Source organism: Arachis stenosperma, chromosome 3 (genome assembly GCF_014773155.1).
Source record: "Arachis stenosperma cultivar V10309 chromosome 3, arast.V10309.gnm1.PFL2, whole genome shotgun sequence".
Taxonomy (NCBI): Eukaryota; Viridiplantae; Streptophyta; class Magnoliopsida; order Fabales; family Fabaceae; genus Arachis; species Arachis stenosperma.
Window position 1 is genome coordinate 167,305,645 of NC_080379.1, and position 72,089 is coordinate 167,377,733.

Here is a 72,089-nt window from a genome sequence, read left to right on the forward strand (position 1 = left end):
TTTATGCTATTCAAACCAAAAAATAAAATATAGATAGATAAATCAACACAGGGCACGACCTAATTTGTTAGTTGGGTCTAGCACAAATAAACATGAAGTTTGGGCCCAGACAAAAAAAGGAATGGCTAAAATGGGCCCAGCCTCAACCACAGTGCCTCATTGCAGCCGGCAACGCCGCGGGAAGAGGAGCGAGCATCAGAGGCGGCGGAAACTAAACGGCAGCATCAGTAGCCATCAACGCCGGCGACCTTGGTTAGTAGCTCATCCATCAGCGAGGTCGTTCTTCATCTCTGGAAAAGGGGGGTAATTACAGGTTGAATTGTTTTAGGTGGGAGACATTGTCGATTCAAATGTGTTGGGTTCTGTCGGCTCCTGTTGGATCCTTCTGAATCGGGTCGGTTTATCCGGCCCAATCCAAGACCCAAAAAAAAACTTTGGCTTACGTTTTTATTTTTAGAAATAAAAATAAAATTACAAACCAAATATATTCTTAGAGTGCATTTGATCCTTAAACTAGAATAAGATAAAATAATAAAAATAAAATATAAATGACAGAAATATAAAAATTAGTATTTTTATATTTAGTTTAATAATAAATTATAAAATTTTAATTTATTTTATTTTTTATTTAAAAATTTTTAAAAAAATATAATAATAATAAATATAATTTAAAAATTGATAAAAAAAATAAAAAATTATATTATATTTTTATTAATATTTTTATACATTTTTTATTAAAATAAACATAAAATACATTAATTTTAGATATAATATTTTTATGGGATAAGTATAATTTTAGTCTTAACGGTTGAAAATTTTTTTCGTTTTCGACTTTTTTCCGCTCCAAAATGGCCTCGAAGGTTTCAGTTTATTTAAAAATCGTCCTTCGGACGAAAACATCATTCTCCCTTCACCCCAAAATCAACCACCACCACCACCAGAACAGAACCACCACCACCACATTATCATCATGGTCATCATCATCATCAGAACAGAACCACCACCACCACAACATTATCATCATGGTCATCATCATCATCATCAGAAATTCACAATAATATTCCACAACAAATTTCAGCAACAACAATATTCTACAACAAATTTCATAAAAAAATCCATAAATTTCACAAACAAATCCAGTTTACAAAAGAAGAAGGTGGTGGTGCGGTGCGGTTGTGTGGCGGAAGAAGAATAATAAGAAGAAGAAGAAGGAGGAGGAGGTGGTGGTGGTGTGGTGCGGTGGTGCGGTGGGGCAGTGGTGCGGTGGTCCCCCTCCTCTCCACCCTCCTCCCCCCTGTTCTCGCGTCCCCCCTTTCTTTCTCTCCCCACCCCCTTCTCGTATCCCTTTCTTTCTTCTTTTTATTTTTTAATTTATTTTATATTTATCTTATTGAGTTAATAGTCATTTTCGTCCCTGAAAGATACCTCAATCTCCATTTTCGTCCCCGAAAGTCAAAATTAATCAAAAGCGTCATCGAAAGATACCTGACTTGATCACGTTCGTCCTTCTGTTATCTCCGCAGTTGAGATGGCAAACGTCCGCTTACGTGGCCCGTTAAATGCCAAGGTGGCAAAGAACCAAAACGACGTCGTTTTGGTAGAATGTCTACTGGCGTTGAAACGTCGCCGTTTTATCTTCAAAAGAGGGTAAGTTTCCGAATTTCGATCACAAACACCTGTTCATCAATGGATTCCTTCTCCCAAAAACCTAAACCCAGAAACTCTCACTACCCAGAAGTAATCGATTCCAACCTCGAAGCCAATTCGTCCTTCCAAAAACCTAATCATCAACAGCAGAGTTCTCTCTACCCTTCCCTTGACGTTGATGACCTCAGCGACCTTGTCCAAACCCTATTTCCCCGAAATGACACCAGAAGCAGCGATGGCAGTGTTCATTCGCCGTCTGCTCCACCGGCCGCTACCGAGGAAGTCCTCATCAGGATCCCCGGCGCCATCCTCAACCTCGTCAACACCCACTACAGCGTCGAGCTCGCTTCCGGCGACTTCTCCATCATCCGCCTCCGGCAGGGTGACAGCGTCGTCGCCGTTTACGCCTGCATTGCCGACAAGATCCAATGGCCCCTCGCCAAGGACGAAACTGCCGTCAAGGTCGACGACTCTCACTACTTTTTCTCCTTCCGACCTCCCAAGGGCTCCGAATCCAATTCCGATTCCGACGAAGAAGATCAGCGTAGCCGCGGGTAAGATAAGAACGGTTCCGATCTGCTGAGCTATGGGTTGACGATTGCGTCAAAGGGGCAATAGGGTTCCACTTCCCCATTCTTCTGCTACTCTCTCTTTACATGTTTTTGCATATCAATAAACTTGGTACCCCAATTTGTTGGAAAAAAATGGAAGAATTTTTAGTGCCAACAACCCAACAAACGCTTTCTAAATGCCCTTTTCTTCTGCTTTGTTTTGCTGAATATTTAACACTGTAACATTAAGTGATGAGAGATTTTGTGGTTTTAATAGGGTGAGTTTACAGCTGGGAAAGTTGCCTAGTTTCTGTTTGGTGCAAAATGGTGTCACACAAAGGGCGTATTATGTCTTCACTCTCAGCAGCTGAAACTTCTCAGAAGAGTGAAAGTTCAAAAGCTTATGGTTCTGATCAAATTCAGGTATTTTTTTAGTTAGTTCATATTTGGATTAATAATGCAATTTAATGAAACTAGTTAACTGCATATTGGAAGTGATATGTGCTATTGTGTTGAAAATAAAATTGAGTGCCTGTATTTCTTGTCACTTATTGTGGGTTGCTTCACCAAATATGCTTTAGAAGTGGCACAGGCTTAATATAGTTGTAACTTTCATAGGTACTTGAAGGCTTGGATCCTGTTAAGAAAAGACCTGGAATGTATATTGGAAGCATTGGCCCGCGTGGGTTGCATCATAGTTTTGTGGTGTATTTTATCTGACTGAACCAGAGTGCATCTTAGGTTTATAAAATTTTGGATAATACTGATTTTGCTGTACATAGTATACTGATTTTGCTTTCTATATTAATCAAGAACTATGCTATGATATTGTGCATATGGAATTACTAAAATTTGCAGTACATCTTTTTCAATGTTTTTAGCTCTTGAAGCTTCTACTGTAATAAGTAATTCCATTTTGAAAAGTTAAATCTGACTTTTGAGCTATTTGAGCTACTTTTACTATCTGTTGGGTGATTTTGAGCTTTTAACTATACATATTAATTTCACTCGTGGAATGCAGATTCCTACCGACTTACATTTAGTTACAAAAAAATCGGCTTTGGGGAAAAAATTAAAAAAAATTATATAAGGACTAATTTGATTATTTTTTAAAATTTTAGGGATGAAAATGATTTACGTATGAACTTTTAAGGACTATTTTGATTAAAAATAATTTTTTCACATGTCAAGTGACACGTGGCATGCCACGTGTCACTGACCTGACACATGGCGTGTCACGTGTCACTGATCTGACACGTTAACCAATCATCTCGTGACACGTGGCATCACCCACCACGTCATCATGTGCCACGTGGCACTTAACGTGACACGTCATCATCCAACTGACGGAAGGACTAACGTGACCAAGTCGTGTATCTTTCGGGGACGATTTCGATTAACTTTATCTTTCGAGAACCAAAATGGAGATCGGAGTATCTTTCAGGGACGATTTTAAATATTAACTCTTATCTTATTTTATATTTTTTAATGAAGGATAATTTGATAATAAAAAAATAAAATTGGTAAAAATGACGATTTTAAAATAAACTGAAATCTTTGGAACAATTTTATAGCGAAAAAAAAGCCAGAGACGAAATAAATTTTTAACCTCTACGTTGAGGACCAAAATCATACTTATCCCTATTTTTATTTATGTCTCATCTGTTAAATACAATTTTATTTCCGATAAATAAATACAGCGTGAAATAACTAATAGTTTTACTTTGTATCTAGGGGTGGCAACAGAACGGATAGGGGCGGTTTTGTTCGCCCCGTCCTACAAAAATCCCATCAAACTCTGCCTGCCCCTACCAGCGAATAGTAAAATATTAAACCCTAATCTATCAATGTGGGTATCCGACCCGCCCGCTCCGTTCTGCCCAAGAATCCGTTTTATTAGTAGGGACAGGATAAATACTTGTGAGTTCAGGTAGTGTTGCTATCCTATTTGCATGAAAAAATATTTAAATCAATATTAGCAAACTTTTTTACTAAAAATATATTAATATAATGCTACAACTCAAATATTTTAAGAAAGTGTAATACATATACGCAGAAACCAACAACGAATACATGTGAATGAAATTTTCCGAATAGAAAAAAAATCAGCTAAAAATGTTGATAAAAGGCACTTTCAGGACATCACAGATTAATAAGAATACGTAAAATATGCAGAGAAAAAAGAACCATCAGCATGTTTTCAACTGTGGGTTGACAATTGTGATTCTTTTGTTGGACCTAAGTGATTTAGATTCTTAACATTAATTGACCGATTATAAGATATTATTCAAAACAAATCACTAAGATATTATTCAAAACAAATCACTAATTCACTAGTACTAATTTTCTCTTGTTAGGGGGCCGAGTGTGCTCAACTATAGAGTGAAATTTTTCTGACTATTCTTTTTATCTAAAAGAATTTGAATACTAAATGTTGATGCTGACTTTAAAAAAAATGTGATAAAGCCAATTTTATAGTGTTATAAGTTGGTGTTTAAATTTTATTTAATTTATTTTTATAATAAGTTTTGATTTTTTTAAAAATAATTTATTTTTATATTTTTTAATTAAATATTAATTTTTAATTTTTTTTAATAAATAAACACTATTTTTTAGGTATTAGTACTCTTTTAATTCTCTTCAAATAAAATCTATTTTAAACATATATATCATAGTTTTATTAAAAAAAATAAGACATATATTTAAATATTTTTTTGTAACTTAAGACTTAACAAAATTAGCGTCTTATTTTTTTATTTGACATACATCCCCTTCAATTATCAACTATTTGTGTATAGCATTTATTTTGTGATAATATGTGTAAGTAATAATTAGGTATTACTAAAAAATTCTATTAATAGTGTACTAAAATAATTTCGTTACACTTTTACAAGCCAAAAAAAAAAAGATAAGCTTTATTGCTTTTTAAAAGTAATAGAAAATATAAACACAATTACACTGAATAAGGTAGTAAAGTGAATGGTTGATGTCCAAAAGCAAAGGATTAGTAAATAAATAATAATCATAATTAAAAAAAAAAAAGAGAGATCGATTGGATGGAGAAGTATGAAAATCATGGATCATGGCTACCTGGTGGCTGTGCCCTACCAACCTGATGCCGGGTGGCGGTATCTCCTTTCTCCTTATCTTTCCACTTCCTAATACATCCAACAGGTAAATTACAAAACGAGAGAACCGCATTACCCTAATTATTATTTTTTTTATAGGTAAAGTATTAAATTAGTCTAACATTTGGATGCTTTATTTTAATCTTTAAATTTTAAAATGTTATATTTAAATTTTTTAAAAATATTTATTTAACTTTAGTATAATCTAGTATGAGGTCGAAATTAAATAATTAACTGAATGCCTTATATAACAGTATTATAAGAATAAGATCAATAATCTAGAAAATAAGTATAAGTTTTAGAGACATAAAATTAACCATAAATGTATCAATATATTTATTTATCATTTTTTAGTTATATAAAAAATATTTCATTTACATTGTAAGAAGAATGATAAATAAATAGAATAAATGTCCAAAATAGTTCTTGAATTTCAAATTGCTATTCAATTTAGTCCTCTACTTTTAAAAATAACCAATTAAATCTCTGAAATTTGAAAAAGTGCATCTCCGTTAGTCTCTCATAAAAGTGTCGTCTAAACGTTGATGATGTGGCATTCCAGCTGTATACTGATATGTACCAAACTTGAATTTGATTCAAATTGGTACCTGAAATTGCTTAATAATATCCAAATTAGTCCATTTTCAATTATAAAACCCTAATTTCTAAATTATTATCTTCTCTTCTTTGATCTCTCTGTTATCTTCTTTTATTCTTCGACCTTTCAACTATCTTCCAGTTCATATTCATCCTGAACTACAAGTACATTTACCTAAAAACTATTTTAATTGCAAGTTAATATGGTTGGATTGTTAATTTTAACTTTAACATAGATTTAAATTATATGTATCCTTACGGGTTTGTCCATTAATCTAAAATATATTTTTTACTTTTAAGAAGGTAATCATTGTCATCATCTTCAAAGTCTTAATATCACTTTTCAAGTTTGTCATTCTCCAATTGAACTCAAGCAAAATTTCTTGTAAAATGGGTATTGCACAAACTGGTTCTTCACCTTCATTAGTCCAACAGATAAAATTACAATGGACTCCATATTGCAAAGTGAAAAACATGCAGGTGAATTCAAACTCAAAGTGAAACCATCTTAACATTTTTTTTAGAGTCACAACCTTACTTCATAGTTTAGACAACTATAAAATAGTCTACCAAGATTCTCTTTCGTTGTTGAGTACTTCATCACCGTCCGAAGTCTGCAATTACAAAAAAAGCGTTCTTACCCCCCCTATTGCACATTCCTTTGCTGCCATAAAGTTTCCCTCCAGAGTTGTTCCTACTTGAGCTACTTTGCCTTCTCCCCCACCACCTATCATCACTCATTCAGACGAGAAAATAAGATGAATTGAAAGATAGCTGGGAGGTCGAAGAAGAGAAGAAGACAGCAGAGAGGTCGAAAAAGAGAAGATAATAATTTGGAGATTAGTGTTTTATAATTGAAAATGGATTAATTTGGATATTATTAAGCAATTTTAAGTACCAATTTGAAACAAATTCAAGTTTGGTACACATCAGCATACAGCTGAAACACCACGTCATCAACGTTTAGACGACACTTCTGTGAGAGACTGACGGAGATACACTTTTTCGAATTTTAGGGATTTAATTGGTCATTTTTAAAAGTTGAGGACTAAATAGAATAGCAATTTGAAATTTAAGGACCATTTTAGGCATTTACTCTAAATAAATATATTAATACATCCACGATTAATTTTGCGCCTATAAAACTTGTACTTATTCTCTATAATATTGACCTTATTTTTGTACCGCACTGTTATGTAGAATATTTCATTATTTATTTAATTTTAACATTATGGTAATATTACATTAAAGTTAAATAAATATTTTTTTGAATTTAAATAAAACACTTTAAATCTTATGTATCAAAACAGGATTATACCTAAACGTAAAAAACTAATTTAATATTTTATTTTTTTAATGATATTTTTTATAATTAATTTATCATTTAAATTTAAATTTTATTTAAAAAAATTATTATTAATTATTATATTAATAAAGCCAAATTTAAAATCATGATATTTGTTTCAACGAATAAATTAATTACTTGATAAATTAAATAACTTTCCAAAATTAATAATGAAAAAGTGTTGGCTACAATAAAATGATCTCATTCTAATGGTAAAGACTTGCACTTATTTAGGGAATCTTTTTTAATAAATATACTGACGAAACCAACCAATCAATGCGATGAATAAAGATTACAGAAGACAACTAAGATAAGAAATAATAAAACCATAAAAACCTCAATAAATTTATCAAAATATTTTTGGAATATAAAGTATTACACGAAGATTATACTAATATAAAAAAAATTACTCTATTTTATATTTTAAAAATAAGAATGCAATTGTATAAATAATTAATTAAATCATTAATTTTTAAATTTATTAATTAAAAAATATTTAAATATATAAATATTATATAATAGTTAATAAAATAGATAAAATTTATACTTAAACAATACAAATGAAATATAGTTAAAACCAAAAAAAAATCTCACTGGCTAAGAAATTAGTAGGAAATTAAATGAAGTAATTAATGAAAGAATAATATTAGAATGAAAACAAAGAGAAACAGCCAAGCACATTCCTCTGCACTTTCGCAGAAGCCAACTGTGCAGAGGGAAACACACTAGAGAGAGAGAGAGAGAGAGAGAGAGAGAGAGAGAAAGAAGGGAGCTTCAGAGAAGCACAGAAAGCCTCGAATTATTGGCAGCAATCGCCATCATCAATGGAGTCCATCTGGAAGATCAGAACCAAGACCAGCAGCAACAGGAAGCCCAGGCTAGAGCGCCTCAACGCCAGAAAGAACATCAATTACAATCCACCCGCAACTCCTCATTCGCCACCTTCTTCCTCCTCCTCTTCCTCTTCTCTCCACCACCAAACTAGCTTTAGGGTCACCGACGGCGATTTCGACCTAATCTTCCAAAGCCTGGGCCTTTCTGGTCCCGAAGATTTTTCCATTCCAACTGCAGATTGGGAAGCCCGGAAGGTTCGCTTTGCTTCTCATACTTCTAATGCTGCCGCTGAGCCCAAGGAGGATCGAAATTCAGCTGAAGTGAAATCTGGGGTTTTGCTTGATTCGGATTCCCAGCTTAAAAATGACAACTTTTCGAGACCCGTTGAAGTGGGAGGCTCCAAGTTTGGTGTTTCTTCAGATGTGAAGGTTTTGGGTGGTAAAAATGGAGATGGGGCTGGCGGGGGAGGGATCAAGGGTGCCAGGCCTCCGCTCTTGAGGCCAATTGTTGTTGATGCGGTTGGTTCGAATTGGGATTTAAAGAGGTCCTTTGGTCTCCAAGATAATTTTGTTGGTGATTCGCCTTCGTCTTCTGGTGAAATCGGCGTTGTTGGTAGGGTGAGAAATGGGGAAAGAAGCATGCTTTTTACGGATTCAGGTTCCTTTACTACGTCCCATGATGATGATAGTGATATTGGCGGGGAAAGAGCCTGTTCTGGTTCTGGCGCGGTTGATGGTTCCTTAATTGAGTGGTTTAACCGAACTTTCTCGTCGTGGCAAAAAGGTGACGTTTTGGGAAAGGGGTCGTTTGGAACCGTCTATGAAGGTTTTACAGAGTGAGTGTTTCCTTTTTCCTCATTTAATTACTTTTATTTATTCATTTGGTTAGTTGGTTGGTTAGTTACTTTAATGAGTAGAGTTGCAAACATGCGTATTCATTACACGTGCTCTATAACCTGACCTATTAAGAGATTGTGTTTGTTGTTCGAGCTAACTTGTAGTTTGGGAAAGCCCTGGTTATCTGTTTGTCGTTACACTTGAGGACATTATTTAAGTTGGTGGTGTTTCCATGTTTATGTGAGATTTACTTTGATAAATAAAGGAGAAATTAGCATTAAGGACAGTTAAGAGGTATTAATGATGACAAGAGGGAAAATTTGCTAACGTTAAACTCTCTAAAGTGTTAGTGAGCTTTGATTTGCAAAATGGTTTCCTTGCTTCTGAAGTCACATGCACATTTTCTTTCCTTGCAGTGATGGATTCTTTTTTGCGGTGAAGGAGGCATCTTTGCTGGATGAAGGTAGTAACCAGGGTAAACAGAGCGTATTCCAACTTCGGCAGGTAGGAACTCATTAGCCTTCTTGTTAGAGCTTATTACTTATTGTTCAATGTTCATTTGTCAATTCCATCTTATATGATAATGACACCATTAATTATTTGTGCTCTTTGTCTCAGGAAATATCTCTTTTGAGTCGGTTTCAACACGAGAATATAGTTCGATATTTTGGCACTCAAGAGGTATGCAGCATCTAGGTGGCAATAGACAAGTTTCTTATATGCTCCCAGAATATGATATTATAGGAAGACCAAAATAAGTGCATTGCAAATTTGAATTCTTTCTTTTTGGTAGAATCACAAGTATGCTCCTAATGGAAGCCTTAATTTATTCCCATCATTTCTATTTTAATGCTAATTGACTGCAGTAATTAATTGCCTTATATTTTGTCTTCTCCAGGACCAAAGTTCACTTTATATCTTCCTTGAACTTGTGCCTAAAGGGTCATTGTTAAGTCTCTATCAGAAGTACAGCTTAAATGATTCTCACGTTTCTGCATACACAAGGCAGATTTTGCAAGGCTTGAAATATCTTCACAATCAAAATGTGGTTCACAGGTATCATGAGTGATTGTCCTTTTGTGATTCGGTTTATTGACTATGCCTATGATAACAGCAGTCATAGTTGGGTGATGGAATTTTCTGGCATAGTTATGTTACAAGACTTCATGGTTTAGTGACGTTAGAATGTACGGGTTATGAGTGATTGTACATTTGTGTATTGAACTAGATTTTTCTACATGGTAGAAGCTGGATGATAATGGATATGAGGATATCTTTCTAGCTGTATGACTAAGGCATTTTAAGTCGTATAACTATACTTCCTCTTTTTAGCTTAAGTGTGTTCTCTATCATGATCAACTTTCCAGAGTATAAATGTATGTGAAGTATTTTGTGTTGTACTATTTGATGCGACAACTACGATAGAAGCCTCTTTTTCATCAGTCTGCAACTAATTGCATCTCTTTTCTTTTAATATTAAATTTTATAGGGATATCAAGTGTGCCAATATCCTGGTTGATGTAAGCGGGTCAGTCAAGCTTGCGGATTTTGGGTTGGCAAAGGTAACCTTCTTCAACAATATAATACTGAGTTTCCCTGTTTGCTGTCGCCCTGATGCGAATTCCAAATGCTGCTGCTTAAATTATAATGATTTGGTCTTTTTCTTTGCAGGCAACTAAATTTAATGATGTTAAATCAAGCAAAGGATCCCCATACTGGATGGCCCCAGAGGTTTGTCTTTGTTCTTGTGTCATTTGGTTGGAATAATTTCCTTCAAAGGGATAAACTAGAATGAGATATGGCTGTCTAGTTTATATTGTATAGTATATATCCTGTGTGTTCAGCATTTCTCTACAAACATTAAGTTGATGTTTCGATAAGCCATTCTCCTGGTGACTGGACAAACCATCTTCTTGGATGGATTTTCTTGTTTCAAATTAAAAATCTTAGAAAAGTAGTTTGCTGCTCATTTGTAATTTATTGGAGAATGAAGATGTTTGGATAAACTGATGAATGAGAGTTATATTGTACTATATGAGCTTTTTGTGAGTTAGTGAGTTTGACCTTGAGTTGTTCCATTATAGGTTGTTAACTTGAAGAATGATGGGTATGGACTAGCAGCTGATATATGGAGCTTAGGTTGTACAGTCTTGGAGATGTTGATAGGGAAACCTCCTTACTCTGATTTGGAAGGAGTATGTGTAACATTTCTCAGTATTTTCTTTTGTTTTTAAGTTTATATTTTTTCCTATATCAATATTTTATTTTCTTTATTTGTTTATTAATGATAGATGCAAGCATTATTTCGGATTGGGAGAGGAGAACCTCCGCCTATTCCTGAAACATTGTCCAAGGATGCCAGGGATTTTATCCTCGAGTGCTTACAAGTTAACCCAAGTAAACGGCCAACTGCAGCTCAGTTATTGGAACATCCATTTCTAAGGAGACCATTTCTTTCTTCCTTTTCCGCTGCGTCGCCACATATTAAAACCTTTAAGAGCTTATAGTTGACAGTCAGGAGGTCAAATTCATCCTTCTTTTTCTGTACAGTTGATCCCTGCCGTGATACGTACGTCGGGTCTTGACTGGTTAATAGCATTGGAGATGGCTGTTGGAGTTGGACCTCACAGTCCTCAGTTGGTTTGGTTATAAACTTATAATTCCACGGTCAAGGACTGAAGGGAGGTAATTTCACCATCAGGGAGCTTGCATTTATTATCCAGAGTTTCAGATATAAATGTTCGACCTTATGCTGAATTCAAAGAAGCTAAGAGGCAATGGAAATAGCCATCATTCTGCTTACAAATACATCCAGACTCCATGCGCCGAAGCGCCTTTTATGCGGAATGAGGGTATAAGAAAGTAGTGATGTTGCAATGGAAATGGAGTTGGTTCTTTGTTGCATCTTTGTTGGCAACTTGTGTTGTGGTGAGTGGTCGGGGTTGCTTGTTGCTTAAGGTGTTGCCTCTGCCCTTTGCTCGCTAATTGCATGGAAATTGTTGGGTAATGATTAATGAAATATGACTTCCTAACATGTAAATAGTAAGGTAGTTGCCAACAAAGGTTGTAACATACTAACATTGACTTGCGAGTTCTGCAGTACTTTGTTTTAGGAAACTGCAATGGTCATTTGCTAACAATTTTGGTGAAGCTGCAGAGTAAGCTTATAATACATGTAAGCTGTATGTATATGTTCATGAGTAGTTCATTAATATTGAAATTTTATGTGATCTTCTCGATTTTCAGATACTACAGCTTCTTATACGTCTACTATTTTTTCCTTAAGGTTTCAGCTTGAAATAAACGGATACAAATGCACTCCAAAGTTTTCATTTAATCATGCAATATTAGCTTCAATACACCCTAAAAAAAATACTCTTATATTATATTATATTATATTTAAAAAAAATCGTGAGGTAGGAGGAAAGGGTAGCGGGACGCCGCACTTAATTACGAAATATGTTTTATGTATATCAGGATATATATGTGTTGGTTTATATTTTTTAAATATATATCTTAAGGTAATTTACATCAATAAATTAATTGAAAATTAAATTTATGTAGATGTCCTAAATAAAAATTAGTTACACGTGACGTCCTAAACAATCATATATAAATTAAATGTGGCTAACTTGTTTCAAGTATTTACATATAAATTTAATTTAGCAAGTATTTAAGTAAATCGAATTAGATTAATTTGATTTGTTATAACAGGAGAGAAATTACATCATTTTTTAATCCTTTAATAAATTTGTTCAGCTTAATTTGATTTACTTGTACAAAAAATTTACAGTAAATGGATTTATTGTAGTTTGTTATATCCTATAAATACAACTAAAACATTTGCTCCTCTTAAAGTTGTATTCATAATGGATACTGATGATAATTTTTAGTTATTGTGCACTGTAGAGGAACGATTAAGAAAAAACTACGAGAGAAAATAAAATTTATTAATACGATTTCAATAAGTGGCTTTATTAGACAATCGATGAGTTTTGTTGAGCTGCAAAGTACTATAATATAGAAACTAAGAGTCCGTGGTATCAAATATGTGAAAAATTTATTTTATAGGATTCTAATTTCTGTTGTGAGTATTTTTGTGAAGTACGACTAATAAAGAGTAATGAAGATTTGCAAGTTTTGTTTCATGTCGTCATCAGTTTTTCAAAATGAGAACCCATAAATTATTTGCTAAGTTTGGAGATATGGTCACCAGTTCAGGAGGATTTAATTGGAATCCTCAATCTGTAACACTGTCAATAGCTCCTGTTATTGCCTCTACATCTATGGCTATAGTTGCACCCAAAACAATGTCAGTAGCATTTCCGTCCTGTATAATTGATCTAAACTATGTTCATAATGGAAAAATTGGTGATAATCGTTTTTTTGGTGAGATTGTGATTGTGATGGCTACTTCTCTTGGGATCATATGATCTTCAGCGGAGTTAGAAAATCAGATCCCATAAAAGATGTACTACGAAATGATGATAACGTGGAGTCTACTATGATAACTAAAGATAGTAATGATAATTTAGAAACAATTATTTGAGTTAGTCATGGTGGCTCTTTGAGTTTTGGAATTCAACAATATCCATTGTACTTTTCAAACATTAAATTTGGAGGTCATGGCACAATAGGACTTTCGAGGCGTAGAATCCGAATTTGGCGGTAGACATTCACAAGATACATTAACTCCAATTGAGTTTTAAGTTGGTCAACAGTTTTAGAATAAAAAAAAAATCGTGCTAAGTGTCCAAACTTATAGCATCCGTGATGGGTTTGAAATAATCTTATCATATATGCTAAAAGGTAATCACATTCTTATCCTACAAAGTTAAAGTCCAATTATATCATATACGCAAAATTCAATCTTGGTGTCCTGTCATATATAGAACTAAAATTCTTACAATTTTACATTCAACTATAATTACTACCTATCTAAATTTAGTTGTGATCAACAATTCTAAATCACTATTATCACTAACATTTCTAATTTAAAAATTCTAGTCAACAATTCTAAACTGCTATTCTAACTAACATTTATAATATAATAATATGATAATTCTAATTTACTAATAATCGCTAACATTTCTAATCTAACATGAAAATAAATTTTGTGTACTCACCTTCCCATTGATGTTGCTAGCAGTATAAGTAATTTTATCTTGTCAGTAGATACGATCCGGGTTGTCTTCCATGACCGCAGTTTTAAATTTTGTCACTTTGTATCCTCTGGATCCTTATATAGAAAAAATAAATAAATAGAATAGTAAGGAGCGAATTATGTTGAGAAATCTTTTAAGTAAATTAAATTTGGGTGATTCGATTTACCATTCAATTTTCTCTTTTTATAAATCGAAATTACGTAGTTTGATTTACTATAGAACAAACTTTTTCTCTCTACTGCTCTAGTAAATTAAATTGGTCTAATTCAATTTATTTGGATGCTTGCAAAATCGAGTTAGCCTAATTCGATTTATATAGAACTGTTTATAATAAAGATGCAACTAATTTCTATTGAGGACATTTGTGTAAATTTGATCTCTAATCTATTTAGAACAGGATCCGTAAAAAAATTCTGGTCCTAATATGATATCAATGGATGTGGAGCAAAAATTCTAAAGGGTCGCCATTAGGGGTATTTATGGACCGGATCGGACCAGGTTTAAATAGACCCAAATCTAATCTTAAAAAGGTAACGAGCCTATTTTGACCTGATCTAAAGTGACCTAAAAAAAATTTGGATTAAACTAAGTCAATCCGATGAAATATTAGTATATGCAAATTAGTAAATTTTATATATTAAAATAATAAAATGTTACTTTTAAAAATAAATTTAACAAATGTTATATCAACAAAAATAATACCGTATAATATAAAAAATATTAATTAAATTATAAAAATATAATATAACATGACTAATTAATTAAAATGTATATTATTTATTGTAAAAAAAAAACTTCGAGCTGGACGATCCGAAACAAAACTTGAATCCAATCCAAAATAATATCGGTTAAAAATAAAAATCCGAATCCAATAAAATATATCTCGGATTTAGACCAAATTTCAGACTAGAACGAATCTTGAACACCCCTAATGACCGTAAACCGGGTAGGAGCCGTCCCATGGTCATGTCACGTGAAAAAAAATATATTTTTTATTTAAATAATTTAATTAAGTAATTAAATTTTTTTTTGACAAGTTTTAACCCAAAATCAATACTTGACAGTTTTGTCATAAATAATAAGGAAACAGATTAAATCATTTGTGGTGAGTAAACCAAACCGTAGGGACGGAATATGCTCGAGTGTGCTGCGAATTATACTGGGTGGGTACGTGGGTTGAGGGAAACAGAGCACGTGAACCCGCACTTCCTGCTCAGCGCCTCAGCCACTTACATCGGCCAGCGCGTGTTGCATATTCTCCATGAAAGAGCGTGTGCTGCCACACTGTGATTAACATACTCAAGAGTAGCGTAGAAATAACTCCATTTTCAGTTTCTTTCTCAGTGGATTAACCGATTAGGATTTAGGAGAGAGAGAAAATTAAAAAACTTCCCCCACTTCTCTCTCCGTTCCCCAATTCCCCTCTTTCTATCGGTTTCTTCGCCTTTGCTTTCGATCCTTGCTTTCTTGGAGAACCCTATTCCCTTCTCTCTCGTTATTTCTCTCTCTTAAACTCCCTTCAAATTCGCTTCCTTTTCATCCATTTCTACTTACCCCAATTTCTTCTTAGCCGCCTGGTACGAACCTCCCTCCCTTCCTGCTCCCTCTCTTCTTTTCACTTTTGCATCTCAATCTTCTCTCTGGCTTTTAAGCTTTTTTTTTACAATTTTTCATTCGTATATCTAACATTCTTAATTTTTGCGAATCTATTTCCTTCGTTGGTAACCGACGAAGCAAATTACCCAGTTGGCCTTTATTTCGTTGCCCCAACTTAAATTTTCGATTTTTCTCCCGTTTCCTTTGGTTTCCTCCTCCTCCATACAAATGGGCATTCCCTTTTTTTATTTTGGCTTTGTCGACATTTTTTTTTAGGTTAAATTGTTTCTTTTTTTTGTAATTTAAAAACTATTGTTATCAGCGTTTAAGATTGGATCTGAGACGGATGGATGAATTGATAACCATGTGCTTGTTATTTAACCGCCATGTTCTGTTTAATATTATATTAATTAATCTTTCTTAGTTGTCTTTGCTTGCTCTCCTTGCCTTTGCATCTTGCCACCTTGTTTCCTTTACTCAATTATACGAACATCTCACTTTGTTTGTTCTCGTTGTTGCTGTTCCATTTGTATATAAACAGATGCACTCTGGTCTCTCAAACTAATCGGTGGGATTCATTTACCTCAATTGCGAGCTGGTAAGTTTACTCTCCTCCTCTTTATGGTCTGAGTTGGCAAAATGTGGCTATTTCCAGCAGTTGTCTTTGGTTTGCTTCTTCAAGTGTTGGAATTGAATGCTTACTTCACTGTTGCTACAATCTATTCTTTATTTTTAGTATTTATCTTGCATTTAGCTTGATTTTGGAAATTAAGATAGTAATCTTGTTTCCTTAAGTGCTCTTACAAATGCTATAAATGTGATCTTTTCGTGAAAGTTTTTTTTACCTTGTTGCGTTGGTTTGTTTCTCTTTCAGTTTATGTATCATGGTCTATTCCATTACATGAGCTTGTCAAATGTTCTTTATTTTTGTAGTAAGGGAAGTTTTGTCAACATGGATTTTGTGATTTGATAATGTCACTTGATTATTATTCAAGAGCGTACTATCCAATTGTGTTAACTATGTGCTACCAAGTCATGTTTTAGACAGCCATCACAATGATAAAGATAGTGCTTTTAGTTATCGTGGCAGTCATAAAATGTGGCACCATGCACCCACATGGCACATGGATGAATCTCTCTCAGCTGACCTGTGCTACCTAAAGTTAGGCTAAGAATACTGCCAAAGTAGGGAACTAATGTAGGGTCTATGTTAGTGGGATTAGAAAAATGCATTCTTCCATGCTTCTTCTTAGAGGATACCTCATCTGCTATATCTATATTCTCTTCCCTGTCGAGTGGGTCCTTTTATCCAAAGTAATTGATAGATTGTTCTACTTCTATAGAGACAAATATTGTTAATTTATAGGTTCATGTTGTATTTTGCCATGGCTAAAAAAACTCTTTTGATGTAGTTTCACATTTGAGTTAAGCCCTTTCTTCTTTATTTTTTAGTAAATTGAACTGTACTCATTGGAGGTTCATGTATTGTCTCCCTTTTAGGCACAATTGAGGGAAGGTGCTTGGTGTGGTTTTATCCTTAGAATTTGTTAGAGCATAAAACCACTTATAGATCAGACAACTGTGTTCAATCCGTATCTTCCTTGCATATATCTACCACCATTTGTTGAGGGCTGATATGCTACTTAATGGTTCTGATGTTGGCAGGCAACGATGCTTATGTTTTGTGATCCCAGGACAGAATGTCCCCCCCCCCCCCCCCCCTCTTGTGTTTGTAATGATGTGTTAACTAAAAAATGTTGCTCCGGTGTACTATTTTCTTTTGCAGTATTCTTGGTATAAATCTTTTAGATCATGGATCAGTGAAGTCCAGCTCAATTTTTATATTAAGGAATTGGATCTGCAATGAAATTAATACTTTTTATATTATGGAATTGGATCTACAATTGAAGCTGACAGTTATCTTCTGCAATGAACATATCTTGTACTCTCGTGCCACATTTGAATATAATTTATTCCTCTGTCCAAACCCTCCCCATATTTGTAGGATGTGTCGATAAGTGATAAGTACATATTTGTAGAATGTGTCGATAAGTGATGTGTTTGGTTCATTCTTGTTTTGCTTTTATGGTGGAATCTTGATTTCTGTCTCTTAATCTGGGTTTTGTTGAGGATATATTTTACATAAGCTGTTGTAAAAACCTGTATTATCTTGCCACATTCAACAATTGTGGAACTTTTAATATTTGGTCGACATGTTGGAATGCTTGTGTAATCTAGATAATTTTCATTCTTTAATAATCCATAACACTCTAGTAACTGATTCCTTTCACAGTTTGGGTGAATAACATATGATAGTATGTATGATAGCGAACTTTTTTTATATATTGGATTATGAGTGGTGAATTCTTCAAAGATGACCTAAACTATGTGTTATACGTTGTTGTGTGCTTTTACAAAACGTCAGTGACGTTTTGTTTTTTCATAATTAAAATAATATTTTTTTTCAAAAGTCTTCTGATAATTAAAAAAAATATATATATTTTATTTTGTATCCCTAAAATAATTGATATCCTTTTAACTTTTTCAGTTCGAATTTCAGGTTCTGTTGTTATTTTGGATATGGCAAAAGGAAGCAAGGGACGCCAAAGGATTGCTTCTCGTCAGTACAGACTTGCTCCATACCCATTGGCCTCTTGCAAAAGGGATATTTGTGAGGAGATGTGCCAGAAGAAATGCTCAAAAGTCTTGGATAAGAAAGAGCTTGAAGATGTGACTTGTTCTGTGTGCATGGAGTATCCACATAATGCTGTTCTTCTCCTTTGTTCCTCTCATGACAAGGGTTGCCGTGCCTACATGTGTGGAACTAGCTTTCGTCATTCCAACTGCCTTGATCAATACAAGAAAGCTTACACAAAAGTTCTCTCATCAGAGAATGGACAGCAGCTGGGGCAAGGCTCCATTAATACTCCCGTTGTGATACAGGATTCTAACTCTCCTCTCGAAACAAGTGAAGTCACAGAACTTGCTTGCCCACTATGCAGGGGTCAGGTTAAAGGTTGGACTGTTGTGGAACCTGTGCGTGACTACTTTAATGGAAAGAAAAGAAACTGCATGCAGGATGACTGCTCGTTTCTTGGGACCTATAAAGAGTTGCGGAAGCATGTGCGGGCAGAACATCCCTTGGCACGACCACGTGCAGTGGATCCTGCTCATGAACGGAAATGGAGATGGCTTGAGTGGGAGCGTGAACGGGAAGATGTTATCAGCACAGTGACATCAACCATGCCTGGGGCAGTGGTTTTTGGAGATTATGTTATAGAAGGACGGCAGAATGGACTTGATTCAGATGAGGAGGAGGGTGGTTTTAATCCGGAAAGAAATGGAAGATTCCAAATGGGTATAGAGGCAATGAATTTCTTCCTCCTGTTGCATGCTGTTCGGCAAGGGAATGACCTTAACAACCTTAGTAGACGATTGAGGTCTGAGCTTTCCCCCAATCATGTAGCAGGTCAGGATAGGGCCATTGAGCTAGATTTATCAGATGAAGAGAATGATAATGGTGCATACAATGAAGACAACGATGATGGTGTATCTCTGGTTAGCCGGCTCCAACGCCATGGTGGTGGAAGAGTTCTATTGAGTCGCTCAGGTAGAAGGCGAAGACGGAGAGTTGCACAAGCAAGGATTGGGGATAGTTGAAAGATTGTCCTAGTAGCAGGGAGGTTGGAAAAGGAGAGTTTGGTAGGTATATATTTAGAGCAGAAATTTAGCAATTAGCACCATGGAAGTGGTGAGTTAATAACATTTGAAGGGTTTCTTTCCCTGAAACAAGAAAATCAGAAGAAGGGCATTATTATTTTGCTTTTTCGTTGTAATTCCTCACATGTACATTCCTACCTTCCTCCTCTCGCTTTTGCACATTCTCAATTTCACTTGTGTAATCATTCGATTTTATAAAATCTTTTGACGAGTTGATTGTCATGTGAAGGATCCTATACATGTTTGAACAGGTGCTAACTCATCACTTGAACTACTATCTATAGAACATAGGAATTCTGAATCGCTCCCAGCAAGGAAATCAATTATTATGTCTGGTTTTATCAAAAACATGTCAGAAGAATACTAACTCTGCATGCAATGGCCGTGTCTTAGAAATAGACATGGTTGACAAATCTCCGGAGTTAGCGTTGGCTGCGTGCTATCGCCTCCTTTTTGCTTGGAAATCTATACAGACTTATTTCAGCCATTTTAAAAACACATTTCTTTTTATAAAGCACAAGAGGTCGTAAATGTATTATAATTGTTGAACAATTTTTAAGTGTATGATATACTCGTATTTAATCTTAATTATAAAAAATATAATATATATGTAGTTAATAATATATATAATTATAATTAACAGTTAAAATTTACTGAAACAATGATGTATTGATATACTTGAAAGCTTTCCATGGTTAGTATTAGTGTTATAAAAATTTAACTTCTATGGTTAAAATTTAATCAGAATCTTGAAAAACGGAATTTTTATTATTTTCTATGTATATTTTTTTGTTTACAATTATTTTATCAGAATTTATTATTTTTTGTTATCATTTTTAGCCACTAACTCAATTTTTTTCCAGTAATTTAATAAATTCTGCTGGCTCTTTAACATTTCTCATAAAAATATATAAAAAAGATGTAAAAAAATATATTTATAATATTTTTCTAAAATCTTCATACATGTTTCTTTTAAGTTTTAACTATATTTTTGGTAAAGTTCATTTTTTTATTAGTTAATACTTAATACTCAATTTGATCTCTGAAATTTGAAATCGAATTTAATTTGATTCTTAAAATTTTAATGGACTCAAATTAAATCCTAAAATTTATTATTGTAACTCACATTAGCCCTTGAGTTAATCTATGTTAATGACGTGCTTATTTTATACATTAACTTATGATTTAGATTTCTCGCCCAATTTCCATGTATCAAGCCAAGAACCCAAAATTTTCAAATTGAACTTGTCACTGTCGTCTTCATGAGGATATTGAAGAGCCAATTAAGTTTTAGGAGGTCTAATACATCTCAGTCGTATAAATCTAGGTGAGAAGTCTAAGTCTTAGCAAGTTAACGTGGAAAATCAACATGTCGATCACAGAAATCAGCTCAGGAACTAACATGAATTACTATGTAAATTTTGGGAATCAAATTGAGTCCATTGTAATTTTAGGGATCAATTTAAGTCCGACCTCCAATTTGTTAATTTTTGTTGATAACATTTTTTTAATTTTAAAATATTTCTAATATTTTAATTTGAACCTTTTTTTAAACATTTAAAATAATTAAATTTCAATTACATCCTTACCTAATTTTAAGTTAGGAAATATTTTTTTCAGTTTTATCGCTATTTTCATCAAATGATCAGAGTCATAACATTCTTTCATCTCTCCACTAACACCATCATTTACTGTCACCGCCACCCTTTACCACCGTCACAGGTGTCTGCCTCTTTCCAGCCTCCAATCCACTCTCTCTCGGTGAGTTGGGTTTGGAGGATCCGTGATGAACTGATGATCGAGTTAGGAGGTGTCGTGACGGAGGAAACTTAGACGCAATAGAGGAACCTTGAGTAAATTCCTATAATGATTCATGAAATTCACGCAATTACCTAAAATAATCTTTAAGATCCAAATTTTTCTGTAGTGGTCATAGAACACCAGACACCATAATAGTTCCTGTGTCATTTTCGGTGTTGAGTCAGCTTTCAAAGTGCTGATGTAGCCATCTATTACCACGTTGAACGGTTTTAATGGCTAAGTGACGTAGATTCATTCCAATTTGGACCTAATTTGATCTCTCACCCAATTTATAACCCTTATCTCATTGTGCCGAGTGCTTCTCCTATGTTCATCTTCATCATCTCTTTTTTTTTCTTCATCATATCAACTTGTCCCATAAATTTATAAAACTATCAAAATAGAAATATTTATACATACCTATACACAAGATAAGTATTTTTTGGAAATATCCAACTTGCTTAAATTAGTCTATCCAAATAAAAATAGAATAACATTTTTTGTAACTATAAAGAAAAGATAAAGATTTATTTAAAAGCCAATTTAAAAGAAGGCAAACTAATGGTGTTTAGTTCAAGTTTGTGACCTGTGACGGTTAAAAAAATGAATTTATAGAGTTCAGTCCCCTTGTTGGAGACGTTGCAACCAAGAAATAATCCATTCTTAAAAGTTTTTGTCGACCATATCAAATATATAGGTTTCTACCATATTTTACTACATATTGAAAATGGCAAGACATGACGAATTAATTTTATGCAGAATATAATGTCGGACTCAATGATATAGTCATTATCTAAAATAATGAGTCGGACAAGATAACTGATCTAGTTTTTCGTAGTAGCTGGCACACTTGAAGAGCAATTAAAGAAAGTACAATTGGTTGGCTTTAGAGAATCATTAAAACTATCAAAATCAAGGAAAAAAAAGAGAATGGAGAAGATGAAGAAGAAAAACACAGGAAAAGCACACTGCACAATGAAATTAGGGTTATAAATTGGGAGAGGGATCAGAAATTGAATCTAAATTGGAATGAGTTTACGTAACGCGTATTTATTGAAACTGTCTCCAACGTGATAAAAGATGACTACGTCAACATTTCGACAGCTAATTCAACACCAGAAATAACACAAGAATTATTTTAGTTTTCGAAGTTCTATCTGAAAGACTATTATAAAAAAATTTCGATCTCAAAAACTAGTTTAGATAATTATATAAATTTCTAGAACCATTATAAAATTGTACTAAAAAAACCTCTAAATCTGATGGCCTCATTTCAAACTGGTCATAAAAAAATTGTGCAGCCATTGGTTTCTTCTTCGTACTATTTTTGTGTGTCTATTTCGTCGTATTATGTCAAAGACATTCAATCCCTTTAATTTTTTTTGTTTTTTATTGAATAATACTACATGACTAATAAATATTTAGTGTTGTTTTATATATAAAAATATATAATTTATATTTATATTTTTTAAAATTTATACTCAAATAAATAAAATTTATTTATTAAAAATAATTTAGTGTTTGTATTTGTCAAACAATAATAAAAACAATAAAAGTTGATGCTCCTAGGATCTCTCTTTTTTATTAATTATTTTGGTTTTTTGTCAGAAGTTTTTAAAATGTTTTAGTATTTTAAAAAGAATACTATTTATATAAGCCCATTTAAAAAGGAGCCTTTACCAATAATTATATGATTGGACGTTTAATCATATGGTACAGAAACAATTGTAGCTAGGCATGTCTTTCTTGAAGCCCAATAAGAATTAGGTAACTAGATTTGAACAAAGTCTTGTTACCACAACTGGAGTCAGCCTAATTTCCAATTTTTTTTTTTCTGTTAAGAGGTTTAGCCTGTGTGAGTTGTGTAGCGTGTGTGAGTTTGAGTCTTATCTATAAAAAAATACTATTTCCAAATGTATATAAAGAATAGGTCCGTTTCGGCCTGTCTAAAATGGGTTAAACAAAAATTATGAAAAAGCTTGTTTTGGATTGCGGTATAATACCATAATGTCACTAGCTTTAACCTATACCAAGTGTACACCAGTCCAAAGCACACAAATATAATAATATAGGCTACTTGTTTTTATTTTATATAATTTTATTAAAATTTTAATTAAATTTTTATAGTATATAAATTTATAATTTAATCTTTATATTAATTTTTTTAATTAAATATATTTTAACTATTTTTTTAAAATATTATTTTTAAATATTTATTTGTATATTTAATATATGATGACATAAAATATTTTAAAAATAAGAATAATAATATACGTGCACATCTTTTTATAAACCAAATATAATTAAGTTAGTCTAATATTAATAAAAATTATTTTCATCATTCTTACTCATCCATTTATCTAAACTTTATTAAAAAATTTAGTTAGACTTGATTCACAAAAAATTTGTGTGTAGTATTTTTCTAAAAATAAATATTATAGAATTATTATATTCTTTTTAAACTAATCACTAGTAAGGGTTTAATTATAAATTTTTACAAACTTTTTTATAAAATGTAAATTTGAGTCGTAGTTATATTGAGTGGTCATATTTTTCTTCATGCAAGGGAAGGGGATAGGAGATTTGAATAATTGAATCTATTTCATCTCAATAATTAAGTATCATCGTTCTTGTCACGATTAGACCCCAAATGATGAAGACCTTTTTTGGACTGCATGGAAAACCCACCCTTTTCATACGGTGAGAGAGAAGACCATAGAGTTTGAAACTTGGAAACTATTGCGGCGCCGAATCCCCGGTACAAGTCCAAGCCCATCTTCCTTGTTCCTTCCTCACTCCTCATTCCTCATTGTTTCCAACCATAACCAGCATGTCACCCCTCTTCTATACTCTAAACTAATCTTAGATTATTTCTTAAAACAAGGAGCATTACTATTACAATTTCGTTAGCCTTAAAACTACTCCTAATTCAGCATTACTTGATTTTGTCCAAATTTCTAAATGATACTCAATTTTCTTTACTAAAAGAGGTATGTAGTAGGACAGAGAAAGTTCCCCTACTTTTGTTTCTTTCCTCCACTTATTATTATTATTATTATTGTTTAAAATCATTGAGGAAGAAGGATGAATAAAAAAAAGAAGGGTGATGGTGATGAATGATATTGAGATGACGTTTGTTGAAGTGATATTCAAACAGCTATCACTTGCTCCCCCTAATGCATGGACCCCTCTTTTGTCTCCCTACACCTATACCTACAAAACTTGCCTACCCTACTATTACCCTCATAATCCTCAGCCTCAAATTCCAATCTTGTAAATCTTTGCCAAATTTCTTCTCTAAATTCTCTATTAAACTACTCTCCCATTTTAATCTATAAAAATAATAAAAAAAATTTTATAATTCACAAATTCAACCTAACAAAATATATAAATTCAATTATAATTTTAATCTTTATTATTTTATTTTATCTTATTTTATTTTTATTTTTTGTAAACAATGTTTTATATATATTTAATTTTATCTTCATAATTCAATTCAATTCAATTCATCAAGTTTTTTCCATTTTTTCTTTTCTTTTCCTATTTTTTCACAATTTTATCACTCTCCATGCCCTTCTCTTTCTCTAAATACGGCTATACATTATTACTTGTCATCAATTCTGTTCTGTCTTGCACTACTATATAGCTAGATTGAGTGAAGCCCTGGTTAACAAGACCAAGAAATTTCAACCAACTTCATCTTTAATTTGATGGATCCATCCCCCCATGTCATGATCCAAATTACACCAAACTCCTAACTCTACTTCAAAATCACCGACTTCCAATCCAGCTACTTATAGCTTTAGACAAATCCCAACCAAACCCACCTGAAAAACAGTACTCAACAGCAAACTATCTTGTACATATTTATGTTCCAAGGTCCCAACCCAATTTATTATAACAAACACAATTAGTATTGAATACTGAGTACTTGTTAATAACATGTCTGCCGCAGTGGCCGCAGCAGCCGCTTCCGCCGCAATCTCCGGCTACCACAACTCCTCTGGCGCCGACACCAGGAACCACCACCCGTTTACGCAACCAGAACACGGGCAACAAGTCTCCGTCCCTCTTAGCAGGTACGAGTCTCAAAAGAGGCGTGACTGGAACACGTTCGGGCAGTATCTGAAGAACCACCGTCCACCGTTAACACTGTCCCGGTGCAGCGGCGCGCACGTGCTGGAATTCCTGCGGTACTTGGACCAGTTTGGGAAGACGAAGGTGCACAGCGACACGTGTGCGTACTTTGGGAACTCTCAGCCTCCGGGGCCATGCCCGTGTCCGTTGAAGCAAGCATGGGGAAGCCTTGATGCACTGATTGGGCGGCTGCGTGCGGCGTTTGAAGAAAACGGAGGAAACCCTGAGATGAACCCTTTCGGTGCACGCGCCGTCAGGCTTTACCTCCGTGAAGTTCGGGATGTGCAAGCCAAGGCTAGAGGTATTGCTTATGAGAAGAAGAAACGTAGAAAGAATAGTAATCACAGCCAGAATCAGAATCAGAATCAGAATGGGTCGATGATGATGATGATGGAAGATAACAACAACAACACTAATAATAACCATGGTCATTATGTTCATGATGATGTGAGTTCTAGTGGGGTGCATCATTCATCAGGGTATCATATTAATGGTGATGATGGAGTTTTTCATCACTTGTCAAGTTCGGATGGGACAGCTCCTCCTCTTTCATATTTCTTATCCTAGTTCATTAGTTTTAGTGTGTGAGTTTGAACTTTGAATGTTTGATTATTAATGGAGAGATTCATGACTCAACAAAAACATATTGTAATAATCCATGGTGATATGTATCATTTGTCAAGAATTTATCAAATATAACTATTGTGCATGTGTTCATCGAGTGAGCTTGTGATTATGTTGGATGATGAGATACTATGTTACATGAACATGCAACTTTAATATTCATTTATAAATTAATAGTAGGAAAGTAGTAGTTTTCTGAATTAAGTATTTTCTTTATCATTTTTAACACATTTCAAGTATATCTTCATGAGGAAGGAGGCAAATTAAAGTGATGAATGATTTCGGTTGCATTATTCATCAGGTTATGCTATTGCGAAAGTAATGCGTAGGGCTCATCAAAAGTCATGGGTGCACTAAATGTGGTCATTATTATCAGTCAATTGTCAAATTAACAGTGAATTCTTCGTTCTTTAGACTTGATCTATACGGTAAGGATTTATTCCAGCGACACATATCTAATACCCCATGTTTAGATGCATACATATAAAATGGATAGGATTTATAAACAAATATACGTGAAACATATTTTATTGGATGTGGTTAAATGCAATTTTAAAATTGAGGAATGCTAGAGGGTAGCAAATTTGGTATTTTGTAACCATCAATTGACCATTAATAATATTTTTAATGGTATGAGATTATATGAGAAATCACTCATTTTTTTTTATAGTTAAGTGCATGCCAAAAAAACACAAAAATTGATGGCCCTAAACTTTTCTACTCATAAGTATCTTTTAAAATAATTATTATCATTGAATAAATGTGAATCTAATAGTATTTTGTTTTGCTTATTCCCATTCTCCTTTTTCTTAATAGAAAATTTTAATTAAATGTGGATCCAGTTATTTTACTATAGTTTTCAAATTGTTTAAAATTTACACTTATCTTCAAATTAGTTAAATAAAAGTGATAGGTGCATACGAAAAATTTATGTTAGGTGTATACAAAAATTAGTCACTAATATAAAATAAATATTAAAATATAAAGTATACATAAAAAATAAATTAAAATATATATATATATATATATATATATATATATATAATAGATTATTTTAGTAGGTGATTTTGATATACAAATAATATTTTAAAAATTTATATATAAATTTTATTAGGTAGACAATGACTTTTGTAAACAATATGAATAATAGATTATAGAATTGACAAAATAAAGTAAAAAATTACTCCACCTCCAAATTATCTTCTAAACTTTAATATTAAGATAATCATCTGCAAACCTAGTGAATTGAACATCCAGCCATTGTTAATTATGTATGAGTAAATCAAATCAAAAGAAATAACCATCCAATTAAAAATAATATACATAATCATCTGCATACCTATTAAATTGAACATTCGACATATTTATTATTTACATTATTTAATATTTATATTGTCTACCTATACTTTTTTATATAAATAAGAGGAGCACTTTTCTAAAAATATTAATGGGCTTATTAGTATCTTGAAATGATGAATACACACGTGATGGTTTTGTAGCCAGTTAAAATGCGACATATAAAGAACGATGGGAAAGTCTTAAAATTCCCCCATTTTGTTATGTTCATGGATGGATAGCATTTAGCAATCAAGAAGAACAAGAGGCAAGTTTAATTTGTAGTATGTGTGGTGTTAGAGAATCGGTCCCATTCCCATATGTGTTGAAATTGGTGGGGGAGAGAGAGATATATCTGATTAATAGACTACTCCTGTGTCTGTCCCTTTAGTTTATGCTATTTATGCGCAGCAGAATCTAATCAAAACTTGAATTGAATGACCCCCACTAACAACTTAAAAAGATTCCGCTGCATCATGGAAAAGCTGGTGTGAAGTTCCTAGGGCAACATGTGTTACTGTTGTATGAAGTGATATATATTAACTGCAACTCTCTCCTAAGATTACGCAAGAGCCTATTTAAAGCCACTTCTAATGACTATTTAGTTTAAGAAAAGCTACTCCCTCCTTAAATATTATCTAACATACAAAATAGATCATCTTCAGTTTTGTTACTAGCGGATCTTGATCCGATCAAGAGTGACTTGACCCATTGCTCAACGTTAGCCAGTAAAACATCCACTTGATAAAATATAAAGTGCATGATTAGAGGATAAAGTAAGCATACTACAAATATTTGATATCCTTTTTGTAGGATACGCTCTTGTTGAGAAGCGAATATTGGTTGTTGCCAAGCCTATGTTAATGAATAATGAATCTATTAACAGTAGACGAATTAAAGCACTTTTCAACCTTTATACTTATCATTGTTAACTACTGCAACCAGTGTTTCTGAAAGTGATAAAGTTAACATTTGCAACTGTAACACCACAACTTAAGAAGACAAGTTAATTTCAATTTCTTGTTAAATGCTTCAACAATTTAAACCCTCTCTATAATAAATAGAAATTCTTCCATTTAACAAACCCTACTGATAGTTTACCGTACCACCATTTCTCTCTTTATCTCTCACTTACAGAGGAGAAACCGGGGAGAGAAAAAAGGGGAAAGGGCCCCCCCTTTGTGGAATATCCAAAGGAATTCTTTGTGGAATAGTTCAGAATGTAAAACTTAGTTTCAATTTGAAAACTATTAATAGATGAATTATAATTACCACGATCACCACACACAAATAATAATAATAATAATAATAATAATAATAATAATCATCATCATCATCATCAATAGTCACTTATTTTTTATAAAACCACTCTGCACATCATTTTTTTTATTGTATGTTTGCATGAATTTATTAAAAAAAAATGAGATTATCAAAACAGGAGGATAATATTATTTTCCTAGTAATAATATGATTAAAAAAACTCATGCATCCGTTCACTATATGGTTCATCGGCAAATTGAGAGTGCAGAGAAGAGCATCTAACAGGAGTATACATGTCAAATTTACATGCTCCACGCCAGTAGGAATATCCATTTGCTCTACAAGAAGCATTCAGTACTGTATATAACACTCCAAGCAAACCGAATTTGCCTGGTGCATTGCACTGAGAAATAAAACATGAAACGGGTAATAGATAATAACATAATCACACCCAATCCTAATCTACAAGTATATCTGTAAAAACAAATAAATGAAATATTGCTTGGTCGAAAGCATTAAAGAAAACAAGGATAGTACACAATTTTCTGACAGTCAAAACCCATAAAAGCTACACACATTACTATAGACACTTGTGCGGTTAAGATAAGAGATCAGGGCACTAATTTAATGTCTTTGAAGTATTCATGCTCAAGAGCGCTCCTGGCAGTAATTCTTTTGCTGGGATCCAAGCGAAGCATACTCTGGAGTACACGTTAATGCAAGAATCAGAGAAATCAACAATAATAATTGAGGAAGAACATAAATCTTCCGTCTATAATATCTACAATAAAGAAAACTCATAAAGCCAATAAGAATTTGTATGAGTATTTAAACAATAATATGGATGAACGAAATTCAAATGTCATTGGATGAAGTAACTTCAAAAATATAATGGGATCCTTTCATTATATGATATGTCAAATTCTGGAAATCGTCACCAAATAATCCCACCACCATACAGGTTAAAAACTGACAACGGAACAACTATCTTTAGGAAAAGCAAGCTGGCATTCAAGGGTCATTCACCAGTTCGATAATAGAAAAAGGTTAGCAATGTATCTCCCTGTTCCCCTATTTTGTGAAACATTGAACATTATAAATTCAAAGAATTATCAATTATGACTATCAAAATTCCTTATAAACAGCTGAGACAAGGAATATTTGTGTATGATGATTTAAGCACACCAAATTTGTGTTCAATCAGTATTGCACCAAATATTTCTGATCTATAACCTTGTGAGATCTAATATTTAGCTTTCTATTTACTGCATTGAGATGTATTTTTCTTTTATGCTTATTTCTTAACAGAAAGGAATTTCTACTCATTAATGATGGATAGCATATAACCTTTGATTTCATTTTATCACCACAGTAAACTGATGATTATTACATTTCTATAATATATACTAAATGCAAACATGCGATGTTGTGCTTACAGAAAGAAGATCAAGCCCAGCCGGCTCAAGAGTTGGAACCACAGCTGCAAGGTCCTGCAAATTATAAGATAATTCTTAAGCAGTGACAACCCAACATAGTTGATTCAAGCCAAAGACAAAGTCCCACTTAATTACCTTAGGTGCCCACTTGGGAAAGGCTGATTTAAAATCAGGCAACGAAGTTACTCCAGGCCACGTATCTTCATTTGGTGTGCCCAAGATTCTTCATGTACCAAACAAGATGTAAAAACATAAGCATATATAATATGTAGCATTGTTTATTTTTATTTAACTCCGCCTATGTTACACTTGCGGTACATAGCCGGTCCCAACCCCGGATAAAGGAGGAGGGTTGTGTTAGGTCTTCGGCAACCAACATAAAAATATAGCCGAACCCCCATGACATGAATCAAAGACATTATTGCGTTAAAGCTAGGTCGTTGCCCGGAAGCAACGCGTCGTATGGCTCGAGTACGGTGTCAAAGCAAGAGCCGCTGCATCGGTGCCCGGATGTAGCGTTAAATGAGCAAGGGTTCTCGCGTTTTCGTGAACGGACGAGGGTAAATAAGCTAGTTCACAAAGTAAAAGGTAAAGGTCGAAGCGACAAAATGTTGAGATTTGGAACATGGAACATAGGCACTCTAACAGGAAAGTCCATGGAGGTGGTGGACACCATGACAAGGAGGAAGATTAACATTATGTGCCTACAAGAAACGAAATGGGTTGGTGCAAAGGCTAGGGAGTTGGATACTTCTGGTTTCAAACTTTGGTATACAGGAAATGTGAAGAATAGGAATGGGGTTGGAATAATTGTGGACAAGCAGTGGAAGAGGGACGTAGTGGATGTCAAGAGAGTGGGAGATCGGATCATCTCTATCAAACTTGTGGTGGAGGGAAGTGCTTTCCATGTGATTAGCGCCTATGCACCGCAAGTGGGTTCGGACGAACAACACAAGATAAGGTTTTGGGAGGATCTAGAGAGTTTGGTTCAAGGCATACCTTTGGGAGATAAGATTTTCTTAGGAGGAGATTTAAATGGCCATGTTGGGAGAGAAGTGACTAGATATGGGAGTATTCACGGAGGCCATGGTTTCGGGGTGATCAACGCCGAGGGTAAAACTATTTTGGACTTTTCTTCAACCTTTGATCTTCTCATCGCAAATACATGTTTTAAAAAGAGAGACGAACATCTTATAACCTATAAGAGTGGTATGACAAGCTCTCAAATCGACTTCTTCTTGTTGAGGAGAGTCGACCGAAAATTTTGCATTAATTGTAAAATTATTCCGGGAGAGAGTTTGACAACACAACATAGGGTGCTCGTCATGGATTTTCGCGTTGAGTAAAAGTTGAGGAAAAGACATTATACGAAGAACCCAAGGACAAGGTGGTAGCGGATGAAAGGTGAGGAACAAAGAAACTTCCTAAGACGGGTAGGAGAAGAGGCAAAGTGGGATGGGAACGGAAGCACGGAAGAGATGTGGAGGGAGATGGCAGAAGTTATTAGAAGAACAGCAAACGAAAGTTTTGATGAATCTAAAGGAATCGGACCAAGAGACAAAGAGTCCTGGTGGTGGAATGCGAGTATACAAGAAAAGATAAAGATAAAAAGGGAATGCTTTAAAAAGTGGTCTTTATGCCGCAATGCAGATAATTGGGAAAAATATAAGGCGGCTAAGAAAGAGACAAAATTGGCTGTAAGTGAAGCAAAAACAAGAGCATATGAGGGTCTCTACCAGTCTTTGGGCACAAAAGAAAGAGAAAAAGGTATATATAGAATCGCAAAGAGTCAGGAAAGAAGAACGAGAGATTTGGATCAGGTTAAGTGCATAAAGGATAAGGATGGAGAGGTGTTGGCTCAAAAGGAGAAGATTAATGAAAGGTGGAAGAGTTACTTCTACGAGTTATTTAATGAGGGACAGAAGACTCTTCCGAGCCTTGGTCGATTATGCACAAGGGAAGAAGATCAAAACTTTGAATACTATCGAAGGATTCGAGACTTCGAGGTAAAAGAGGCTTTAAAGCAGATGAAAAATGGCAGGACAGTAGGACCTGATAATATCCCGATTGAGGTTTGGAAAAGTCTTGGAGAAAAAGGTTTGGAAAAGTCTTGGAGAAAAAGGCATCAACTGGTTAACCAAGCTTTTTAATGAGATTTTAAGGTCAAAGAAGATGCCTGATGAATGGAGAAAGAGCACATTGGTACCTATCTACAAGAATAAAGGAGATATACAAAGTTGCGAAAACAATAGAGGAATTAAGCTTATGAGTCATACTATGAAGTTATGGGAAAGGGTGATAGAACGGAGGTTGAGAAAAGAGACACAAGTAACAGAGAATCAATTTGGATTTATGCCAGGAAGATCTACCACTGAAGCAATATACCTATTAAGAAGGATGATGGAGAGGTATCGTAGTAGTAAAAGGGACCTACATATAGTGTTTATTGATTTAGAAAAAGCGTATGATAGGGTATCAAGGGAGGTCTTATGGAAGGTTTTAGAAAAGAGGAGAGTAAGGATCGCATATATTCGGGCAATTAAAGACATGTATGATGGGGCCACAACTAGTGTGAAGACTCAAGGTGGTGTGACGGAAGAATTCCCTATTGGTATAGGATTACACCATGGATCATCCTTGAGCCCATACCTTTTCACATTAGTCTTGGAAGTACTCACAGAGCACATCCAAGAGCCTGTGCTATGGTGTATGCTTTTTGCCGATGATATCGTCCTTATGGGAGAGTCAAGGGAAGATCTAAATAAGAAGTTGGAGTTATGGAGAGAAGTTTTAGAAGTGTATGGTCTGCGCATAAGCCGTAGCAAGACGGAATATATGGAATGTAAGTTCAGTTTGAGAAGGAAAAACCCCAATATAGAGGTGAAGATTGGAGAAAACATCCTAGAAAAAGTTAAAAGTTTTAAGTATCTTGGGTGCATCATACAGGATAATGGAGAGATTGAACAGGATGTAAATCATAGGATCCAAGCAGGTTGGTCAAAATGGCGGAGTGCATCTGGTTTTATATGCGACAAAAAAGTGCCTTTAAAACTTAAAGGTAAATTCTATCGTACCGCTATAAGACCGGCTATGCTGTATGGTACGGAGTGTTGGGCGGCTAAAGGGGAGCACGAACATAAGCTGAGTGTGACAGAGATGAAGATGTTGAGATGGATGAGTGGTCATACGCGATTGGATAAAATAAGGAATGAAGATATAAGGGAGAGAGTTGGAGTAGCACCCATTGTGAAAAAGATGGTTGAATCGCGTCTCAAGTGGTTTGGACATGTGAGAAGAAGACCGATAGAACATCCAGTCAAGAGGGTGGATGAAATGGAAGATGGACAAAGGGCGAAAGGTAGAGGAAGACCTAAGAAGACTATCCATGAGGTGGTCAAACGAGATCTACATGTAAACGGTCTCTCTGTAGACATGATACATGACAGAGCACAATGGCATCGTTTGATTCATGTAGCCGACCCAACTTAGTGGGACAAGGCTTTGTTGTTGTTGTTGTTGTTGTATTGTTTATTTTTATTTATTGCAACAAGCATACATCCGTTGCATCATACTGATTGCAATACCTACAAAGATCTCTATATTATAAAGCTTCACGCATGGATATTTGGTTGACTTGACTTTTTACAGAAATGAATAAGGAATTTAAAGGAACTTCAATAAATCATGGGGAGGAATAGCTATGAACATATTTTTGACACTACATTCCAGACGGTAAATTGATGGTCCAGTTCAAACTTTGAAGTAAAGCAAACTATGCAAGAATGGTAAGCATAAGGAAAACTAAAAATCAGATGTCGAAAAATGTAGGACAGACATATGGATAACAACAGTAGCCTTATGAGTTATGACATAAATATGTCATACATCCTGCCAATTTCATCTAAAAAGGCAAAATTCTATTATTTTATTCCCTTCATGGATACTCAGATATTCAAATATCTAAGTTCATACATCAAAAAAGTCATTCAACACTAACCTGAATATTTTAAATAATTCATCAATTTCAGAGTCCCCAGGGAACAGAGGTCGCTGGTTTACCATCTCTGCGAAGATACATCCCACTGACCAAACATCCACTGGAGTAGAATAATGATGAGATCCAAGCAAAATTTCTGGAGCTCTATACCAGAGTGTCACCACCTACAAGCAACCGCCAAACATCCTCACACAAGTTCCTATCATCTTCTCAGTAATTGTTTATTTAGTTTTTAGTTTTAAGAAAGGCCATCCAGCTCATAATTCTGGATCAGAAGTGTATAAATAACAAAAAGTACCAAAGGTGTCTAAGAGATCTGTGGTTCTGTTTTATCATTATACAAAGTAAGTTTTTCAATTATGTCCGGACTTCCAAAAGATTCAACTTTACACATTTCTTTCCTGTACCAAGGCCCATAAATTCCAAAATTTTATTATCTTCCATGAATGATAAGAAGCCAACATAAGTTGGCACACAAACCTCATGTGTAAAAGTCCTAACAGGAATTCCAAATGCCCTGGCCAGTCCAAAATCTGCAAGCTTTAGAGCATTACTGCTTCGGTCTATCAACAAATTCTGAGGTTTCAAGTCACGATGAAGAACTCTGTGTGAATGACAGTAAGCAATGCCACAGAGAATTTGATAAAGAAACACCTGCAGAAAGGATCATCACAGTCACGCAATTCAAATTCCAAATTATCCAGTCCTCTTTTGCAAATTTAGCACATCTCTTTGTCAATCAATGATAAAGCATAATATTTTTATTGAATATTGACACATGCTAAGGTGGAAATTTAGGTCTTGAGTAAACATTCTGATAGGATCAGAAATTAGCAGAATCAGTAGGCTTTATTGATGAACTAGAGATTGCAAATCACAATCCCTGATTGGAATACACGGTTGGAACTACCAACTGTGGAGAGAATTCTTCCTCTCCTGAACTAACAGACTTAACAGAAATTTGACTAAAACTGAAAAACTAACTAACCACTAGTATTTATAGGCAGCAGCTAGGACTAGAACAACTGCTCAAAAAGAACAGACAGACAGCCAACTAGAAGCACATAGGGACTAAACAGTTAAAATCAGCCAGTCAACTACTTACCTCTCCTCTTGTAAACTAAGCCAAACCTGTTGCTATCACATTCAGGCAAACAAAGAATGGGAAGGGAAGCTAACATGAACATGGTGGCTTGATGAGAGAAGAAAAATATATATGGACCTGCATTTTGATAAGCTAAACTTATGCAACTAACTATAATTATATATGGCATTGACTCTTATATATGCTTCATTTGATTCATGGAAAGACAGGATATATGATTATATTCCATGCTCCATGCTCACTCTTTCAATTATAATTTTAGTTACAACAAACTATTAAACAGCCATTAGAAAAGCTGATGCACTCACTTTTACTTGTCGTGGATCTTTTGCGAATTCTGGGGATGAATCCATATGCTTCTTTAGATCTAAGTCAAGGTACTCAAAAACCAAATACAATCGCTTCTCACTGTGCACTACATCCTGCAACCTGCCATCCACACAATCAGCAGGCATAACTCAATAAAAAAACTAGACAAAGACGCAGATAAATTCATTGATAGGGTCTATCCAACAATATCATCAGACAGCTTCACCAATTAAACATACACCAAGCATAAACATACACTGGGTGGAATTGAAGATAAAAACATGCAGACAAAATTAGAAAAGTGATGATAGTAAAACAATGTTACCATTGTCTAAGTGTAGCACCGGAATGTACCTAGGAAAATACACATAATTGCTTAATCAATACAGGAACAAACTATCAGCAACATCATCAGTGCGAGCTTAGAAATGCTGAAATAATCGGCTATTAATCCCTACAAAGACATGTCAAAGCAACCAACCAGCTTCACACATTTAGTATAGCTGAAATGCTTCGCACTGGTATTCTGTGCAGATCTGTTATTATACATGTGCCAGACTACCAGCTCAATTCCAAGTTACAGAAAAATCAACGTATCAAATACAACAAATAATGATAAGATAACCAGTTAACCTTACAATTCTCTATGTTCTATAGCCTTTGAATTAGCGTTGAGGAAATCAACTTCATTGATGATAAGATAACCAATTACTAAAAAACACTTGGCAGATGTATACCTAACTATGTTTCTGTGCTGCATTTCTTTCAAAAGGGAAATCTCTCGAATGGCGGTGCTAGGAACGCCCTCATCTTCCTGCTCGAGACGAATCTTCTTCAAGGCGATGGTCTCGTTGGTGACGCGGTCACGAGCCTTGTAAACGACACCGTATGTTCCCTCACCTATCTTCTCCACCTTCTCGTACTGCCAAAAAAAATTAACAAAAAAAAACATAAGAAGATAAGGAGAATCAGTGCAATTAATATATGATGGAGAAGCTCAAAACGCAGGGCATTACGACACTGACCTGCTCCATGAAAGAAGGCGGAAGCTGAAGGCGAAGTTCTGAAAGCAGAGAATGAGAGCTTAAGAAGGTAAAGGAGGAGGATCGAAGAGAAAGAAGAAGATCCGGTGTAGGGTAGTTAGTTACCGGTGGAGAAAGCTTGGCGCGACGGTTACAGGCAGCGCCTCTTTTTCAGTCTTTTAGCCCTCTCTTCTCTGGCCAGAGAGAGACTACAACTGCTCTCTCCTCTCTTCGTTCCTAGTCATCCCTTTTTCTTCAATTATTCTTTTTATTAATATATAATTCTTTGTTTTTCTTTTCTTTTTTTTTGTAAAATATTTTGTCTCGCCTGAGTATTCGTTTAAAATCTAACCTGCAGGAACATTTTTTTTTTTTGCCTAAATATCCCTCGTCCCGATTTAAGGGGGTGTCTGCATGTCCATTATGTTTTAATAAAAACAAAAATTTTGAACACATCTAAACAATAATATATGTTATTTAAATTTATTCTTAACATATATTTTTTAAAATAAATTTAATAATAATATATATTATTATTTATTAAAATAAAAAATATTTTAAATATTTTATATAATTAAAATAAAATATTAAAATAATTAAAAAATAAATTTATATTTTAATATTAATAATATATCAAAATATCATTACAATTTATTTTAAAATTATTTTATATTATATATATTTTATAAAAATTTAAAATTTAATATTCATATATCTCGTATGTACGTGTTATATTCTGTATTTATGTCCATGTCTAATAGATATTTAATGTAAATTGTATTAATATTAAGTATATTTAATTAAGAGGGGAAGTTTACCAAAAAAAATTAACAAAATAGGTAATAAGTTTTATAATTTTCTTGTGGTCAAAATAAATTTCATAATTTCAATAAATGTGAACATTTTTTTAAATAAAATATAAAAGTTATTATTTATAATAATTAATTAAAACAAAACTAAATATTAAAATATTTTTTTAAAAAAATCGAGTGGAGCTCATTGATGATGGTCAAAACGGGGTGAATAATCTATCCCAACTGATTATGTTTTTTTTTTTTCTACATTTGTATTTATTTTAGTTTTTAACGGTATATTTTTAAAAAAAAAATATTATATCTACATAAAAAATTGTTACGATCTGGCCCAAACTAAATATGGGTCGGTCCGACCCAGACACCACCCGACTCCAACGGTTGGAAGTGGGGCGCTTCGATCGTCGATCCGGACACGCGTCTCTGACAGTTGTACAAGGAAAGTCTCAAAGGAGGTGAGTCTGTCCTTACAGGGCCCACCTCTGACACGGTATAAATGGGGAGGGACACCCATTCCCCCAAGGTATGTTACCTATCACTCACTCTTTTTCGCCTGCACACTCTATTGACTAGAGTGTTGGAGTGTCTTTGCAGGTGACACCCCCACTCCTTGTACGAAGTACTCGGAACATTGTCTTTACCAGCCCGGGAGCTCACGATTAGACAAGACCCCACTTCACTAAGATACCAACCCAAACCGTCCGATACCCGATCTACCGAACAAAAATTAAACATCGTGTCTTTGTATATATATGTTGTGTTATATATTTTTAATTTATATTATGTATTTTAATATATATATTATATAGATGGTCAATTTTTTTTATATAAACATAACATGTTAAACTTTTATAGTTTAATTTGTAAATTACATTATAAAAAATTAGATTATTTACCAACTTTATAATTAATCAAATTATATTAAACTAATTTTGTGTTGAATTTAGTCTATCAACCATAAAAATGAAATAATAATAATAATAATAATAATAATAATAATAATAATAATAATAATAATAATATAATAATAAAACGAATTAATCACATGCTCGCATATATAAAATATATATTAAAATTATGTAAAATAATATATATATATATTTATTGCATGGTGGATTTTTTTAGTATATACACACTACTTTTTATAGATTATTTATTATTAAAAATAATATAAAATATTGTAAATAAAAATACAGATAATTAATTTTAAAGTTAATTATGATAGTAGTTTGTTTATTGATTTGAGTTTTGTTGGATTTAATTATTTTATTAAAAATTCTAATGGAGGTTGAATTACGGGTTGTTTTGGTAGCTCTCCTCCTTAATCCATCATCCCACGTAAACTTTTTGCAATTTAAAAGGGCTTTGTTTTAATTTAGGATTGCGAATTGAGAGATATAATTTGTGTAACAGATTGTTTGAACATTTTATATTTTTTACATGACTTTATTGATGGATGTAAATTTGAAGTTGTTAATTTAATTAATAAAATTCAGAAGCGGTTAACAAGACTCTGATACGTATAATTTGATTGAATATATAGAAAAGCAAATAAAATTAAAGTAATTTTAATTATATTATTTGATTTGAGTCTTGTAAATTTCTCCAACAAATTATTATATCTGATTTAAGATAAGTATTTTACTTTATATTTTTCATTGTTGTTTAAACAACGAAAATAATAAAAAAATACAGACAAACAAAATAAATTAAAACAAAACATAATCGTGTGAGATCCCCTTATTTTGACCACAATGGGATGATGCTTACCCAATTTTTTTTTCATTTTCTCCCAAAAAAAAGTTTTAGTATTTGTTTTACTGATTTTTAGTAAATTGAAGTGGTTCAATATTTAAATTTTGAAAGTGAAATTTACTCCTCTTTATAAGTATCAATTTTTAAAAGTGCATAAAAAATTCTTTCAATTGATTAAAATAACAAAAGAAAAAGAAATAAATTTAAAAGTAAAATGACTAGAATTAAAATAAATAATATTAAATTTAAATAAAGTAGTAAACTGCCTTCAATAAAATTGAAAGACTTTTAAAATAAAAAATAAAATGCTGAATCTTAAAAGAAAACGAAAAAGTAAACTTATTGGAAAGATAAATTTGTAAAAAAAATAAAAAATAAAAAATACAAAAAATTTAAATTGAAAGTAAAAGACATGGAAGGAACTCTACAGAAAAGAAATTTCTTTACTTGAGAATTCGCTGAACATATGAATATGCAAGAGTATTTTCTAATATGAGATTCCAATCCTTTTTTTTTCGAACCTTCACCTATTTATAAGAATTTTCAAGCAATCAAATTCAAATATAACTCTCATCATTAAGTAATCGTTCACGCTCTTTTGCACTATGTAGGTAATTGCCATCAATTAGCTTCACTTATCAACTTCTTTATCTCTTCGATTACTTTAATATTTCTCGATGAGTCCTTATCAATCGAAATTCGCTCTCCTATCGATATGCCATCCTCGATAAGCCCCATAAAACAACTTTCTATTTCGAAACTCAAAACTTATTTATTTTCGCCTTGATAGTATTTAATTTTATTTTAATTTATTTTTTAAATAATATCATTTTCTATTTTTTACATATCTTCAATTTGATGGATTTAGAAATAATTTATACGAATTCGATGATATAACCAATCGATTGCTCCGTTTAATTATGATTTTTTAATGAATTTTGGTAAGGATACAATGAGAAATCTTGACAATATATACAATGAATTTTGAATTTGGCTCAACACAAGAAAAAAAAATCCAAATAGTTATTTCAATAATTAACTATCCCAATCCTAATTTACCAAAGGAATTTATCCAAACACCCTTTAATTTCCCCCCTCCTTCCAAATCGTCTGCTACCTTACCCTCATCAATCATCCCACCTTTCCGGCGTTAGAAGTTTTTTCACCGATCATCAAACAACCGTCTACGTAATTAATAACATAATCATCCGATTACTTAGTGAAATGACCATCCAACATTTGTTAATTGTATATACTTAAACTGAATCAAACAAAATAACCATCAAATTAAGAATTAAAATAACCATCTACATACCTACTGAATTGAACATCCAACATCTAAATTCATCCATTAATGTATATACCTTGAAGACGTAAGGGGAGCGAAATCCGAGAAAACCAAGTTGGTCAGAAACCTCCGCAACACCATAAAACAAAGCACTCGCCTTTTTTATATATTCAATCCGATGCACCACATCCACCGGAGGCAACCCGCCGAACTCTAAATTACATGTGGCACCATTCCCACCTGTTGTATGTTCCAGATGAAGACGTTGGGACGGTGAAACCCATCCGATGCCAAGATCTACACGACTGCCGCATTAGTGGGTTGCGCGACGGACGCAACGTGCGCAAAGGGGTGTCTTTGTCAGACATTCTCGGACAGTTGGGCGGCATCGGATTGCGTTATGGATGACAGACGGTGGTGATCTTTGCAACGTCAGTATAGAGAGAATGGAAGAGATAGTTGGAAAAGAAGAAACTGCAGCACGTTTTTCACACCTATAAAATAGAAGAATACGTAATTCTCTCGTAACCAAATTCTTACTTTTTAAGATTTAAAATTAAAAATTATTAAGAATTAATTAAATTAATTATAAACTTATTATAATTTCAATTTTATTTCTATTGTATATATTGTATACTAAATTTATTATCTCTTTATATTTTTTCTTTTTTAATTATATATATATATATATATATATATATATATATATATATATTTGGACGCGGTTTTTATTAATTAATTAATCATGCTATGAGTCTATGACTGTCCTTTTTAGACAGGCCTCCCAGGATGGGTCAAACCTAAATGAGATTGGGCTAATAATCCAACTTCCTCCTTGAACTTAAAACATTAAGTTTGGTGACTAAGGTCCCTTGACAATGTGTTTTAAATGGGAAAAAAATGTTAGCAATATTGCGCGTCCAATGTGCTTTAGGAATTATGAAGGGAAGTTGAAAACTACAGACTACAGAGGACCATCGATTTTGTGAGCTCTAATACTTAAAATGCTTGAAAGTTGAGATATGAGAATAATAAAACACAAACTACATACTTTTTTTTATATATTTAATTCGTCCCCACCAATTTATTATAGTATGTAAAATGGATTATTAGTGAATTTTCTGTAAAATATAATAAAAAATACTTATTTATTTCTCTATTTACATAGTCAAATCTTATACTAAATAATAATTTACAGAATAATATTTTTTATTTTTTTTTGTGCATAAAAAAATATTGAGATGAATTGTACTAAAGTAATAAAATAAAGAATATAATTTATAGGCATTGAATACATGCAACATGCATCTATGTACTCATGAATAAAAAGATTTATTTCAAAAGATATAATTATTCAATGAATTACAATTTTTTAATAAACAATTCCGCTACGTTATCAACACTATTTCTGCCAACATCTGCCAACTCTTATTTATAATTGTGTTTAATGGAAATGTTTTTGTGGATGTGTCTAATAAAAATGTATTTTTTATAGCTGTGTTTAATAGAAGTGTCTTTATAGATATATTTTTTGGATGTGTCTCTTTATATATGTGTTTAAAATATAATAACTAATCATTATTGGCAATAAATTGGCAGATAATATGTTGATACTATATACTTTTCCTTTAACAAATTATAACTTTTGAATAGTTATAACTTTATAAAGAAATGTAACTTTTTAAATATAACTTTTTACCTATTTCAAAAAAATTAACTAGAGGTGAAGTCAACTCTAATTAATTAATTGAAAAATAGGTCTGTTGCAACAAAATTTTTTTACTATCTTAATATTTTCAGATTTTAAAATCAGAAATAAAAAAGAGTCGGTGTAGTTAATTTATATTGTAATTGGTTCTTAAACTTTTTCTTTAATAATATATCTCACGGATTTTTTGAAAGGAGAAAATGGAGGAAACAATAATATATAAAGGAAGTAAAACGAATAGTATAGTTATGATATATAAAATTTGCGCACATAGATATAATTGTCGACGGAAACTCTCAATGTTTCTGATGATATCAGACCAAGAATGTTTCTTTTGGTAGCATGAGACTAAGCAAACATACATGGCAAATATTTAACACCGCCACTTATCAGGTAAATTTAAACACTACTAAACCATCTAATTAATATGTACCCATTTCTTTATTTGTTATTTTCAAAATACGCCAAGGTTTCTTTAGTAGTTGCTATCGTGCTTATTCTTCTGTCTAATATACTAAGATTTTAATTAATTTGAGTTTTACGGAATCGCCGCTTTAAGGATAATTTATTTAATTGGTATAAGCAATGTACGTATATATGCATACTATTCAATTTAAAAGCATAAATAAATACAGCAATAATGAGGTCTGAGTGGTTTGAAAACGACAAAAGGGCAAAAGGCAATATTATGAACACACATCTACACACGGCCTTCTTGAACTTGAAATGTACTTAAAGATAGTTTAGCGGATATGCAGGAGATATGGGATATATTCTAGCTAGTTCACTAAGCCCTTAGCGTTAGAAGTAAATAAAGAAGTTTAATTAGATCACATGGGAAAGCAAAGGATCACGTGTCCCAAAACCAAATTATTACCAAGTTGTACTAATGGTTTTCAATGGTACGTGACGGTTTACCCACCACGCATGCAACATCCATATATTGATCTTAAGTCGCAGCTCCCGATGCGTTTTACCATCAAAAGTGTTCCCAGTACAAAGTACAAACTTCTTGATCCATTTGGTTTGTGATCATAAATTTGGATCTTTTAAATTTTGAATTTTATTTTAAAAAATAAAATGTGATTTTTTTTTATTTATTTTATAGGTAGGAGCAACAAAAAATATAAGAGAGAAATCATTCAAGAATAAAAAATCACACTTTATTTTTTAAAGTGAAAATTCAAAATTTAAAAGATTCAAATACGTAATGATGGATTAGTTTCGTTTACTTCTTCCTTCGCAAGTTTACTCGTATTGGCGTACCACTGTATATTAGTCATGATTTGAGTACATCTCCATAATAGTTCCTAAAATTTACAAAATTATTTAATTTGATTTTTGAAATTTCAATTTCACTATAGTGATTTTTAGATCGAACTTCGGACACCATGGTGGTCCCCAATCTCATTTCCGGTGATGACTATCATGTGTTTGGTTGGACCCACTTTGATCTCACACTCCTCCTTTTCTTTCCCTCCCTCTCTACTGCACTCTTCTCCTCCACCACCCTCCTCTCCATTGTCAAGGCCTCTGCCACCTCCTTCAGCTTTATTATCTCAACTAATGCCGCCAACAATGGCCTTCCCACCGACAAATTTTCCAATAATGACGCCTTCTGACTCATCTCCAACCTAAACTACGGCTCCAATTAAAGTTCATGGATGCCTTAGACATGAAATCAAGGGAGATGTTCTTCTCAGAAATTGATTCCTTCCTCGATTTCAATTATTCCAACTCCTTCCAAAATAACAGCACCAAAAACGACGTCGTCATTCCAATTCAATCCAAACTCGGTCCCATGATGAATCACCATGCCAAATGTAGTTGCTTGGATATCGAGTTTTGTATATCAAACATAACAAGCTCATCGTAAAATTGTAGAAAAAAATTTGAATTTTGGTAGTTGCAATTTAAATTTTGTGATGTAAAAATGGTGCCAAATGAGAACACCGTCTCAGATATATCGTATTTATTCGGTCGGAACTGTTCCGATTCGAATGGAATGGGATCAGTAAAAAGTGACAACGAACCTATGCAGCTGTGCGGGGTGGACCGTGAGACGAGGGATGAGAGGGCGTAGGAGAGGTAGCGAAAGATAGGGTAAGGTAGGTCGAAGGAGAGGAAGAGAAGAATGAAGAGGGAGGGGAAGGAGAGGAGGATGGCGTAGGAGTAAGGTATGGGGTCAAGGAGGAACCAAAATGGATCCAGCGTGGCACATGATTGCTATTTTAGCACTAAATCGCTGAATCATCACTAAAGATGAGTTCAAGAATCATTATAGTGCCCAAAATTTAATCTGAAATAGCATATAATAAAATTAGAATCTCAAAAATCAAATTAAATAATCTCGTAAATCTTAAAAATTATTATAAGAATTTACTCGTCATCATTTAGTGTGGGGTCAATATTATTTCTTATTGAACCAATGATAAAAAAATTCAAAACCAAACCATTTTTTTCTGGTCAAAATCACCTGTAATAATAGTTTTTTTTACCAAAAATACAATTATTTGTTAGATAGAATTAAGTGATATTTAAATTTTCTTGTTCAGAATTAAAAGGTATATAAAATTACAAAAAAAAAAAAGTCGACGCTCGATCTAAAAAGGAGCAATAGAGGAGGCTATTTAACAAGGGAATTCGTGAAGTAAAATATGATTATAATATGCTAATGTTAAGAAAATCAAATAAAAAATAGTTAAAATTTATCTTATTTAATATTAATAATTAATAAATATTAAATAAAATAAATTTTATTTTTTTATTAATTTATTTTAGTTATTAAATATTTTCTATTATAATTATGATGGTATTAATATTGTGATAGAAATTATTTTTAATATGAAAAGAGAATTGATATTTTAGTTGAATATTGACATTTGAAGTATATTACAGTATTGTAGAAATTATTTAACACGCCCTCACGTGTTGGCTAAGATGCTGCCACGTGTTGGCCAGAATGCTACCACGTATTCACTACGCTCCTCACGTGTTGACTTCCCACAAAAAAAATTCACCCATCTCTAATTACATTAAATACTCCAATTTTTAACAAAAATACCAATATTTTTTTCATACAAAAAAAATTAGCCATATTATGACGCCCAATATTATTGCTTGAATAATGAATTAAAATTATTGGTCATCTTGCATGTCATGGAATAATAAATGAAGTTAAGCCATATATATTGCGTCTTCATCAATAAAAGCCAAAATTGATGCATAGGGGCATGATGGTAAAGTTGGTCATATAATTCTACAGCTAAGCCTACTGAGTAGCCACTTCACTTAGACCATCCTCATATAAAGCCAATTTATCCTCTTTTCCCATTAAAAAAAGTCCGGCTTACCAATTATGGAATCTGGAGTCCAATTTAGGACGAAGCAAAAACACACACACACACACGTATATTTAAGTATTGATCTAGCTAGGTACCAACTCGGATTTGGTGAAGGGTAAGTGGTTAAAATATTGGTCCATCACAAAATGACAAAATCATATATTTCTAATCTCATAATAATAAAGAAGAATCACGCACAATATTTTAATTAATCAACTTCAATTTTTTTTTAGAAAAAGAAAGATTAAAAATACAACTGATTCGTCCGAACACTGGGAGGCCGAGCTTAAGCACTTCCGAGCAAGTCGTCAGCCGAGAGGAAGAGCTTTACGTCGGCCAAGACCAAACACCGCGGCGGAAATACCTGCAAAAGATACTCCGACGCTCAAGTTAGTGACAGTCTCAGGAAAGAGAGAGAGAGAGAATAATTAAGTGAGAGGGGGATAGGTGAATTTAGAGTAAAAAGTGAGAGACTGAGAGTGATAGAACCTGAGACCTAGCCGAGTGTATTAGCTAGGTTTTATAGGAGTTGGTTTTTACCCGTTAGTGGGTGAGTCCTATTTTATAGATTAGTTAAGATATTCGGTTTTGGTGCTACAAACCAGTTGAGCACGTTTCTTGTTTTCAATTGGGTGATGCTGCTTCGGTTCTGATCATGTGCCGAGATTTTCGGACGGCTGATACAGGACCGAGCTTTATGATACACGTGTCTTTTTAATTGATTGGGTGAGGCCGAGCTTATCCGCTTTTGTTCCGAGCTTGTTTAATGTGACGTCAGCCTCAGGTGTTTGCATGCCGAGCATGCCGGGCGACCGAGGATACAGGTAACGTATCATAGCCCCCAAGCTAGCCTTGGTGTGGACAGGACTAAGGCGAGCTTTCGGACCAAGAGTATTGGATCCTCGGTTGCCGATTTTGTCGCGCATGGTCCTCGTAGCCCCCAAGCTCGTCTTAGTGGGGGTGTGTTGGTTTTGAAACGTTTTTGGCAGCATTAAATGCTTACTCTGTTTTTTCGCGCCCTCATGAATGATTGATTTGATTGTGCTGCGCGTTCCAAGGAACCCATGACCGTCTGATTTGCAGAGTGCTGATCGTGGGTTTTCTAATGGGTTTGGTTAAAAGGTAACGCTTCATATCTAACTGCTTCTTATTCTGTAATAAGCAAGGCTTCTTCTCTTAGTCTTTTTGTGTTGGAAACTTCTGCATTTTGGAGAATAATGAGCCAGAAAGGTGAGTGTTGATTTCGAGTCTTTAATCTTTTCATCCTGTCTTACTTTTAGTCTTCTTCTGTTTTGTTCTATGGAAGGGGGAGGTTCTGGTATGGGTAAGGATGATGTGTATGGTTGGGTTGATTCAAGGGTTAAGGAATATGTTTCTCAATTTTGTGATAAGGAATCAGTTGACATGTTAGGCTCTAATGTATGGGTTAGAAGTGGTAGTGATATAAGGATAGAGATTCTTCCCTGTGAGGCTAATGACCGGGTTTTCTATCGTCGCGATGATTGGGCTTATTTCTATATGTACAGTTGTCTGTTTATTGAGTTGGGGGTTAGGGTTCCATTCACTGGTTTTGAGTGCAGCGTCCTTTACTGGTTGAACTGTGCTCCGAGTCAACTTCATCCGAACTCTTGGGGGTTTGTGAGAGCCTTTGAAGTGTTGATGAGTTTTCTTGAGCAGCCGCCCTCTCTTCGGTTGTTCTTTTCCTTATTTCAGGCGAAAGGGGTCGAGCGGGGTGTCTGGGTTAACCTAAGTAGTTACCCACGTCGTGCGATTTTTGGCCTTTACAAGTCCTCCTTTAAAGACTTTAAGACTATGTATGTTAAGGTGAGGAGCGTGCCCGAAGAGTTCCCCTTCTACTTGAATGAATACCTTGTTGAGAGATTCCCTTTATTTTGGTGTTCTGAGCCCATGCAATCTCTAGATGCGGAAGATAGGTCGGTTGATGATCAGCTTATTATGGAATTTTTGTTTGAGAAGTTGGGCCCCAAGGGATTGTTATCCATGTCCGAGTTGTTGAAATGGGATACAGATAGGGTTGCTGTTCTGAAATATCTAGGTAAATTGATCATTTTTGATTCACTGCTTGTTTCTTTTTTGGCTTGCTCTCATCTTTTTGTTTTCTTGCATAGGTGATAAGGCGCCGACGATCACTACTGCCGGCCTGAAGTTATTTTTTAGCCAGCGAAAAAAGGCTGAAAAGGAGGGGTCGACGACCAATGCTGAGAAGGGCTTTGCTATTTGCCCTGATCCTGGTCTTAAGGCTAAACGAAAAAGAGGTCATGTGAGAGAGAAGGTTGCTGAGGCTTTGGAGAAGGGGGAGTCTTCCATGGAGCTTCAAAAGGTGGAGTCGGCTTATGAGTCTCAGAAGAAACTTCATGGTTATTCGGAGGATGTGCATTGTCGGTCTTTGTGGGGTAAGTTATATCCTTTTTCTGTTATGGCGGATGAACTTTGCTGCTTTCAGGATGATATGAAGATGATTGAGGATGTCGGGCATGTGGGAGTTAGCCGCTTCCTACAGGTACGTGTTTTGACTTCTATTTGGGTGTGTTAATGTTGTGATGCTGTTATAATATGTTTTTCTCCTTTTTGTCTTAGGTGATCGGTGCACGAATCGTGGCTGTTGGTCGAGCTGAAGAGCTTGCACTTGAGAAGGAGAATAAGTCTGTTTTGGATGTTACCAAGCTCTCCATGTCTTTGGAGGAAAAAGAGAAGACTATCACAGAGCTGTCTTCTGATCTGGCTGAGGAAAAACGCCTTCGGCTTTCATCTGCGGAGGAGGTGAAGACTATGAAGGCCGAAAATGTCTCCTTGGGGTCGAGGGTTAAGGAGTTGCAGAATGAAGTGTATGAAGCTTTTGCGCAAGGATTTGATCGTGCCGTCTCCCAAGTGCGGGTTCTGTTTCCTGATTCTGACGTGGGGAAGCTTGATGCGACCAAGGTGGTTGTGGGTGGGCGGCTTGTGGATGACGAGGCTGTTGCTGGGAGTGAAAGTGAAGGATTTAGCATAGGTGATAAGGCAGAATAGGCTTTTGTTAGTTTACTCTTTTTGCTTTGTATAAGGTGTGATAGCTTTTGAACTTGTGACTGTTTTGGTTTTGTTAAACAACTCCGAGTATTAATCTCGGCATTTTGTGTTCCGAGTGTGTGGCTCGGTTTAATTATGACTTATGTTGTCTGAAATGAAATTTGGTATTTCGATAAGTTATAATGGTACGTTGTCATTGAAAGATGATTGTGTATGTGTATTGAAGGTGGCGGCAGCCATCCTTTGTCTGATCAAATTGTCAATGAGGAGAGCTGCGGTTCTAAATATAGGGCTTGTGTTTGAACGAGCGTTTAAAATTTTGCCTGAATAACTTGGTTATTGTTTGTGTTTGTTTGTATTTACACGTGTTTCTCCGAGTATCTAGAACCCTCACCGGATGTGTTTGCACTCTATTCGCTCAAGTGTTTAGGGTTGATTCTCTCAATTCTCCCCTAATCATGCTTTCTAAGATTTGTTCTTCTTCTAACAATCAACATATATTTCAAGCATGCATACATTTATCATGAGGTCTTTTCTTTAGGTTGTAATGGGGTTAGGGTTAAGGTAGGGTCATATATGGCCAGTGGACTAGGATTTGAATCTTTGATTAGCTTAAACTTTCCCACCTAACCTATATAATGACCTATACAATTAAGTACTAATCTAACTACCCATTCCTCACTTTTTCACATACTCATGCATTTTCTTTTCATTTCACAACACTTATGCATTGATTTATTGAGCTTCGCTTTGGGGCATTTTGTCCCTTTTTTATTATTTTTCTTTTTTTTTCTTTCTTTTTTCCATTTTTTTCTTTTCCGTATTATTATTATTTTTTCTTTTCTTTTTCTTTTGTTTTTTTTTTCTCATTCTTTTCTTTCTTTCAAATTATATACAAAAACATCAATGCATAAGGTCTATACATGAACATGTACCCAATTTCCAATAATTTCAATAAAAATATAAAACTACCCTTTTATTCACCCAATGTCCCAATGTTCCCACACTTAAATGATACTCACACACACTAGCCTAAGCTAATCAAAGATCCAAATGAGGACATTTATTGTTTTTCTCTTTAAGGCTTGTAATGTGCTAAATTAAGAACAAGTGGGTTAAGCGTAGGCTCAAAATTGGTTACAATGGAGAGTAAAAGGTAGGCTATTTGGGTAAGTGAGCTAATGAAATGATGGCCTCAATCATATAAATGCATGAATACACAAAATAATGGACATAAAGAATCAAACAAATCAAAGATTACAATCATAGAAAGAGAATAATGCACACAAGAAGGAAAATAAGTGGTTATAAGATGTAACCACGCAATTAGGCTCAAATCTCGCTTGCTTGTGTTCTTAGCTCAAAAATATGATCCACAATATATATATATTTCAAGCAAGTTCTATGAAAAGTTTTTTTACTCAAATCAATTGGTGCCCTATAGATAGAAATCTTAAAAAATTCATTATTTTGACTAAGCTTATTGTGTATATATATGCAATAAGAATCCTAAAAACCTAAAATGAAATGCAAAAGTGTTGGGATTAGAAGTTTGTCACCCAAGATCGCCGAACGGTCGGACGACCTCCCCACACTTGAAGATTGCACCGTCCTCGGTGCATGCAAAGAAGAGCAAGGTGGATGGGTTGCCACAATTGATGAGCTCCTTCAAAAGGGTGTGCGGATGACTTGTTTGTTGCCCCATTTAGAAGCTTTCTCATTCCTTTCCATCTTGGTGGCCAACCTAGAAGGAGAAAAAAAGAAAGAAAATTAAGCCTATAACAAAGACATCAAAGCAATTAGAACATAGGCGGGGGTTAATGCCAAATAAGAGTATGGTTCTCTACTACATGGTAGCTACAACATGTGAGTAAGAAAACAATATAAGCTAATGGCATATTAACTAATACTTGATGCAAGAGTAAGGTTAAAGCATGAAAAACATATGGCACATCAAGTTCACATAAGAAGAAGTGGGTCATGAAAGACAATATGAGGTCATATCAATGCACAAAGACATAAGAGTCATACAAGATGAAGCATTGATTTAAAAGTTTCATCACCCAACAATATCAAACAAGTCAAGAAGCACCAAAATAATGCAAGAATTTCTCAACAATTGAGTAGGAAGATGCAACACCATTATTAAAATGACTAAAAAAAACGAAAACATGCTACAAAACTAAATGAAAATGGGGAGAGTAGAAGTATGCGAATGTGATAAGCAAAAGAAAATGGAAGGGGAGAAAAAAACTCTTTTTTTTTTACCAACGCGTGCGCGTCATGCACGTTTATGCGTCGATGGGTATATTGGTCGAAGGACGCGTACGCGCCAGGTGCGCGCACGCGTGCATCGAGTTAGGCCGGAGGCATAATGTCGGCCCAAGTCTAGCACAACTCTCGGGTAAAAGTACCGAGAGTGCAGATTGTGCAATCGACGCGCGCGCGCACAGTGCGCGTGCGCGTGCATTGCCAATTTAAGATCATGTGCGCGTACGCGCCAAGTGCGCGCACGCGTGCATAGACTTATGCCTTAGGCCCAATGTTTGCACAGTGCAGGCCTAACTCTCGGGTTTTTGGCTGGAGTCGAATTTTTTTGCATCCACGCGTATGCGTACAGTGCGCGTCCGCGTGGGTGGTCGAAAAATGCTCAGGTGCGCGCACGCGTGGATGGTGTTTTGTTTTTCAAAAAATATTTTCCTAAGTTTTTACACCAATCCAGGCCTTTCAATCCTCCAAACAGCTACCAAAACGCCCTAGAACCTTATTCAACATACTATACTACTAACTAAACTTGATAAAACAATAAAAACAAGAAATTAAACTAATTCTACCAATATTTACAAAAGATAAAAATGAAAATGAGAATCTACCTATAATGGCAACTCAATTCACTTATTAACAAACTAAAGGAGTATGGAAAGAGTTTACCATGGTGGGGTGTCTCCCACCTAGCACTTTTATTTATTGTCCTTAAGTTGGACTTATGGGGAGCTCCTCATCAAGGTGGCTTGTGCTTGTATTCATCTTGGAACTCCCCGGCAACGGCGCCATTTTGACGAATGGATTTTTGATGGTTTAGAATTTTTCAAATGAATTCTCGTTGCAAGTATAGTTTCTAAACCAATCACTAATCCTTTCATACAAAAAGTTGTTTGTCACTAGTACAAACCCCTAAAATTTATAAACCGAAGTATTCAAACCTCGGGTCATTCTCCCTATGAATTACAATAAAGTGTCTTGTTATTGGTTGTGAGTTATTTTGGGGTTTTGATAAGAAGCATGAAAGATAAATGACAAGAAAGTAAACTAAGGCCTAAAAAGATCTTGGCAAGGGTTGGTGGTCTAGGATCTCTATCCTAATCACTAACCACAATATGAGAATTGGCAAGGATTAATCTCATTAAATCATCCTCTAACTAGTAGTAAAGGAAAGTCAAATGAGCTATATCAATCCTAGTCCATAAGTCCTAACTCTTCACTAACTCAATTAGTGAGAACTAGAGTCAATGGATCCCAATCATCAATTACTTGGACATTAGTAACTCAAGAGGTCCTAAGTTACCTTTCCAAGCCAAGAGTATAAAATTCTACTCTAAAACCCAACCAAGCATTTCATCAAACACTTGGAAGGCATAAAAGGAAAGCATAGTAAAATTGCAAGAAAAGTAAATCTACACTACTCAATTGCAAGGAATTAAACAACAACAAATCAAATGAACACAATTATTATGAATTACCTCTAATTGAATTGAAAGAGAATAGGAGGAACAAAAGTAGATCTACAACAAAGCATAAGAACAACATAAAAGAAATTGCAACAAAAGAATGGAAGAAGAATGAATGTAACTACAAGGAATTGAGAAGATAGAAGTAGAAGAAGATGAATCTAAATCTAGATCTAAGAACTAAACCTAATCCTAATCCTAATTCTAGAGAGAAGTGAGAGCTTCTCTCTCTAGAAACTAACTCTAACTACTAAACTAAAACTAATTGGTAACTAACTTCTGAAGTGTGAAGTGTGAGAGTATGAAAAAGTATCTTGATTCCCCTTCAATCCTTGGCTTAAATAGCATCAGAAATGAGTTGGATTGGGCCCACAAGGCTTGAGAATTCACTGGCCACATGTTGCTTTAAGTGAACTAGGTGGCAGCAACGACGCGTGCGCGTACTTTGGGCGTGCGCGCCACCATACGTATGGCAACTATGGAAAATCTTATATCGTTTTGAAGCCCCGGATGTTAGCTTTCCAACCCAACTGGAACCGCATCATTTGGACCTCTGTAACTCAAGTTATGGTCGTTTAAGTGCAAAGAGGTCGGCTTGACAGCTTTCCGGTTCTTTCATTTCTTCATGAGTTCTCCAACTTTACATGCTTTTTCTTCATTCCTTTAATCCAATCTTTGCCTTCTAAATCTGAAATCACTTAGCAAACATATTAAGGCATCTAATGGAATCAGGGTAAATTATATTTATCTATTTTAAGACCTAAAAAGCATGTTTTCACTCTTAAGCACAATTAAAGGAGAATATACAAAACCATGCTATTTCATTGAGTAAATGTGGGTAAAAGGTGATAAAATCCCCTAAAATCAATACAAGATAAACCCTACAAATGGGGTTTGTCATTGTGCTCCGAGTATGAAGCTCGGATTAGTTTTAAATGTTCATTTGTGGGAGTGTCAGTATGTATTGGTCCGAGTATTATGCTCGGCATGCGCAAGGTGAATTCCGAGTATGAAGCTCGGTTTAGTGTGTTCGTTAGAAAAATTTTGACTTGTTTTCGTGGTGGAGGTTTTCCGAGAAATAAGCTCGGCTCGTGGTGTTAAGGTTCCGAGGATTATGCTCGGATTATCTGAAATGTACGTTTAACTGTCGAAATGTGAACCGTTTTGGTTGCTCAATATGTTGTATGGGTACAATGATTTGTTGCGTCTGGCCTCGTTAAAACCCTCTCCGAGTAAAACCCATGTATTTTGGGAGAAAACCTTCGGAGGGAAAAAAGAGTACCATCATTCGCAAATTACAGATTACATCATGTCTGATATTTCCTTAAGGAGGAGATGTTCCATGTTCTTGGAAGTGGATCTCCTTGAAAGGTTTCGAGCTTGTAAGCCCCCTTTCCGAGGTTTTGGAGAACTCGGAAGGGCCCTTCCCAGTTTGCTGCCAATTTGCCATGTGCCGGAGGTTTCCGGGCTTCTTCTGTGCGTCTGAGTACGAGGTCTCCATTGTTGAAAGACCTGTGAACTACTTTTCTGTTGTGTCTTTGCTCTAGGTATTATTTTCTGGCTCGTTGCTTTATGGCGGAAATGTCTCTTTCTTCTTCTACAAGGTCCAACTCGGCTGTCCGAGCTTGTAAGTTATTTGTTTCATCATAGAGCTCGGTCCTTAATGTTGGGACGCTGACCTCTACTGGGATAAGTGCTTCTGCGCCATATACCAGTTTGAAAGGAGTCTCTCCTGTGGCAGATTGAATGGTGGTATTGTAATTCCATAGAATCTCTGGAATGAGGTCGGCCCATTCTCCTTTAGCGTCGCCGAGCTTTTTCTTTAACCCCTGCAAGATAATTCTGTTAGCCGATTCAACTTGTCCGTTAGTTTGCGGGTGCTCTACTGAGCTGAAATGATGTTTGATGTTAAAGTTTGTTAGAAAGGTGGCGAGCTTATGATCTGTAAATTGTCTCCCGTTATCCGAGATTATCTCTCTTGGGATACCGTATCTGCATATGATATTTTTCCATAGAAAAGATCGCACTTTTTCTGCCGTTATGTGTGCTAGTGGTTGTGCCTCTATCCACTTAGAAAAATAATCTATTGAAACCAAAAGAAACTTTACCTGGCCTGGCGCTTTCGGGAAAGGTCCGAGGATATCTAGTCCCCACCTATCGAAAGGCCAGCTTACCTCTGTGGTATGGAGTTCTTCGGCTGGGGTCTCCGAGAGGGTGGCATGCTTTTGACAATTATCACATGCCTTGACTTTGGAGATGCAGTCCCGTTTTATCGTCGGCCAATAATATCCTATTCGCAGGATCTTCGCTGCTAATGCTCGGCCACCGATATGGTTGCCGCAAACTCCTTCATGCGTTTCGGCCATAACCTCCTCGGCTTCCTCATTGCTGATGCACTTGAGCAATGGTTGTGAATATCCTCGTCTGTATAGGGTGTTTCCGAGCACTGTATAAAAACTTGCTCTTCTTCGGAAGAGTGGCAAGTTTGGCTCATCGTTTGGAATGGCGCCTGTATTGATGTAATCTAAAAAAGGTGCTCGCCAATCTGGGACCTGTGTAATACTCAGAATTGTATCCTACTCAAAACTTGGTTTATCAAGTGTTAGCTGGGATAGTGCCGATGTGTTTTCGGCTTGCCGAGTTGTGGCCAACTTAGATAACACATCGGCCCTGGTGTTTTGTTCTCGGTTTACATGAATAATATCAAATTCTTTAAATTTTGAAATCAGATCCTTTGTTATGAGCCAATATTTCTCTAACAAAAGATCTTTTACCTGAAATTCGCCCTTTATTTGATGTACCACTAACGAAGAGTCGCAGTAGGCTGTTATTCGAGGTATTTGTAGTTGTAGGGCGAGCTTTAATCCAGCGAGTAGGGCCTCATATTCTGCCTGATTGTTGCTGGCGTTAAAACGGAATTGTAATGACTGTTCGGCCACCACTTTATCTCCTTCCTTTAGTAGAATTCCTGCTCCACTCCCCTCTTTGTTTGAGGCTCCATCCACATGCATGCTCCAACTGACCTCTGTATTATGTGTGTCACTGGTCATTTCTGATATAAAGTCGGCTAGCGCCTGTGACTTCAGTGTTTTCCTTGATTCGTACTGAATGTCGAACTCGGAGAGCTCGACCGACCATTTTATTAATCTGCCGGCGAGCTCGGGTCTGGTTAGTATCTGCCTTAGTGGTTGGTCCGTTCGTACTATGATTGTGTGGCTCTGGAAATAGTGCCGCAGTCTTCTTGCTGTTGTGATTAGTGCTAGCGCCAGTTGTTCTATCCTCGGGTACCGTGTTTCTGTTGGTTGTAGCACCCTACTGATGAAGTATACTGGGCTTTGGTTTCTTCCTGTTTCTGTTACTAAAACCGAGCTTACAGCATGGTTAGATACTGATAGGTATAAATACAGCGGTTTACCTGTCTCTGGTCTTTGGAGGATTGGTGGTGATGTGAGGTGTTGTTTAAGTTCGGTAAAAGCGTTCTCACATTCGTCTGTCCAGTTGAACTTCTTGCCTTTAGAGAATGTCTGGAAAAAGTGATAAGATCGGTTTGCCACTGAAGGCAGGAAACGTGACAGGGCAGCTATTCGTCCTGCAAGTTGCTGGACTTCCTTCACCGTTTTTGGGCTTGTCATGTTCAGTACGGCCTTGCATTTTTCTGGGTTGGCCTCGATGCCTCGAGATGTTAACATGAATCCAAGGAACTTCCCTCCTTGTACCCCGAACGCACATTTGTCTGGGTTAAGTCTCATGTTATATGCTCGGAGTTGCCTGAAGATTTCTACTAAGTCGTCACAATGCGACCCCTGCAAAGGTGTTTTTGCTACCATGTCATCTACATAGACCTCCATATTGCGGCCTATCTGTTTTTGGAATACCTTGTCCATTAGCCTTTGATACGTCGCACCTGCATTCTTTAGGCCAAAGGGCATTACCTTGTAACAAAAATTTCCATGTTCTGTTATAAAAGCCGTTTTGCTTTGGTCTTCTGGGTGCATCAAAATCTGGTTATAGCCAGAGTATGCATCCATAAAACTCAAAGCTTTGAAACCAGAGGCGTTATCAACTAATTTATCAATGCAAGGCAATGGGTATGCATCTTTAGGACAGGCTTTATTTAAATTTGTAAAGTCGACGCACATGCGCCATTTACCTGAACTCTTCCTTACCATTACGACGTTGGACAACCATGTGGTGAAGCGAATCTCTCTTATAAAACCTGCATTGAGGAGCTTTTGGGTTTCTTCAAGTGCTGCTTGTCTTTTCTCCTCTCCGAGGTTCCTTTTCTTCTGTGCGACTGGTCGGATTGTTTTGTCGATTGCTAGCTTGTGGCAAATGACCTCGGGATTTATCCCGGGCATGTCATCTGGTGTCCATGCGAAAAGGTCGGCGTTCTTGCGTAGTATTTGAATGAGTCTTGCTCGTTCTGCCCCTTCTAACGCTTCTCCAACATATGTGCATTGCTTCTCGTCTGCTGTTAGTGTTACTTGTTGAAGGTTGTCCATTGGCCGCGGTCTTTCGCCGAGGTCTTCCCTAGGGTCTAGGTCGGCTAGTGTTGCCGAGCTGGCAGACGTGTGAATTGCTTGAACTTGGGGCCGAGCTTCCTGCTTTGTTTGGACTGGTTTTAAACCAGCGTTGTAGCATTGCCGAGCTTCTCGATGATCGGCGTGTACTGTAGCAATCTTGTTTTCCTGCACTGGGAACTTGACACACAAGTGTAATGTGGACACCACTGCCCTGAATATATTCAAGGCAGGTCTCCCGAGTATAATATTGTAAGGGCTGTAACAGTTTACTATTAAGTATTGAATATCCATTGACTTTGACATAGGAATTTCTCCCATTGTGGTCTTTAGCCATATGTGTCCCATGATAGGGACTCTCTCTCCGGAGAACCCAATTAGCTCTCCAGAGGAAGGTCGTATTAATTTTTCAGATAATTTCATTTTTGTGAAGGTAGAGTAAAATAAAACATCAGCACTACTACCTGGATCTAATAATGTCTTTCTTACCAACAGTTCTCCGACTTGGATCGAAATCACCACGGGGTCGTCGAGGTTAGGGCTTGCCGATTTGAAATCTGCTTGGGTGAAGGATATTGTGGCATCTTGTTCTTTGTCCATCCTTGGTGGTATGGTTCCTTCGATTGCCAACATTGCTCTGTAGCTCCTTTTCCTGGCCGAGCTTGTTTCTCCTCCGCCTGCGAATCCCCCTGATATATGGCTGATGACTCCTCTTGGCGGATCAGGCGTCGACTTCTTTTCTTTGTCGTCGGCCCTTGCTGGCTTATGCTCTATTCTGTCCGAATTACCTCCTCTGCCCTTTCGGGTCTCGATATATTTGTCCAAGAGTCCTTGGCGTGCTAGCCTTTCCAGGAGGTCCTTCGCGACGATGCAGTCATCCGTAGTGTGGCCGAATTTTCGGTGGAAAGCGCAATGCTTTGTCTTATCCACGAACCTTTGGTCCTGGTAGTTTCCTGCTCGGGCTGGTGGTTTTATGATTTTGGCGTTGAGGATTTCTCTGATAATGTTTTCTCTTCTGGTATTGAATCTGGTGTACGTGTTGTACTTTGAAGCAGGCTTGGAGGGTTTCTTACTGTCCCTGTTGACTGGCGATCTGAAAGTTCTTTCTACGTCTCTCCGATTTGGTTGTTTGTCAGATTTTTGGGCTTCTCGAAGTTCTTCGATTTCCATTTGACCTGCCGCCCTTTCGCGGAACTCCTTCAGGGTCTTCGGCTTTGTTATGGCGATGGTCTCCCGGAATTTACCAGGTCTGAGTCCGGCTTTGAGGGCGTGCAGGTGAACAGCTGGGTCCAAGTCTTGGATCTCCATGGTGGCGTCAGGGAACCTGGTCAGGTAGTCTTTCAGGCTCTCATGCTAGCCTTGCTTGATGGTGCCGAGATAGTCCGATCCGTGCACGTAGATTCTTGACGCGGCAAAGTAATCGATGAATGATCTGGCAAGATCTTCAAAAGAGGAAATTGATCCCTCAGGGAGTTTGGAGAACCAGAGTAATGCAGCGCCGTCGAGGTAGGTTGGGAATGCTCGGCAAAGGACGGGCTCGTTCTTAGGGCCGTTGAAAAATATCATTGACTGGAACTTCTTTATGTGGGCTCGGGGGTCGCCGAACCCTTTGTACGGTTCCAGTGCGGTCGGGAGAGTAAAGTTTTTCGGCATCTGATAATTTGTGATCTCCTCGGAGAAGGGGTTGTCGAGGGTGAGCTTCTCCTTTGGCGGGGCGATGTTCAAGGGGTCTGTAGCACCTTGAGCCGAGTTTTTGGAGCTTTCTCCATTGTTCTGCGTAGACAACTCGGCTATTCTTCGTACTTCCGCCTGCAGCTCGGCGATTCGAGCTAGGAGGTCATCCTGTGAGAGTTGTGGGCTTTCCTTGTCAGCCATGTTCGAGGATCGGGAATCCTGCAAAATAGGGTAGAAGACTAAACAAAGAAAAAAGTGGGGTTAGATGTACTCCGGGCCCCATGGTGGGCGCCAAGTGATTCGTCCGAACACTGGGAGGCCGAGTTTAAGCACTTCCGAGTAAGTCGTCAGCCGAGAGGAAGAGCTTTACGTCGGCCAAGACCAAACACCGCGGCGGGAATACCTGCAAAAGATACTCCGACGCTCAAGTTAGTGACAGTCTCAGGAAAGAGAGAGAGAGAATAATTAAGTGAGAGGGGGATAGTGAATTTAGAGTAAAAAGTGAGAGACTGAGAGTGATAGAACCTGAGACCTAGCCGAGTGTATTAGCTAGGTTTTATAGGAGTTGGTTTTTACCCGTTAGTGGGTGAGTCCTATTTTATAGATTAGTTAAGATATTCGGTTTTGGTGCTACAAACCAGTTGAGCACGTTTCTTGTTTTCAGTTGGGTGATGCTGCTTCGGTTCTGATCATGTGCCGAGATTTTCGGACGGCTGATACGGGACCGAGCTTTATGATACACGTGTCTTTTTAATTGATTGGGTGAGGCCGAGCTTATCCGCTTTTGTTCCGAGCTTGTTTAATGTGACGTCAGCCTCAGGTGTTTGCATGCCGAGCATGCCGGACGACCGAGGATACAGGTAACGTATCAACAACGATGTTAAATTATACTAAAATCAATTATTAAAATTAACTACTAAAATAAAATATACATTAAAATATAAAATACATATTAAAAATAAGTTAAACTATAACATATTTATACATAAATACATAATAATTAATTTTAATAATTAATTTTAGTGTATAAATAATATTTTTATAAAAAATAATACTTTTCATAAGACAGTGTACGTGTAGCAGGAAAAGCTATAATAATTGAGTTATAATAATTATATATAGGTATAGAATTACAAAATTACGTTTCAAATAATTTGTAAATATTAAATAAAGTAAAGTATCGTTTTTGTCCCCAACGTTTAGGATAAGTTCTATTTAGGGATAAGTATTGTTTTGGTCCCTAACGTTGAGGGTCAGAATCGAAACCGTTCCTATCGTAATTTTGGATTTAAAATCATTCTTAACGTTTTTTTCGTATTAAAATCGTCAGTTTTAATAAAATTTTTTACTTTATTACTAAATTACCTTTATCAATAAAAACATTATAAAATTCTCTAGTTTCATTGTAATAAAATTATAATCACATTCTTCTATCCTAAATTCTCTAGTTTCTTTGTAATAAAAACCTCCCATTTCTAGAGAAAGTCATCCTTTCACGTAGTAAGTATAGTTCAACTGTCCATTCTACTAGAGCAACTAATACTGCAAAAATAAGCATCAATTAAATTGTTGCCAATTTATTCTTTAAAGTAGTGACTTTTCTTCCCAATTTTGTAATTTCTAGGTTATCTTCTGGCTTAGCCCACAAAAGTACCCACATTCGTTCCCAATCTAATACAAAAAGACCACACAAACCAGTCATATAAATAATTATTTTCAAGATATAACTATCAGTAGAAATACAATATTTTATACTTACCCTATAGTTGACACAGTTCCAAAATATGTATCTAAGATTCTCTGGAGTGGACGAAGTAGCAAGCACGGGCCTCTGACCACAATAACATGTTTTTCTTCGATGGACCTGATTGCAACTTCAACCTATTGAGCTACTACTGCTCGTGCCTTGGGAGCCTTACTGTGAAGCCATGGAATCGACGATAAAAATAAGAGAGGAGGAGGAGAAGATGGATTGCAGAGAAGAGATCGAATCAGGGGAATATTTTGTAATTTAGAGTTTTTATCCTTTTAAAAAATTGACTGTTATGATATATTTATTTTTTTTATCCAATTTTTTCCCTAACGGTAACAAGGGGATGGTTTGCCACGATGGAAACTAATGTCCATGTAGTCAATTCCGTCATTGTTTTTAGTGTAATTGACGACAGAATAATATTGAAGTCATTTTTACACGTTAGAGACACAAATGTTAGGAATCGAATAAAAATAAGACCTATTCTAAACATTGAAGACAAAATAATATTTTACTCTATTAAATAAATGTAGCAAAACCAATTCATAGATATTTTTAGGTTGTTACTATCTTAAAATTTTAAAACTTTTCTTGTATTAGTTATATTAGTATATAGTAGAAGAATATTTTTAAAAAAAATTATAGACCAGTAGAATTGATTATTTTTATTTGTATTTTTAATTACTAATCTAATTATTTTAATTTAGCAATTCAATAAATATTTTTCTGATACTAATATTTTAAATATTTCTGGCTAATACTAATAAAAAATAATAAATTCTACTAAGTATCTATCATTTTTCTATTTAAAATGATATATATAGTCTCACATATTTTAAGTTGACCATAGCTTGTTTACTTTGGTCATTAGGTTGTGCTGGTCACTTAATAATTAAAAAACAAACAGATCAGATCATCATATGCTCAATAATTATAGCCGCCAAGATTATAGAATAGAGTTTGAATTTGAAGGTGGCATATATTGTAAGAGGTAGGGATATGAGTATGACGTCTCCGATCTCCACTACCAGTCACATGAACATGGCAAGTGTCCTCCGTGACCCGCGTGCAACAATATTATTTTGCTGCTAAGTAGCTCAAGCAATTCCTATTTAAGAACTGTATACACGAAGGTTGACAATTTCACAAGTCAGTGTTGATGGTTTAATTATATTAGTATAAATAGTTGGTATAAATTAGAGGGCCTGCTTCACATGGTAGCTAGCTAGGATTCGATTATTCTTATTGAGAAATATAAATTAAACATTACAGTTATTAGAGTCACCATAGCTAGCTCAGAAACTAGAAGAATCCCAGTTACTTAGTTCAATTTTGTTGTCTTATTGTCATGTCATGCATAAATGTGGAGTATGCTAGTGTACCACCAAAATGGGGTTTTGTGGACATGACGATAATAGTGCCACTATCAAAGTGATATATATCATTATAATTCGACTAAATCTAATATATATCTCGCTTGAAACGGTCAATTTATTGATATAATTCGATAACGAATATAAATAGGTAACATTTTTTTTTATAGCTGTAAGCTGACGGTTATTAATAATGTCTACATCAATAACCGACAATTCTAAAATGATAATATTATTATAAAATAAACTTAGAGAAAAGAATGAAGTATAGCCTAAACTTCCTTTCTGAGATTTCAAAAAAGAGATATCCTTAATACTTACTAGGTGTCGTATTGTCTTTTACATATATCCTGTGAGTATTCCAAAAAAAAAAAAAAAAAATCTAAGTATACTACACTTTGGAGTTTGGATTCAGAACGAGCAAATTCTATTCTCTCAAGAGGTCAGGATATAATTTGATTGAGAAACAACGTGTAATAATAATATTTGTCTTATATTTAAGTCCAATTTTAATTATTTTTTTTAAATCGTTAGTCATTCAAATTTCACTTTTAAAAATTCTAAATCTATTAAAAATTAACCGTGATGATGTAGGATGAGAGATGCGATCAAGATTCGAGAGAGGTGGTGCAAAAAGAAAAAGTCTTAATCAGCAATTTTATTAAAATTTGGTAAGAATTTAATCAATAAAAAAAATGAATAATTCTACATTATTAGATATAATTTCACACTAACAAATTACATATTAAAGCTCGCTTGTGCCACTCATCATCATATCATATTATAAAACCAGGATACGGTCCTGTAGAAGATTACATACATAAATCAAATGTTTCTTCTATTCCGTGACATGACTGCAAATATGATCAAGTGATCGCCTATTTTTCTGATATTATTAAAATGTTTTAATAATTAGTGGCATATATTCATGAGTCGAGATGTATAATAAAGATCTTATAATTCATAATTAATTTTAAAAAAATATAGGTTTTAAGAATTATATATATGATGAATGAGACCAAGATGAATTAGACTAACTCTTTTTTGGTTGCCCACGGTATCCCCCAATCTGACAGGTCAAAAACTAATCTGTCGCGAATTGAAACTCTATTTAAGGGTCTGCCGCTGACCAATAGATTACTGCATGCATAAGGCGGAATTCGAACCGTTGACACTTGATTAAGTGGACGAGTGAGCCCAAGTTAATTAAATTAGACCAACTCTAACCAACCCAGCCAATCTATTGTAATTTGTAAGGCTTAGTGGAATGATGATACCTTAGGTAGTCTTTGAAATATGTATATATTATTGCGGTCACATGTTCAAAACGTGTAAACCCTCTTCTCCATTATTCCTTGGGTGTCTGTATGTATAGACCAAATAAAACCTAAACATTATGGTCCAAATTACAAAGGTTATTACATAATCTCATATATATGGTTAATTATTCTGACTCGAGCAACACACTGAGTGATTTGACGCCCAATTATATCGAACCTAGAGTCCATGAATTATTGAACACAGTGGCATTTGTAGTTGGGGTAACAGTGACTCTTTTGGAGCGTATGATATCAAAATCCAAATCCAGTGTGACAAAGGTTCTCAAGAACAGGGAGAAAGATATGTATGTGGTGATAGTTGTGTTAACTATATACATATATATCAGATTCTCAAAATGTCTCATCAAACACAGCTTGTCGGTTCTTTTCTCTCCATGATCAATGGCCCATTCAAGATTAAACTTTTCAAATGCTCCAAATTATAAACAGGATTAAACTAAATCCACCTCTTGTCCTCACAATTTTAAAATATTAAAAAATTATATATATATATATATATATATATATATATATATACGCACTTATTTTTTGGACTTATTATAGACATAATAAAATAATAATGCATGTGCATGTAATATAAGTGATGATTATGCTTATATAGCATTTTCATGATGCTAATATAAAGCCATGTATGACATGTATCATATTATTTTTCTAATGATAATTGTCTTTTGGATTTTTTTTTAATATAAATAAAATAACATAATATTTACCGAAATATATAAACATGAAAAATTTATATTGTTGTCAGATATATTATATTATTACATATATAGTTTACATGCATTGACAAGATACATAATAAACTTTTATTATTTATCTCATTTACAAATGAAATATATATTATTTTTTATAAAAGTTTATCTCGTTTGTAAAGAAATAAATAATGTAATTTTGTTATTTAATTATTTATTTTGTAGTAGGGAATAAATGTTTTCAATTTTTTTTCATTTATTGGTACAAAGTGTAATTTTTTATCATATATTTTTTTTAATAAAATTAAGAAAAAATATATAAAAAATTAAATGATAAAAGACCACACTTAATAAATTAATTAAAATAAATTGAGAAAATTTATTAAACAAAATATGTAATGTAAGGCAAAAGTATAAATACTTCTATATTACATATATTTGGTAAATATTATATTTATTTTATATATTTAAAAATTTCTTTTATAATCCTTCCGACATTTTATTTTATAGTCAATTTCATTACACTACATAATCCTACAATCATCAAAAGCACTTTAAGGCATTAATCATCCTTAAAAAGTTAAAAAGCTCCGTTAAGAATATTTGGCTCCAAATTAAGTTATATTACGACCCTAATATATACCTGCCTAGATATATATAGCTAGCTAGTTAAGCCGGAGGATATACTTTTGTGTTGTGAGTTTGTAACCTTAAAAGATCAGGAGGAAAAAGTAAAAATAATGTTATGTATACATTAAAAATTAATTATTAATTAATTATTATATATAAAAAATATATTTAATATTTTATAAAAAATATTATATTATTATAAATAAATTTAATTATTATAATAAGTAAAATATTTAATTAAAAATATAAATTAATATATATAAATATATAAGTATATTATATCTAATTTAATAATTAATTTTGTATGTATATATATAATATTTTTTAAAAAAGTGAGCCCGATTTCCAAAAGTGGCTTCTAAAATAGTTGATTTGCAAAGATGGATATTCACAACCACGAGAAAATGCATTATACTATATACCCTGTCATGTCGTCAATTCATTTTGAATCTGAATGGAGAGCAAGTGGACTTGGATTTTCTCAACCACGTACTTTTTTTCTTCCATATGATTATCATAAATATTCATTGATTGGTCTTAATTGGCTTGAATGTTTGTTTCATCATTGCATTGTCATTTACTCACCAATGGATGGATACATATCATATAATCTGGTACAAGATTTGTTTAATGGCGATTATTCTTATATAGATTATGTACTTAATTGGTAAAGATGGCATGAAATTTCGTGAAGTCTAAATAGTGTGTTAAAATAGAAAAAAGTTGACAAGACTCGTATAAATATAAGAAAATATATCTTAATAATAATCTTCATATATCAAAGTATCTTTAATTTTAAACTTTTTTTCAACAATTGCTTTAATTAATTATTAACTAAAAAGTGTCATAAAACTTAAGAGCATTGGTAAAAAAAAATTTAAAAGAAAGCATTTTGACTCTATTTTTAATGTAATAATAATTCATTCAATACATTAAAAAATTTAAAATCTATCTATTTTATTAAAAAATTTACTTATGTATGTTTAAAAAGTATAATTAAAATACTTATTGGCATTATTTTAAACAGATGTTAGTTAGAAAAGAGTTATTAGAAATGAGGTACAATAAGTTGGAAATGGCATAGATTTATCGAGAAGTTAAAAAAGGGGTTAATGATCGTGCAAACAAAAAAATATTTTTCAGATTTGGGAGTAATATTCTTAGATTTTTTTTTTGAGGAATGTTGTTAGAAAATTATTAAAATTTATTATTTTTATCATTAATATTTAAAAATATAATTTTATATTATTGAATTACTAAATTAAAAAAATTAGATTAATAACTAAAGTGATAATAAAAAATAATAAATTTTAATAATTTTCTATCATTTTTTTTAATTTAACAATGATTTGAGAGGGTATTTTTTTCTGTGGCTTATAACAGTTTTTTTTAGTCATTCTAATATGTTTATGCTAAAGTAACTATAATATTTAAAATATATTATTAAAATATATATAAAAAAATTATTTTAATTTTAATAATATTTTATAACTACTATAATCACGAAAAATATTAGGACAGCAGAATTCACCATCTTTTTTTTATCTTGCGTCTAACTTTTAAAAAAAAATGAGGCATAATTTGAAATAGGGTGTTTGCTGAGCAGTTTGAATTGATTTTGAGTTAAAAATTTATTTAATTTGAATATTAATTTTATTTGTAGTGTGGTTTGGATTAATTTTTTTTAAAGAATTCGATCCAATCAAATTTTAAATAGTTTAGATTGAATTTGAATTTGTGGTTTTGTAAATAAAAAAATTAAATATATATAACAAGTTTTAACATCAAATTTTAAAAAATCAACAATAAAATAATAAGTCTAATCAACAATATTTTAAAAAATCAATAATAACGTAATAATAAAAATAAAATTATAAATTAATTAAAATAAATAAATAATTTACATTTTAAATATAAAATATTTATTAAATAATAATAATATATAAATAATATAAAAATATATAATAAATTAAATATGTTATAAAAATAATTATTGTATATATAATAATAAAATGATAATATTATAGTACATTATACGGTTTGAGTTGAATTGGATTAATTATAAAAAATAAATATAAAATTCGATCTGATAAATTTCATCAAATTTAAATTAATACAATTTTAATTAATTATTTTAATAGATTTAGATTTGAACACCCTAATTTAAAATTGTTTCTCTCACTTGTGTGATATTGCGTGTTGGATGGAGACATTGTGTTAAAAGTCAGCGTCTTTGTCTTTTTCTCTTTCTCTTTCTCTTTATTTATTAGAGTAGTAAAGGAAGGGAACAACCAGTTTTGAACCCCCATAATCCTGTTCCTTTGCTTTTTCTGCCTTCTTAATACCCCCCAAACAACCCATTTCCTCAGCACATATCAACCCTGTAATAACCAACACAATTCCTAGCTAGAATTGCATGCCTTATACGTCGTCATTCAATAAAGCCTAGCCCTGCCTGCAAATTAAAGCTTCCAAAAGTGTATATGTATATATAGATGTTCCAAAATTGGACATCTACTCGTTATGGAGAATAATAATAACAAGGAGAAGTACTACCAAGGTGATTTGAGTGACATAATCCGTGCTAGTTATGGTTATTATGGGAGCTACAACTCAGCATCATCTGAAGCTTCTTACATGGTGGAAGACCCTCCTATGATGGCAAACTTCGGTGATCCTTTCTCAAACTCGGCAGGAGATCCCTTGCTACATGATATGCCCTACTTTAACACTTTATCTTGGGGACTGCAACCTGCTACTTGTGATGATGATGATGATGATTGTATCATGACTCATCATCAGATCTCTCATCCCAACCCCAATTTATTATTACCCACCATCTCAACGTGTCAAGATTCTTCCTCCACAATAATGACAGTTAATAATAATAGTACCAAGCCTTCTTCTGCTTATTGCTTGGTGGATAATAACACAGGACCAATGGTAGTGCAGATCTCAGCTCCTGTTAATAAGCGAAGGTCAGATACCATTGTTTTAAATAATTAATTTTACTTTGATTCTTTTCATGCATGATCAGGATCGCACTGCCCGGTTAGATAGGGTTTTTTTTTTCCCTCGTGAGATATAATTGATTAATAAATGGATTAATGAGGTTGAAGAGTTGATGATGGAGGCTTGTCATGGAGATTTAACCCACATGAAAAGTAGAAAGTTAGTAAGATATTGTGGCTGTCACTATAACAATAATTACTAACAGAACTTTCAACACTAATAAGTAAGCTTATCTTTTCAATTAGTACTACTTTTCACACAAAACCACCTGAAGACTCCTATTCTATCAATCACTAGCTATACCAAAAGAAATATTCTCTTGTATCTATTTGAAATAGATTTAGATTTATGAGATAACTAATCAAAAAGTAAATAGTAGTTATTGTTGTTGTGAAACTTGTTCAGGAAAAGTCAGCCAAAGAAGTCGATTTGTATTCCAGCAGCAGCAGCACCAAGCAGTAGACAAGGTGGAGAGGTAGTTCCCTCTGATCTGTGGGCTTGGAGAAAATACGGTCAAAAACCCATTAAAGGTTCTCCATATCCAAGGTAATTAACTTATAATTAAAAATCTGATCTCTCTTTAGTTAATACTTCATTATTATATAGATTTAGTTAACCACAAGTTAAGGTTGTTAATAATAAAAAATTTTAAATACTTTATTTTATATTTATATTGAATAATGAACGAAATTCACACACCTTAAGCAAGCAATTACTTTTCGTATTGAGAAATATTTGGCTCATTGTATACATTATACAGATACTCTATTGGTTCTTAACGAGATTCTTTATTTTATTGTTGTGTATGTGTTGTAGGGGTTACTATAGATGCAGCAGCACAAAGGGTTGCCCTGCAAGGAAACAAGTGGAGAGGAGCAGAACAGACCCAAACATGTTGGTCATTACTTACACTTCCGAACACAACCATTCATGGCCAACTCAAAGAAACGCTTTGGCTGGTTCATCCCGATCCAATAAGAACACAATCACAACAAAGCCAGAAGAGCAACAACACAGCAACACTGACAGCAACACTGCGTTACTCGCAGTGAAGAAGGAAGACATTCATAATAATAACAATCTTGAGGACTTGTTTGCAGAATTGGGACAAGTGGAGCGTGATTATATATGCTGATGATCATCATCATTATTACGAGAGTGAGTGATTACACCACCAGATAGCACCTCATTATTTGAAGATAGACCAAGATATATAGGACCCTCGCAGGAGGGTTAAATATAAGTAAAAACTCACGTGCAGTTATTTTCATACGAAGTTATTAGTTGAGAATCGTTAGATAATAATTTTGTCAAATATGTTAAATAATTTAATAGTTCTCAACTAATAACTTTACATGACAACTTTATGTGAGTCTTCACCATATATACTATCATAACCTAAAATCAGCCACAACATCTTCCTTTGGATTAGTTACCTTAATTAGTAATTACTCTTCCACTAAATTTCTGTATTAGAAAATAATATTACATAACCAATCACTACTAAAACTTGTCAACGCTTATTTATCTTAGATAACTTTTAAATTTTAATTAAGAGATTGTAAAAAAATCTATATAACTTTATTTTAAAAGTTTGTAACTTAAAAATATGTGAAATAATCTAAGTCTTTATTGTTATGCCGAAATTTCATTTTTGTATTTTTTATCTTAGTCTCTTAGATGTCATGTGGGTGAGATATGATCATGAGGTTTGAGATAATATATGGCACTTTGAATGTTATTGTGATTTATGGGAAAATAAAAGAGAGGGATATAATAGTTGAGTATAGATAGTGGGGTGAAAAGTGGGGAGAATGGGAGTGCTGCATGATTGGAAGCAAGCAAGCAAACACAAAGAAGAGTCCCGTATTCCTTCTTTGGAATATTGGTGGATGGGACACAAAGCTGAGCCACAGAAGATTTTAACAGTTAAAACAACAATTCACTAGAGACAACCTCACAACCATTCCATAGTGCTCAATAATTATTGTGATTTTGAGTCTCACTGGTAGTAGATTCATGACAATCAATAATGCTTGGAAGAAATAAAAAGTTAGTTTAAATAATCTAAAATGATCTTATTCAATATTTATTATTTATGATTAGAATAATGGTATAATTTTAAATGTAATAAATACAAAATTACTGTATATAAAATTATAAATATATTATATAACATCATTTTAGATATTATCTTTTTGGTAAAGTATTATTTTGATCTACAATATTTAGGTAGAATCATAATTTGGTCCCTAATATTTTAAATGTCCTATTTCACTCCAAAAAATTTTTAAACGTTCTATTTTAATCTAAAAAAAAATTTAAGTAGTAGATTTAATATTGTCCCACCATTAAATTTGGTATAAACAATTTTCATATTAAAGAGCCAATATCATTCGACAATTTTAGTATATAAGTGAAATCGATTTACCAACTATGCTAATATAAAAGTTTTTTCCTTTAATTTTAAAGCGCATTGATTATTGATCGTTAGGATTTGGAATTTTTACAAATTAAAAAAAAATAACTTGAAAAAAAATATTACAAAAAAAGTTTTTGTTATATTTTCTAATACATAAAAGAAGATATGACTTAATTAGTAATGTTATTAACGTCTGCGTCATTTATTTTAATTCTTGGTGTCAAATTTAATAATAAGACCATATTAAATATGTTTAAAATTATTTGGGACAGAAATAGAATGTATAAAATGTTAAGGACTAAATTAAAATTTGGCTCAAATATATATTGAAGACTAAAATAGTATTTTATTATATCTTTTTAGTATTACCGGATGGCAAAATCATGGAATTAAACTAGCCCTCTCATCTTTTCAAGCGTGTGAACAAGATTATTTTACCTTGTTTCCTTTATGATGCCTAAAATTCACTTGTTAGATTCAAAAATAAAAGAGTGGATCATATATTCTCTCAATTTATTTTGTTAAAATGTAATTTTTTTATTTGATAACTTTTTATATATATTTTTTGTTTCACTTCACTACAACAATTTCAGCAAATAGCAACGGTGATGGACCATATTGCGGTAGTTAAACCAAACGTTGGAAGATAGGGTGTGGGTAAACGGTTAGCGGCAATTTTAGCTAACCACTGAAATAACTGCAGTTAAACGTCTATTAATTTTGCGGCGATTTGCAACTGCCGCTAAATAGCAAATAAATGAAAACAGCATTTGTTTTGCGGCGGTTCTAAACCGCCGCCAAATTTTAGTATTTCCATTCATAATTATTAGAATCGGACGGACCGTTTGGTGGTCCAACCGACTCAATCATTAAACCCGCGCTTCCACCAATAGACCCACAACATGTGGATTACTGTAGAATATCAACTATGTAAAGTCTGAAACTTGGAAGAAGGAAAAGCTTTAACAATATCATGTTACCACCAAGTCAAATGTCTCTTCAATGGATATAGCGCTAATAATTATATATATCATATGAACATTGAACACATTTGATTGCCACACAATTTTTTGTTGTATACTTTATATCTAATCATAGTTATGATAGGCACCTTATATATTTGGGTAAAATACACAATTAAACCAAATAGAGGACCATATTACACAATTCTGCCAAATTGAAAAACATTATCAGTATCTCTTGAAAGCACATTCTTATGTAATTTGAATCAGTCTCATTCGAATTAGACAAATCAACACTAATTCGAATTAGTCATATTCAAATTAGTAGTAATGCTTGTAATTCGAATTTGTCCAATTTGAATTATGCTTGCATGTAGTCTTAGGGTAGTTCGAATCAGGGTGATTCGAATTATGCACGTTAGGATGTTCCTAGTAATTCGAATGGGTCAGCTTCGAATTAATTTTTTTTACCATAGTAGATCGAATTAATTTACATCTATTTATATATGATCCAAGCATATATAAAGAGTACAATAAAAAGTACATTTAATAATATCCATAATGAATTCAATAAAGAGTACATTCAATCATAAATAAAAAAATAATAATTATAAATATTTTTTATAAATTATTAAAAATTAAATATTTTATAAAAATATTCATTAAGATTTAGACTTTAGTCTTTAATATTTAAAATTTGTAAAATATTTATCAAAAACATTATATTTTGGTGGTCAGTTACCATTATTGAATCTATTAACCACGATAATATGTAGATGATTGATTGGTTTTCATATAAAAATATTTTTATTCTATTTAGTATTTAATTTTGATAAAACATTAATTAATTTTGAATTTAGTTATTATGAATTCTTATATCTAAGAATATAAGTAAAATTGTTATTTAAAGAAAATTTAAATTTTTTATTTTAATAAATGCTCGACAAATCATTAAAATAAAAAAAATTATAATTTAAAATTATAATTTTGGTAAAATTATAAAATTTTAAATTTTTAATGACTTATAGAAAATATTTTTATTAATATTTTTAATATTTATAAAAAATATTTATAATTATTATTTTTAGAAAATGTTTGATTTTTAATTAGTTCAGAGAGTATGATTTTATTTTCTTCTTTTACATCCATGTTTGAATGCAAATTTAAATGCCAATAAAGTAAATTAAAAAATCTTATTGATTAATTTGTTCACATGAGTTAACATATATAGCTTATTTAATTTGTGTATTTTTTTTTACGTAAAACGAATGTAGAAAAAGTTTAAAGGTTTAAGTAACAATGATTTAAACATATAACTTAAGATAGTAATGTTTATTTAACTAGATTATACCCAGATAGTTATTACTAAAGAAAAATATGTGGTAATACGTATTTTGTGGCGGTTTAAATAAAACCGTCGCAAAATGTAAAATAATAGCTCACCGAGACACTGACGGTACATATAGCGGCGGTTTTCGAAAAGATGCAGCTAAATACAAGCCTGATTGAAATAAAGCGGCGGTTCGAGAAAAACCGCCGCTAAATGTAGCCCTGATTACAGCCCCAACCAATAACTACCGTAGGTTGCCGTTTTGCGGCGAT

General features: G+C 33.9%; 6 protein-coding genes across 8 annotated transcripts; 5 read left to right on the top strand and 1 right to left on the bottom strand.

The window, feature by feature from the left end:
- The first annotated feature begins 1,686 nt into the window (after window positions 1–1,686).
- Window positions 1,687–2,918, top strand: LOC130967256 (senescence/dehydration-associated protein At3g51250-like). Its single transcript, XM_057892075.1, has 3 exons — window positions 1,687–2,201; window positions 2,489–2,621; window positions 2,817–2,918. The coding sequence occupies exons 1-3, from the start codon at window positions 1,687–1,689 to the stop codon at window positions 2,916–2,918; spliced, it is 750 nt and encodes a 249-aa protein (XP_057748058.1).
- Window positions 2,919–7,954: 5,036 nt separating this feature from the next.
- LOC130969180 (mitogen-activated protein kinase kinase kinase 1-like) lies at window positions 7,955–12,168 on the top strand. The gene is made up of 8 exons (XM_057894803.1): window positions 7,955–8,937; window positions 9,355–9,442; window positions 9,557–9,619; window positions 9,837–9,994; window positions 10,428–10,500; window positions 10,610–10,669; window positions 11,023–11,133; window positions 11,230–12,168. The coding sequence occupies exons 1-8, from the start codon at window positions 8,093–8,095 to the stop codon at window positions 11,443–11,445; spliced, it is 1,614 nt and encodes a 537-aa protein (XP_057750786.1). The 5' UTR covers window positions 7,955–8,092; the 3' UTR covers window positions 11,446–12,168.
- A 3,094-nt stretch (window positions 12,169–15,262) lies between these two features.
- LOC130969382 (uncharacterized) lies at window positions 15,263–19,641 on the top strand. 2 transcript variants are annotated; one of them, XM_057895068.1, is made up of 3 exons: window positions 15,263–15,680; window positions 16,241–16,297; window positions 18,248–19,641. In XM_057895068.1, exon 3 carries the CDS (start codon window positions 18,280–18,282, stop codon window positions 19,357–19,359), a length of 1,080 nt encoding a protein of 359 aa, XP_057751051.1. In that variant the 5' UTR covers window positions 15,263–15,680; window positions 16,241–16,297; window positions 18,248–18,279; the 3' UTR covers window positions 19,360–19,641. The 2 variants fall into 2 exon arrangements, with proteins under 2 accessions (XP_057751051.1, XP_057751050.1); XM_057895067.1 differs by having other exon boundaries at window positions 15,265–15,680; window positions 18,260–19,641.
- Window positions 19,642–24,808: 5,167 nt separating this feature from the next.
- Window positions 24,809–26,065, top strand: LOC130968306 (protein LIGHT-DEPENDENT SHORT HYPOCOTYLS 1-like). The gene has a single exon (XM_057893500.1). It carries the CDS (start codon window positions 25,162–25,164, stop codon window positions 25,921–25,923), a length of 762 nt encoding a protein of 253 aa, XP_057749483.1. The 5' UTR covers window positions 24,809–25,161; the 3' UTR covers window positions 25,924–26,065.
- Window positions 26,066–28,865: 2,800 nt separating this feature from the next.
- On the bottom strand, window positions 28,866–36,740 carry LOC130968305 (cell division control protein 2 homolog). Of its 2 annotated transcripts, XM_057893499.1 has the most exons (9): window positions 36,571–36,740; window positions 36,448–36,485; window positions 36,160–36,344; window positions 35,422–35,542; window positions 34,489–34,662; window positions 34,009–34,172; window positions 30,147–30,234; window positions 30,012–30,065; window positions 28,866–29,276 (listed from the first exon to the last, which is right to left on the bottom strand). In XM_057893499.1, the coding sequence occupies exons 2-9, from the start codon at window positions 36,454–36,456 to the stop codon at window positions 29,187–29,189; spliced, it is 885 nt and encodes a 294-aa protein (XP_057749482.1). In that variant the 5' UTR covers window positions 36,457–36,485; window positions 36,571–36,740; the 3' UTR covers window positions 28,866–29,186. The 2 variants fall into 2 exon arrangements, with proteins under 2 accessions (XP_057749482.1, XP_057749481.1); XM_057893498.1 differs by having other exon boundaries at window positions 36,448–36,685.
- A 29,662-nt stretch (window positions 36,741–66,402) lies between these two features.
- LOC130969538 (probable WRKY transcription factor 35) lies at window positions 66,403–68,657 on the top strand. Its single transcript, XM_057895301.1, has 3 exons — window positions 66,403–67,069; window positions 67,509–67,649; window positions 67,920–68,657. Exons 1-3 carry the CDS (start codon window positions 66,615–66,617, stop codon window positions 68,236–68,238), a joined length of 915 nt encoding a protein of 304 aa, XP_057751284.1. The 5' UTR covers window positions 66,403–66,614; the 3' UTR covers window positions 68,239–68,657.
- Window positions 68,658–72,089: the final 3,432 nt, after the last annotated feature.

What these genes read in the sequence shown, in the direction of transcription:
- LOC130967256 (XM_057892075.1), top strand. Translation starts at nt 1,687, where the DNA reads ATGGATTCCTTCTCCCAAAAACCTAAACCCAGAAACTCTCACTACCCA. An exon ending in GAAGATCAGCGTAGCCGCGG is followed by an intron (nt 2,202 to 2,488) that starts GTAAGATAAGAA and finishes GTGAGTTTACAG; the next exon opens with CTGGGAAAGTTGCCTAGTTT. An exon ending in ATGGTTCTGATCAAATTCAG is followed by an intron (nt 2,622 to 2,816) that starts GTATTTTTTTAG and finishes TAACTTTCATAG; the next exon opens with GTACTTGAAGGCTTGGATCC.
- LOC130968305 (XM_057893499.1), bottom strand. An exon ending in AAGATCCACGACAAGTAAAA is followed by an intron (nt 34,663 to 35,421) that starts GTGAGTGCATCA and finishes TCCTTTCTGCAG; the next exon opens with GTGTTTCTTTATCAAATTCT. An exon ending in CTGGGCTTGATCTTCTTTCT is followed by an intron (nt 29,277 to 30,011) that starts GTAAGCACAACA and finishes CGTGTACTCCAG; the next exon opens with AGTATGCTTCGCTTGGATCC.
- LOC130969538 (XM_057895301.1), top strand. Translation starts at nt 66,615, where the DNA reads ATGGAGAATAATAATAACAAGGAGAAGTACTACCAAGGTGATTTGAGT. An exon ending in GCTCCTGTTAATAAGCGAAG is followed by an intron (nt 67,070 to 67,508) that starts GTCAGATACCAT and finishes AAACTTGTTCAG; the next exon opens with GAAAAGTCAGCCAAAGAAGT. An exon ending in AAAGGTTCTCCATATCCAAG is followed by an intron (nt 67,650 to 67,919) that starts GTAATTAACTTA and finishes TATGTGTTGTAG; the next exon opens with GGGTTACTATAGATGCAGCA.
- LOC130968306 (XM_057893500.1), top strand. Translation starts at nt 25,162, where the DNA reads ATGTCTGCCGCAGTGGCCGCAGCAGCCGCTTCCGCCGCAATCTCCGGC.
- LOC130969180 (XM_057894803.1), top strand. Translation starts at nt 8,093, where the DNA reads ATGGAGTCCATCTGGAAGATCAGAACCAAGACCAGCAGCAACAGGAAG. An exon ending in GATATTTTGGCACTCAAGAG is followed by an intron (nt 9,620 to 9,836) that starts GTATGCAGCATC and finishes TGTCTTCTCCAG; the next exon opens with GACCAAAGTTCACTTTATAT. An exon ending in CTTACTCTGATTTGGAAGGA is followed by an intron (nt 11,134 to 11,229) that starts GTATGTGTAACA and finishes TATTAATGATAG; the next exon opens with ATGCAAGCATTATTTCGGAT.
- LOC130969382 (XM_057895068.1), top strand. Translation starts at nt 18,280, where the DNA reads ATGGCAAAAGGAAGCAAGGGACGCCAAAGGATTGCTTCTCGTCAGTAC.